At 40.4% G+C, this 72,089-nt stretch overlaps 1 protein-coding gene and 1 pseudogene across 1 annotated transcript; both read right to left on the minus strand.

Annotated features, from left to right (window-relative positions):
• Positions 1–3,246: 3,246 nt before the first annotated feature.
• LOC134363678 (low-density lipoprotein receptor-related protein 12-like) lies at positions 3,247–46,847 on the minus strand. Its single transcript, XM_063079260.1, is given in 14 exon segments — positions 3,247–4,224; positions 7,847–7,986; positions 9,634–9,822; positions 9,824–10,386; positions 10,388–10,713; positions 10,716–10,751; positions 12,320–12,522; positions 20,470–20,605; positions 32,868–33,057; positions 34,316–34,495; positions 37,779–37,937; positions 42,640–42,775; positions 46,333–46,474; positions 46,781–46,847. Coding segments are annotated over 14 exon segments (3,342 nt in total). The 3' UTR covers positions 3,247–3,349.
• A 24,446-nt stretch (positions 46,848–71,293) lies between these two features.
• The window catches only part of LOC134363679 (lymphocyte activation gene 3 protein-like), a 6,973-nt pseudogene continuing 6,177 nt past the window's right edge, over positions 71,294–72,089 (minus strand).

Below are 72,089 nucleotides of genomic sequence, written 5' to 3' on the forward strand. Positions count from 1 at the left end.
AAAAAAACTGTTGGAATTGATAAATGATTTCAGCACAGTAGCAGGATACAAAATCAACACACAAAAATCAGTAGCATTTCTTTTCTCCAATAGTGAACATGCAGAACAAGAAATCAAGAAAGCCTGCCCATTTACAATAGCCACCAAAAAAATAAAATACTTAGGAATTGAGTTAACCAAGGAGGTGAAAAATCTCTATAATGAGAACTACAAACCACTGCTGAGAGAAATTAGAGAAGATACGAGAAGATGGAAAGATATCCCATGCTCTTGGATTGCAAGAATCAACATAGTGAAAATGTCCATACTACCCAAAGTGATATACAAATTCAATGCAATCCCCATCAAAATTCCAAAGACATTTTTCTCAGAAATGGAAAAAACTATCCAGACATTTATATGGAACAATAAAAGACCACGCATAGCCAAAGCAATGCTGAGCAAAAAAAATAAAGCTGGAGGCATAACACTACCTGACTTTAAGCTATACTACAAAGCTATAATAACCAAAACAGTATGGTACTGGCATAAAAACAGACACACTGATCAATGGAATAGAATAGAGAATCCAGAAATCAACCCACACACTTACTTCCATCTGATCTTTGACAAAGGCACCAAGCCTATTCAGTGGCGAAGGGACTGCCTCTTCAGCAAATGGTGCTGGGATAACTGGATATCCACATGAGGGGGAACGAAACTAGATCCATACCTCTCACCGTATACTAAAATCCACTCAAAATTGATTAAGGATGAAACAATAAAACTTCTTAAAGAAAACATAGGAGAAACACTTCAGGAAATAGGACTGGACACAGACTTCATGAATACGACCCCAAAAGCACGGGCAACCAAAGGAAAAATAAACAAATGGTATTATATCAAACTAAAAAGCTTCTGCACAGCAAAAGAAACAATTAACAGAGTTAAAAGACAACCAACAGAGTGGGAGAAAATATTTGCAAAATATACATCTGACAAAGGATTAATATCCAGAATATATAAGGAACTCAAACAACTTTACAAGAAAAAAACAAGCAACCCAATTAAAAAATGGGCAAAAGAGCTAAGTAGGCATTTCTCTAAGGAAGATATACAAATGGCCAACAGACATATGAAAAAATGCTCAGCATCCGGGAAATGCAAATCAAAACCACACTGAGATACCATCTAACCCCAGTTAGGATGGCTAAAATCCAAAAGACTCTGAACGATAAATGCTGTCGAGGTTGCGGAGAAAAAGGAACTGTCATACACTGTTGGTGGGACTGCAAAATGGTGCAGCCTCTACGGAAAATGGTATGGAGGTTCCTCAAACAATTGCAGATAGATCTGCCATATGACCCAGCTATCCCACTGCTGGGAATATAACCAGAGGAATGGAAATCATCAAGTCGAAGGTATACCTGTTCCCCAATGTTCATCGCAGCACTCTTTACAATAGCCAAGAGTTGGAACCAGCCCAAATGTCCATCATCAGAGGAGTGGATACGGAAAATGTGGTACATCTACACAATGGAATACTACTCAGCTATAAAAACGAATGAAATACTGCCATTTGCAACAACATGGATGGACCTTGAGAGAATTATATTAAGTGAAACAAGTCAGGCACAGAAAGAGAAATACCACATGTTCTCACTTATTCGTGGGAGCTAAAAATTAATATATAATTCACACACACACACACACACACACACACAAAAAAAAAAAACCGGGGGCGGGGGGGAAGAAGATATAACAACCACAATTACTTGAAGTTGATACGACAAGCAAACAGAAAGGACATTGTTGGGGGGGAGGGGGGGAGGGAGGAGGGAGGGAGGTTTTGGAGATGGGCAACAATAAGTCACAATGTATATCGACAAAATAAAATTCAAAAAAAAAAAAACAATAAATAAATAAATAAAAAATAAATAAAAATAAAAATAAAATAAATAAAATAAATAAAAATAAAAAGTACCTCAAGGCAATAGAAAAAAATCACTTTTTTGATACATATTAAAACATTTTAGTCAGTTCTTCCTGATGGCATAACACGACAAATACATGAGACCTCAAACATGCTTTAAAATGACATTCAGCAAAGTATTTAAAATTTAATAAATAGCAATAATCACACACAAATACATTTTTCATACTCAATCATTAAGCTACTAAAACAGACACCTGAAGAATAAATAAATAGGAATTGACAATAAAAAAAATATGCTGGATTTTGCAATTCATTCTACCTAAAAAAGAGGGGTGATCTGAATGATTTCTTAATTTTCTTTTCTTTAAGATTGTAGCATGATACCCCCAGGAATAAAATACATTGAAAAAAATCACTCTTACAATAATGTAGTTTTAAATACAACAAATAAATATGAAACTAGCACCGCATTTTCAAGTTGTAATAAAAAATGCCCTCCCCACCCCCCATAAAAGCTATGGAAATATATAGTCATTGTGGTAGCAAATAATAGTATTTAAAGTGATAGTGCTTGTGCACTAAACTCATCTGAGACCTTGATATGATTTTAGTGCAAATCCCTAGGGTCCAATACAAGCATAACCCTACATTAGGGAAAGACATTACCAGTTGGAACTTATCTTGTACAATTTTTGTACATATTTTGCTTAATGATGTCTTTAAATAGAGATGAAAAAAGAAATGACTTGGGATTTTACCATTTGGTTTGTACCATATTAGAGTATTAAAGTCAACATTAGAAAATCTATAAAAGAGGTTTGTTTCTGCCATTAATTTATCTAATTCTACCTAAATTTTACATCACTGCGTTTAAACATAAAAGAAAAATTGTTAGAAAAAATTTTCTTCCCTTTGATAAGTTCATATTATGATAAAATCCAATAATAGACAAGTTGTTATACAAACAAAAACACAGGTGAGTATAAGGGTGTTTTTTTTTTTGTATATTAACCTAATATCTAGTATATTAAGTTACAAGATGTGTTGGCAAAAGCATAAAAGGTTCAATTAAAATGAGGTATTATTTTGTACAAACAAACTTTTAACATAGGATAGATAAAATGACAGTCAAATGAGTTTCAGCAGCCATATTTCTATCGTGAACTACAGCACCAGGATAAAAACAATTAGTAACAAATGAAAGAACATTATTGAACAATATGAATATATAACGCATTTTTAGCTGCTAAAATAGTAAACTCTAAGTTCATAGAGTCACAAGTTGTTTTACTTAACCATGCAGGCTAACCTATAATAAGAAATCACCCTGCATCTTTTTTCTTTTTAAACTAAAACTAGTTTAATTGTAAAGTTACAAAAAAATGAATGGATATTGCTCCAACCTGTATACAATCTCCCTTATGTGATTCGTACCTAACAAAGTAACAAAGCCTCATCATCACTCGTTTCATTTTTCATAGTTGCTTCTAAGCAAGTGTGTGGTATCTGGGCAGTGTGGACAATTCCACAGCGCTCACAGGGGCCATCTCGATTACTTGGCCTTACTCCAGGGTTTGTTGCACTATATTGTTGTCTAAACCCTTGTCCTTGATCTGAGGCAAGATCAAGAAGAGGTCTGGAGCAGTCATTCACATCAAAGTCTGAAGCTCCGTCAGCAACTGGAATTTGCATTTCAACATCATCATCTTCTTCTCTTCCATTTACCCCATTATCAAGTTGTCTCAAAGGACTCTGGTTCTGATTTATGGAGCTTGATCGCGTTAATGTAAAACGTACACAACGTAGCCCCCGAGTCACACGACTTAGCACGCTTGTAAGCTGGTGACTTGCTGGACTCACACTTGGGGGTTCCACACTTGTCACATCCCTTCCATTATCCGCATGACCACCTCGAGTAGTCTGGGTTGAGGAACTTCCACATGCTCCTGTTGCTGCTTCTACTGCTGTTGTGGGAGGGACTTTTGGGGGCAAAGGAGCTGCAACGCCACCAGATGCTCCTGCTGCATCTCTTCTCTCATTTTCTGTGTCTGTATCATCAGACTCCAAGGAAAAGAAACTTCTGTGAGTATGACTTCTTTCAGATTCTCTGTTGGTACTCTGACTAGGGACAACCTCAAATCCATCTGCTGAGACCAAAGCCAATGACCCCAAATGACGTGATCTTGCAAAATTAAAAATACGATTCCAAATGTTGCTGGATCTGCCTGCCATAGGAAGCCTGAATGAAGTAAATCCAAGCTGAGATCGTACAGCTAGCCTCAGATTTTCCAAAACAGAAAAGAAAAGATCTTAAGATAGCTAACAGCAAGTTATTAAGATGGAAGACACCCTTCTCAAGAATGTGTTGTGGCTAAAAATTCTACTACTCGTTATCAGGGTCTATGGAAGACATATTAAGTTCTCTCACCTATACAGGTTCATCTCACTATAGAATTTAATCTATAACTTGAATCACTGCTCACTGCGTTTAAGATTTTGGGGGGGGGGCAGCTGGTTGGTATGGAAATCAAAACCCTTGACCTCAGTGTTATCAGCACCATGCTGTAATGAACTGAGCTAACTGGCCAGCCCTGTTTAAGATTTTCTTGATACTTCATTTTATATAGGCAACTTTAAAGTAATATTTAATGTCAATTATGTTATTTTGTTTAAAAACCTCACACAGTAATCCAATCCTAAAAGCATATCAAAGCTAGAAAATAAAATCATTTGATATTTCTACAACTAGGAAAGTAGAAAAATCTCTACCATAATTCACCAAGTGACTTAAGGAATATGAAAACTAGGTCCTTATCTGTTTTTTTTTTAGAACATAGAACAAATTAGACTTGATTTATAAGGCTGAAACTTTCCAAAACATGTGAAAATTGGTTCTCAAAGATTTGCTGAATGAATGGATACTGAGGATTTAATTATATTGTCACAAATAAAGGAATTAATATATTTGTAATACAGCACAGAAAGTAACAAAAAACAACAAAAAAGCTAAAAAAATTTACTTGTTTATGGCACTACACGATGGTATGCGGACATCTGGATTTCTTCTCAACCTTTAAAAATTTTTTTTTTTTTTTTTGACCACTGGTTGGTATGGGGATCTGAACCCTAAACATGTTTTACTTTCTACAGTTTAGTATTAAATATAAAATACCATCATTATTCTTTGAAAACTGATGATTTTTAAGTAGTGCATATGTAAAATAACCTTAAAAAAATCTTTTTTCTAGATGAACGAATCTACAGGTTGTTCTTTAAAAATGTATAGCATTTACATAAAGTAATCTTTAAGCTCCATCTAGTGGTTATAAAAAGGAGTATTCAAACTTGAAACAGCTTTTTATCAACCTAGCATTTAGTGTATTTAAAATAGAGTATTTCCAAATAGTGGTAGTTTCCCTCTGCTAAAACTCATGCCTCTTGCCTTTACCCTCACAGAAAAAAGAAGTGAATAGAAAATGGAAGATGTGAAACTTATATTTTCCATTTCTGTGACTGGTATTGCAATCATCTGTGATTTCGATATAGGCCTTTTCTACAGTGCTTTGGACATAATTCATGGAAAGCTAAGAAGCTATTATCATAGGAATATTTCATAGTCTAGCTTTAATAAAACACAGACTTTCAATAAGAAATTTAGGTATCAGCACACATGGATTTGTTATGCAAATAAGTAATATTTTTCACCAATTAAGAGGTATCTAAATTTAGAAAAACAAAACAACAGAACAAAAACTACTTGTTCACATCCCTAATGATCTTCTCCATAGATTGGTACTCAGCATTCAAGTTGTAAGGCTCTGTGTGAGCACTATGTTATTATATCCAGCAATGAACAAAAGTCTCTTCAGATATCCCTCCATGTTATGCAGCTATCGCCAGCAAGGTCAACAATGCCTTCGGCATACTTTAATGCCAACTTTAACGTTATAGTTTATCATAGTGAGGTGCAGCTCTCTACTTAGTTAAAAAGTCTGTTTAATTAAAAGATTGCCAATCTAACATTAGATTCTATGAGGAGACTTTATGAATATTTTGGAAATAAGTTTTATATACTTCTTCAGTTTACTCAGAAAGCATTTTTATTGTGAGTGAGACAGTAAATTACAAGATTATTTTTCTTTTTAAAAACTGCTATGGAAATTTAATAATTTGTTACAAAAAGTTTCAAACTTGAGAGTTTACTCAAATTAATGAATAAAATCTAGCTTACTATTCATAAACACATTTTATTTTTAAATGCTGTTGAAGTAGAATTCTCACACAACATTTAATTATAACCTTAGAGAATGAGATAGTATACAGTAAAGAATTTAACCTTACCCAAAGGCTTTGTCCTTGGTTTCTGGGGATGTGATCTCTAAGCCCTTGGAATGTCATGACTGATAGAAATGTCTTTGCTTGGGGGCCTTGGGCCAGCCAGAGAGTAACTCTGTGATTTAGGATGGAGGCTCTAAGTCACACCACCAATGTGATGAAGGGTGGGGGATTTGGGTCATGTGGTATCAGGCAGTCTCTGGAGGGGTTAGAGAATGAGATTAGCCAGAAGTGCAATTAATCACATCCATGTGAGGGAGCCCCAATGAAAACTGTGGACACGAAAACTAAGATGAGCTTCCCTGGTTGGTAATATTTTGTGCATATCGTCACACAACTGTGTAATGCTCTCCTATCTCTATGTGGAAAGTACCACTGGAAGGTCCATGTTTGAACCTGAACTCTGTCCTGTGTATGTCTTCCCTTGGCTGATTTTAATCTGTAACCTTTCCCTGTAATAAACCATAACCATGAGTAAACAGCTTTCAGTGAATTCTGTGAATCCTAGTGAATTATCACACTGGAGGGTGGGTGCAACTGGTGTAAGGAGTGAAGGCTGTCTTGTGTGGCCTATGCCCCTTCTCACTTAGTGTTTAGAGGTGGTGGATAGTAGATGATGGAGCAGGTGAATGGAATTAGCCATGGTCTGAAAGCCTACTTAAAGAGAAACTTTCCCCGTAACAGGGACAACAATATAAAGAAGCTACAATTTAGGCTTTTCCCTATTTTGCACACAAACTTCCAACCAGTGAAATTTCTAAATTATTTACTTAGCAAATTACATCAGGAGAAATGTTTTAAAACTACAAATTCTCACCAAAGATTTCCTGAAAGACCCAAATAAAGTGACAGACTGTAGTCAGAAAAGTCTTTTACCAAAAAAGAAATGGTCTTCCATTTGGAACAGAATTAAATCACTGGAAAACAATATTTAGAATTTTTCTTAATCCCGATACTGAAGAAAATTTTTATAAATGTTTCTTAAATGAATCTACAATTTAAATGTATAAACTCTTACGCCTAAAATGAACCTGAGCACACATTTAAGCATTGAAAAAATTATTTTTAAATTGCTGAGAAATTTAAAGAATTCAAAAACATTAATAAAGAATTAGTTACTATATAAAGAAAATGGTATATATTCTTAAGTAATGTAAAATCCAGCTTGAGGAAGTTTTTCCTCATGTGAGGTGGAAATGTTAACTTCATTTTGATTACTTTTACTTCTGACTGGTTAATCTAGCTTAATATATTACTAGAATATTAATTTTAGCATTCACTCTTAAATCTTCTAAATAATCAGTTCAAGTAGAAAATAATTTGCCAAACTTGCTTTTGAATTTTAATGCACTGAATTATCCTAAACAATAAAATGCTTAAGAATCTCACAACTAAATTGGAAGAATGAAAAATATACTCCTGTAATTTGTAGTATTTGTTAAAATATAATGAAAAAAATTATAATTTCAAATCTTCCATATATTTAAACTTTGACCTGACTGCAAAAATGCTGACAGTCAAGGGTCCTTGTCTTACCTTACATACAGGCATAGATTTCATTTTAAGAGGTATACTGAAATAGAGATCATAAATTACAATACACCTGATTAAGCGAACAAACAGTAAAGTCTTCAACTGGTGGTATTAAACCCTGAGCGATCAATTGTCCATAAGAGGGAGGGGCTTCTCTTCTTAACAATTCTGCTTCCACTCTTGACAACTATGTTTCAAAAGACCTTCGAGAACAGATGGGGGCGAAAAACAGTTAAAAAGGGGGGCAAGGCAAAACAATAATTTTCAACTCGTAGTAATTAAAACAATCTGAATATGAGTATAGTTGATCATTTTTAAAAGTTAGTCATTCAATGAACATTTACTGAATATATGTAGGGATAACCCTACACTGGGAATACAAAGATGAAGCGGTGTGCTTGTCTTCATGGGGCTTTACACTAGTAGAACCCTAGATCACTAAGTTTTAATAAACTGGAAATCCCTTTAAAAGGTAAAGAAAGAAATAAAAATACTAGATTTTTAATCCCCGAAGAATATGCGGTTGGGCGGGGGGCAGACTTTAGGTGACAATATTTGAAAGTTCTCAGGAGATGCTTTTATTCATTACATCCAAGGCATTTATTTGTCAGATAAGAACGTGAAATGAATCACCAAAACTTTTTAGGATAGCTGGTTCTTGAACTCAGGACCTCTGACTCTTCATTGTGCTCTTTTGTTGCAATGTGGTAAGTTTTCTGGCCATTTATACTTGTTCAAAGAAAAGATGCAGCAATTATTACAATATTGTGCATCTGTGTGCCATCTACTATCTTAGATGTCTGGTAGGTAAAGTTCTTTGTTAAATGTATTGTTTGTAACTAACCTGGGAGTGAAAGTCATTGTCTCCACAACAGCCTTCTGGGGACCTCTCTGACATTAACTTCCCCCAGGTCCACGTTATCCTGCACCATGCAGAAAACTACTGTCTCTGAAACTCATTCTTTAATAGTTAACTGTGTCTTAATGAAATAAGAACTCTGAAGTGTGGCTCTTACTGAAGTCTACAGCATGACATTAGCCTTGTACTCCAGTCTTATCTCCTATTAGTCCTTCATAAGTGTCTTTGGCTCCAGATAAGTTGAACATGTGCTCACTCTAAGCACTGCTGGGCATTCCTACTTCTATTTTCCTTTTCCTTTTTCTTTTTTTAACTACAACACCTTTTTCCTATCTACATTCTACTCATACATTTCATTGGCACCTCACCAATTAAAGCCTTTCCACATTCTCCCATTAGATAAGGTACTTTTGACTTTTATACCAGTTAGTCTTACAGTTCTTAAAGAACTTATACTCCTGTCTTCTTACTCCATGCACAAATTCTTTCCTCATAACTGTAAACTGCTTGTGATATTCATTTTTCTATTCACCTGTATAGTGCTTTGATCACAGTTCTCAAATATCTGGAATTGTTGAATTAATATGAGGGCACTTCAAAAAGTTCATGAAAAGATTCATATTATCTTTTTTTTGAAGTATTATCTTTTAATTCTATTTTCCATAAACTTTTTGAAGTATCCTTATATTTATAAAAACAGCAAAAAAAAAAAAAAACAACTGAGAGTTGCAGCTTACAAAATTCTGATAAAATGGATTAATCTGAGAATGGGAGTTGGTAAATATAAACTGGCCTTTCTCACATCATAACTAAGCCTTTTGAGTCTTGGGCTTTTCACACTAATCTCATAAATCATAAACAATATTTATACATTTATAAACTAATATAAAATAAAAATACATTGCTAATCATTAAAGTAGTTGTTTAAAATATTTGGGCCATGCTTTTACTGTAGAGAGCATGACCAGTATCGTTTTGTTTTGATACTGACCTTCATTCAAACATTCTCAGAGAATAAAGCTGACAAGTACATCCCAGTGCAATGACGAGTAACAAGCCACAAATAAGGCTCCCTATGACGGCTGCAGTTGTGACTCTGGTAGGCACAATTACTGGGCAGTTCTCCTCATCGCTCACATCACCACAGTCATCTTGAGAATCACATACCCAGCTTTCAAACACAACGATTATTTTTACAATGAAAATTTCCTGGCTGGCAAAAGAAGCAGTTTTTTTCATCTGATCCATTTGGGCAATGATTCTGATAGTTGCAGCGATCAGAACGAGGATAACACACGCCATTTCGAGAACATGGAAATTCTTCCTTATGGCACATGGTACAATTGATTTCATCCCTTCCATTTGGGCAATGCCAATATCCATCACAACGCTGCTGCTCAGTATAACACCCCCAGTTACCTCCGCAGGGTATTTCCCATGGCAAACAGAAGCCATCTAGCTGGTAAGTAGCATTAAATCCCCTTGCAGTGTTCACTTTATTGGCACAAAAATGTACCCTTATCTGTCCAGAAGAAGAAACAACTGTAAGAGGTGCATGAGAATCAAAAGCAGTTGTTAACACACGCAAAAGCTTGTGTGGATTTTCCTCTAATCCATCATATATTTTGACATAGTCACCATAACCAGTACCATCAAGTTTAAAGTCAGTGAAGCTCAAAATGACTTTACGATGATCACCAGTGTCTATTAACCAAGAGCAATTGCTTCCAGGAGGATAAAAGTGAGAATAAAAAAAGTGGATAATTGGGAGAATAGAAAATACCATAAAAATATTTTAACCATTGCCCACAAGTTGGCACATCACAGTCTATCTCATCTCCTAGGTCAAGGCAGTCAATGTTCACATCACATTTTAAGGATTCAGGGAGACAAGTGTAAACTTTGGTGAAACGGGAAAGACACTGGAACTGGTTGTAAGCACAGGGCTGAAAAGCAGCAGCTGTTGGAGGATTCGCTTCTTTGGCACAGATCTCTTCATCGGAACTATCTCCACACTCATCCATGTTATTGCATTTCCAGGCTTCTGGTATACAATTTCCGTTACCACAACGAACTGATCACAAGCACAGTTTGGTTCCTCAGATTTCCCTGGCAGGATGTGGGTAGGAGAGAGACGGAGAGGGAAGCAGAAAAAACATACTCCTCAAAAGATATATAACAGCAAGTGGTATTTTCATAATAAACGATTAGGCCCAAGTGATAGGGGTTAAAAAAATCTTTAAAAAAATGGGTTAAGTTCTAATGACAAAGTAGTACTGGCACATCAATTATTCAATAATTCAATTTATCGAATGCTGATTACTTGTTCCATAAAGATCTTTGTATTTTGATCTAAAAGGAGAAGGGACCAATTCTGTTTTTGCAGACAGCTATTTTACTGCAGAACATTTAATAAAATGATGTCAGATACACAAGCCAATAAGACATATTGCCTAAGAATTTTAAATAACTTCTTTCATAAACACAATTAAAACAATGATAGACTTTTCTTAATGAAGAAAAATTTATCCACAACAATCACCTGTTCAAGTAATTTTTTCATATTGTTCTGTAGTTCTTGTCTCTCTATATACGTATGTATACATAAATATATATATACACACAAACACACACTATTTTGCTATATACATGATAGTGTATTTTGCAAGCCCATTATTTAGACTCAAACTTTTGCCAAGACTATCATAAGATCAACTTTATACTGTTTATAATGTTTCATGTAATCAGAAAACAGTATTTCCAATTTATAATTTCTTTTTTAACATGACTACAAAATACTACATGAATCTGAGCTAAAGGTATAAATTTATTCATCAAAATAAAAGGAAGGGGAGAAAAAAATTGAGGTGCTTACAGAATTCTGATTACCTTTGAATACCATACTAAATATATAACAATAATGAGATAGGGAAAGGCAACCAAACAACATTAGATTCCTGCAGTACCCAAATTAACAATTTTGGGCCAGTATTTGCTTTTCACCAACAACTTATTTATTGGTAAATAGGTAACTTATTTGTCAGTGAATAGCTAAATAAATATTACAACGGCTGTGTTTTTAAGAAAAAAGATAAAAAGTAGCATATGTTTGCTAAAGGAAACTATGTAATCTCAAAAGATGCAAAATAATTTTTAGCAGAAAAATATACATAACTCTAATGCTCTGGATTATTCATTTTTGCATAATCTGGTCACCTTTTTTTGGATACAGTTTAAGAAAAGCAAAAGATGACTACTTTTTCTGAGGCTATAAACTATGAAGATGAAACTGGTTATGTTTTATCTTTGAAGGTGTAAAAACAATGATAATTCACACACAAAAAGTATATTCTAAAGTAACTTTCAGGATGTGGGTAAGCACTTGAGGGAAAAAACTACTTGCAAAATAAAAAAATGCATTTTAAAAATAAATGCATTCAAGATGTTTAAAAAGATGTTTAGTTTTTGAAATTAATCATTTTATTAGGATTATGCAAAACATCGTTTGGAAACCCAGCCCCAGACCACCTGATTTTAGCATCTAATCTTCAATCTCAGCTGCCTTGAGGGCCTAGTCATCATTAAATGGATGTTGTTTTGAAATTAACTTCAAAGTGACTGAGCAGTTAAAACCATAAAATTTGGTTCAATATTTTTCTTATTACTTAAAAACACACCTGAAAAATATGCCAGTCTGAAACCCTTTCTAGAGATGCTGTTGTCTGAATGAAACCTGATCCAGACATGATCTTGTGAAGAGATATATGGAGGTGGAATTGTGGAACCACAAGCTCTGTAACTTTCAATATTCTTGTATGTTTCTATCGTCAACCAGTCCAAACTGCATCTTCTGGACCCTTGAATATCAAAATCCTGAAAACTATACACACACAGAAAAGTTATGAAAGACTACAAATAAAGTAATTTTGGAAAAAAAAATTCATAATAAGACAGTGTAACTGAGGACATCATTATAAGCCTGTATACATTCACTGGTTCTCCTGAATTTTCCAGGCCTATGACTTTATCATCAGCAAATAATAATACTGCTTCTGTGTTCCTAATATTTGTATCTCTTTTCCAGGTTCCAGAACCTTCATATTCCTTCTTCATAAGTAATACCAGATTACAAAATAATACTAAAAAAAAGCAGGTCATAGTTGGCACCTTTTTCTTCTCCATGTGTGTTTATTTAGGAAAGGCCACTTCAAATTCAAAATATCCTAAATTGTTCTGTGTTTGAACCAGATAAACTACTTCATAATTTGATGAACTGAGGTACACACAGAGAAAGTCAGCCTTCTCTTACATTAGACTAGTACATCTGCTTGCTTAATGAAAAGTTTGTAGCACACATTTTCAGGAGAACAAATAGCACAAAATGTGAGTAAAATAAAAAAAAATTAAAAGTTAACAAACAAAAAAACATTTTCAGTGAAAAGCCCCTAAGTTTGGGGATATTTTTTTACATAAATCACTTTAGATCTAAATATCTTGTAGTTCATAAAATATGGGCATAAGTAAAGGACAAAAAAGTCAACTGAATAAAAGCACATACAAAATATGCTTATGAAAAAAGAGATACCAAAATATAATTTTCCAATATCTGAACAGGTCTCATCAAAAAGTGATATGACTTTATCTTCTTGCCTCTGCCTTAAACTAAGTAATAATGAAATTATCCAAGGATTATTATACCAGAATTTTCCTCTTTAAATATTCTGAATAGCCGTAACAAAAGCTGATAGACAATTTGACTGTTTTCAGTTTTTCACTATCATTAATGATGATTTTGAATCCTTATACATGTATCTCTCTCTCTCATACGCATGAGTGAGTATTTTTCTAGGACACAGTTTTCTAGAAGTAATATTCCTGAGTTAAAAGACATGATTCCTTTTTAAATTTAACAGACACTGACATAAAATATTCATACTAATTCACGATTCCACAAAGTATGTATCTAACTACCCTATAACCCACCCCTCTAGCAAAATGAGGTATTCTATTTTTTAAAAATGTATTGCCAATTAGGTGGACAAAAGATTTATCGTTGTTCTATTCTGCATTTCCATATTTACTGATACTGAAATACCTTTTCCTATGTTTATTGGTTATTTTTATTTCTTTTCCTGTGAATTGCCTTGTTACAGTCTTCATTCACTAAAATTTTTTATTTACTTAAGAACTTTTTATATATTATAAACATGGACTTAATTGGGGGAATGTCTGTTATGCAAGGCATGTGTACATCTACCCACACCCACATTCTCTCCAGTAGTTGATGTGGTCGGTCTTTTTCATTTTAATCATTGGTGGGTGTGAAATGGAATCTCTTACGTGGTTTTTAGTGCACTTCCCTGAAGACTAATTATGTTGAACATCTTTTCATATGCTTATGGGCCACTCATATCTTCTGTGAAGTGTCTGTTCTTCTGCCCATTTTGAAAAACCTGGGTTGTCTTTTTGAGTTATAAAAATTCTTTTTATATTCTGGATTCAGGCCCTTTATTTGATATGTGTATTACTAGTTTTTTCTTCCAGTCTATAAGTTTGCCTTTTCATTTTCATAATGGAATCTTTTAATGTGTAAAGTTTTTAATTTTAGTTTTGATGAAGTCTAATTTATTATTTTTTCCTTTATGTTTTAGCGCTTTTAGTGGATACCTTTGCCTACCCTAAGATCCCAAAGATAATTCAACAATTTTTTTCTTATATTTTAGAGTTTTAGTTTTTACATCTATACCTAGGATTTATCTTGAATTAGTTTTTGTGTGTTCTCAAGTAGGGGTCAAGATCTTTCTTTTTCTTCTTTCATTTATCTAGAATATAGAATATACTAATTTTTGTTCTACCACACAGTTAAAATACTATCTGATTACCCTGAACTTACGGAGGTTTGGTTTTACACTTTGTTAGATTGGGTTTGTTTAAACCCACTTAGTTTAAACGAAGGGCAAAGTAGAAACAGAAAATTGTACACTTCTTCTAGAAGAGGTCAGCCAGAGATAAGCTCAGTAGTTGTGCTTAAAGATGTAAACTTGAAAAGTATGACAGTTACAGGGTTCCAATAACAATCCAAGGTGTTTAGGAAGCCGCTCTAAGGCAGCAAGTTTCAAACTCCAAACTGTCTCCCCTGTGATGAACAGGATTCAAACTCCAAACTCTGCCTCCTCTGTGGTGTTCAGTAGCTGAAATCCTTGCACAGCTTTTTCAGCCTTCCAGTTGTTCCTTGGGGTCTCCTTTAAGCATGCATAGTTCATGGGTCAGCAAAGGATTTGAGAGGAATTTATATGCAAATGTAAGGGCTTCATAGTTTGTGGCTCTCTCCTTTCCAGGATTTGCTTTTTCAGTTTCCAGTCACTCTGGTAGCCTCAACTCCATTCTGGCTCCTCAAGCTTTCAAGACTATGATGATCTACTTGAATTCCAGTCACTCCATGCTGCACAGACTGGTGAGAATCTTCAGGCAGCAGGTAGGAAATGAGCATTTTATACCCAATGTGGTTCCTTTTCTCAAGAGTGGAATACCCTCCATTTTCTGCCAGCTTCTGATTACTCTCTAGTGCCTTGAAATAGTTTTTAAAATTTTATCCAAAGTTGATAATTGTTTATGGGAGGGCCAGTTCCACTGAAGCAAGATAATCTCTTAATCTATTTTTAGTCCACTAAAATGTTTAAGATTCACAAAAGCAGGGACCTTGTCCAGAACAAGAAATCATCAACAAATATCTGTTCATGTATATACCCTATCAGATTTGGTTTGCTAATATTTAGGATTTTTTAATGCATTTATAAGTAGAATTAGTTTTCAGGATTTTTTTTAGTGTTCCATACAGTTTACATTGTAAAAGCACTGCTAACATACCTATGCCCTGTGCCTCTTCAGAATACAGGGGAGAGATTTCAATTTTTTCATGTTTTTTTTTTTTTGTTTGTTTAATCAGCATTTCTTAAACTTTTTCCAGTCAGTTTTGGTAATTAAAATTTTTTTAGAAATTATTCTTTTAATCTGGATAGTGAAATTTATTACTACAAAGCTGTACACAGTACTTTCACATAATTTAAAGATTTTTCATATCTATGGTCCTTAAATTTGCTTTGTTAGTAAAGTTCTGTTTTTTCCTTCCCAATTTCACACCACTAATTTCTATCTTGCATTATTGCAATGACTAGGGGTTCTGGCACAGAGTGGAAGGGTGCATTCTTGTCTTCGTCTTTGGTGCTGAAATTAACTTTGACATTGTTTGTTTTTTAAAATTTTTTAACAGACATCCTTTATCAGGTTCTGAAAATTCCTTTTCTGTTTATCTGGTAAAACTTGCCTATAAAACTATCTAGGTCTGGAGCTTTATTTTGAATGTTGATTCTATTTCTTTAATGGCTGTTGATTTCATCAGTTTTCTAATTCTTCTTGAATCGATTTTGGTAATTTACATTTTCTACAAAATAATCCATTTCCTCTAATTGTATAAAAGAATTAACATAAAAGTAATACGCTATTATGACTTTTATAATCTCTATTATATCTATAATTATAATTTTTCATTTTTATTTATTTGTATCTTTTCTTTTTTCTTGTCTTGCCTTGAGTTTTGTCTATTTTCCTCACTTTTTCAAAAAGCCAATTTTTTGTTTTATTGAATCCTATTAATTTTCCTGATCTTTTTTTCTAACTTAAAACTTACCCTCTCATTCTTCTAAACTTGAGTTAAGTGTTGAACCTTATTTATTTTCCATCTTACTAATTTTTAAATCAGTGCATTAAAAGCTGCAAAGTTTTCTCTAAGTACTTTTTCCATGTGTTCCAACACTTTTAATATGTAATACTTTCACTATGGTTTTAAAAAAAATACCTAGTCCCACTGTGTTTCTTCTTTAATGCAGGAGTTATTTGGGAATATGTTTCCAAATGTATAGGTTTTGTTATTTTTTTCCCTTTATTTTAATTGCATTGTGATAAGAAAACACAATCTGAATGACATAGAGTCTTTAAAATGTATTAAAGAATTCCTTTGCGACTTAACAATTTTCTTTAAATGTTCCACATATCTTAAAAGAATGTGTATTGTCTGTTGAAATAGATATGAACATTAAAGGTGTGTTAAAAAATCTTCCACTCTAATTGTGGATTAGTCAAACTTGCTTGGTAATTCTCCACATTTTGCTTTGCATGTATTTTAGGCTATGTTTTTAGGTACACAAAATTCACTACTATTGTATCTTCCTAGTAGATTATCCCATTTGTTGCTAGTATTTTGTGCCTTAAGGTCAGTTATGTCTGATGTTAATCCTCCTACACTAGCTTCTCTTGATTGGTATCTCTGAGGCTAATCTTTATCCAACCTTTTTTAGAATTTCTGTATTAGTTTTGTTTTAGGTATGTTCTTATAAGCGCTCTATAGTGGGATTATGCAAACCAACCAATAAACCCAATGGGATAATCTGCCTTTTAAAGGTTTGAGTCTATTTGTGTGTTTTTGTAGCCTTCCTATTTGGGGAATTCACATTTTCCTCCTTTCCTATTTTTTGAATTAATATATTTTTTTAAAGTTTCTTTTTTTCTATGAGATGCATCAGATTGTTTTTTCTATTTTTTTTAGTAGTTACCTTTACATATTTTAATTCAAATACTAAAACACTTTTTTTCCTAACAAAGGCCAAGTAAGAGTATTGTGTTTCTATTCTCTCAAGTTGGGTGGAAACAATTTACAACTTTATTTTCACTAACCCCTAATTGAAATTTAGGATTTCTTTCATTTAAAATATTAACAACAAGCTATGACAGTACTTACAAGTACCTGCCACTCTGTCACTATTAGAAATCAGAGGTTTCAGTAATGGGCTGCAATAATCAACCACATTGTATATCGACAAAATAAAATTAGAAAAAAAAAACAAAAAACAGAGTTACTACTTTGAAATTACAGGATTTATTAGAACTATCACTTGATCTTGTTACTGTATTAATAAATAAGCATATATTACTATATCATAAATATTTAAAAATATCTGATAGCTGTACTTTAATATAATTGGCCTCCTTTGTAATGCTATGTATTTTATTTAATGAATTTACAAACATTATCTTGAAAGAGAATTCATTTTTCACCAGACTACCAAGTGTCCATGGCACAAAAAAGGATAAGAAAGAATCTCTTGCATAATAAAACTTAAAATGTCTGGTGTGAATTTGTGTTCCAACTTGATTTTGTGGGCTGTCTTCTTAGTATTAAATTTTTTCAATCATTCTAAAATTTTGGGTTGCAGGCTTATTTTGTGGAAGGTTTTTTGGTTCTCACTTTTTTTTTTTAACCCTTTTTACCTCTATGTTCCCCAACCTGGGTTTCCATTCCAGAACCAGTCTTAAATAGTGGTTCAGAGTATTACAGATCCTCTCACAGAGTCAGTAGGTGGCACAGTTATATATCTGTCAGGGTATGTTCTCTCACCTCTCTAAGCTCTCAGCCCCCATATAAGTTCAGGCAGTGGTTAGTGGAAGCTTTTTTCAGCCTCCTTTCCAGAACAAAATAGCCTGATCCTAGTCCTTGGATTCAAGCAAGGTGCTAGGATGCAATCCTATTTCCTATGGATAAGGTGGCCTTTGTTGATTTTGGTGGGTTCCAAAGGAGAGAAATGCCTTTATATCACCATCTTCAGCCAGTTTTACACAGAGAGCTCTTAGTGTTGTTTGTTTATTCTCCGTAATTTTAGTTTCCCTCTTCTATCTAGATTTTTTAAAACCATGTTTCTATTTATTTTAAATTCCAGAGTGAATCGGATTTTCTTTTTACCAAAATGCTTTAAAGCATCTATCTATCCTAGATAATCATACCCTTTTTCTTCTGACTTAATAATATGGTAAACTAATTTAATTTAAAACTTCCTAATACTGTCTAAATGAGCTGCATTTGACTATGGCACATGATTCTTTTGAATCATTTATTTAAGATTTTACATAAATAATCACATGAAACTTGTCTGTCTTTGTGTACATATATATGCATATCGTCTTTTTAAAGTTTTGGTATTACCAGGATTATGGCTTCAGTAAAGAACTATGATTGTTACTAAAATAACCCGATATGTGCAAATTCTAATTCATTAACTTCTTCCAGAATTTAGAAAATCCCTCTTCAGATGTAGGGCTCACCTCTAATTTTATTCTGCATATCAGTATTGTGCTTCGTCTTTGATGTATCTTATTTTGTGAAATCTCAAGGATCCAACACATGATCTAAACAAGATGGTAGTATTCTATGTAATCTCTTCTGTGCTGGCAAGAATTTCCAAGTTTTATATAACTGAGTTGGTAAGCTGCAAGTTTAATTTTTAGGTTAAAAGATAAAAATCTCTATAAATTCTAGTCCTACAGTGAAAAAATCCAATATTTGGTAAAAATGTTACTTTGTAAACACATTTATACTTAGTCATATTACAAGTAACAGAAAATAGGCATATTGTTCAGATTCCATCACTGGTACTATAGCAGAAAGATAGCCTTACTGGTACATACTACCAATCAATCAAACAGGATAATCACACTTTTCAGAGGAGTGAAAACAGCTTTTATATGCACCAAGCTCCAGGGTTCCAGAAGACATAACCTGGGGCAGAAGGAACTAAAAGGAAAACAAACTATGAGGGTACTTCAAAAGTTTCATGGAAAAATAGAATTAAGAGATAGTAAGAATCTTTCCATGAACCTTTTAAAGTACCCTCCTATATGACCCCTGTTTATGATTTCCACAGAAAAAAGGGAATGGGTGACAGTTCTGTCTCTCAAGAGAGACTGGTTCTCTCATTAGTTAATATATATAAAAAAGGAAGATGGAAAAGTATGAGAAAGTATGCTAAATTTACAAGGCTTTAAAAAAAAATGTAAAATGAAGGTATGAGTCTATGATCTGCAAAGTCCCTCCAAATTCTAAAATTTCGTAATTCCTACCCATAAAAATGTTGCACATGAAAGGATGTCGAAGGTGCCTTTGTGCTGTAGCAGAACACCGTCTCTGTGATGTGAACGGCATTCTTATTTGTGTTTCAGTTCCAAGTGCAGTTCTTTGTTCAGGCACACAGGTTTTTTTGTTTGTTTGTTTGTTTTTTTACCCTTTTAGGTAGTTTTCTCTCTAATAACCTTGATATAATTTCCTTGAGCAGGCAATATCTAGTTCTACTCAGTATTTGCTCCTTAGTATCTTGTTCCCACACTGTTTTTCTCTGCAAATATTCAGTAAATGTTTTTAAAATTAATCTTAACCTTCCTTATTTATATCATATTTATTCTTAGACTAAAACTTATGGTTATTCTCCCTAGGAATGCCTTTCACTCTGTTTTCTTAACAAATGTCCTTTTGTTTCAAAGTCAAAAAAGAAAGATTTTTCTAGATAAAATATTTATCCATTAGTAGCTTCTTACAAGTTTTATACATATGTACGTATACACAGAGATGCACCTACAATCATGTTTTAACTGATTTAGGTAGAAGACTCTACCTAGATCTCCAAGTGAATTACTAAGTTTTGTTTATCCCATTGCAAAAGATTAGTCTTGATCCTAATAAGCTATGTTGAAAATGTGTATTTTTCATTAAAAATTAGCTTAGAAGAATATAGATGGCTCACTACAAATACATTACCACCATTAGAAAATATCAAAACATAAGCCAGATGTGCCATTATTCTAAAATGATACAGCTATACTTTATTATATCTAAACAATCTTCTTTCTATATTACTGCATGTTAAGTAATGATATTTGGGAATTGAATTTATATTTTGTAATAAAATATTATATATGTAATAATACATAAAGGTATCAGAATTACCTTATAGTAATGATTTCCCCTGGGTTTGCCCTTATGAACCAGCTACAGTTGACTTTGGCAGGATTTTCAGAAGGCCAGCCTGGGCTCGTGATTATACCCCTTGGTGCTCTAATTTGTTCTGGAGTCTCTCCACAAGCTGGAAGATAGCCAAAGCAATCTTAGCTAATTATTATACTTTAAAACACACCATTAAGTAAATCAGTGTTTATTATTTAAAAAAACTCCAAAACTTGAAATATCAAATCATATACAATAAGATGTGGTATTATCAACCTTAAAAAGCTTCTATTATTCTGGGCAGGCCCTGTGCCTCACTCGGGAGAGTGCTGCGCTGGTAGTGCCAAGGCCGAGGGTTCGGATCCCATATAGGGATGGCCGGGGCGCTCACTGGCTGAGTGTGGTGCGGACCACACCGTGCCAAGGGTTGCGATCTCCTTACCGGTCAGGAAAAAAAAAGAAAAGCTTCTATTATTCTAACGAGACATTTTAATTTCCTCCTTTTTAGACAAAGTACCTTATCCTAATTAAGTACGTCTTAGGCCTATAAGCAAGTTTCCAAATAGTACTAAATAACAGTTCAAGAGTTAGGATTGCTAGCTTTAACCCTGGAGATCACTCCATCCAACCATCTTTTTTCAAAACTCATCTTTTAAATTTGATTTCTTTATTATAAATTGCCTAAAGTTCACTGGTACCAGGGGTACAATGACAGTTATCACAAGTGATGTGGCAATCTTTAGAAATAAATACTAATACTGAACTCAAAAACCATAAGAACTTAGTATAGTTACATAATTGCTTGTCTTCCAAAAGGTAAGACTTGTATTATATCATAATAATTAACAAATTAATTAATATTCATACCTATCCAAAAGAGTTGTTCAGTGACGAAATGATTCAGTGTGAGCAAAGTGCCTGGTACAACCTATGGCCTGAACTCCTACGCTTTTTGAGTTCTGCTGTTAGTTTAAAAATCAGGTAACCTAATTTGTAGATAACCAAATATCCCCATTACAACTGGAATTTGGAAAAATTACTTTTGTTTTTTGATAACAAAGGTCATAGTCTATTCAATTTAGGTTAAGGATACTAGCGAGTGTACTATAAAATTTAAAGAACTTTATCCAAAATGATTAAAATAAAGCAAGTTGGGCTGGCCTACCTCAGTTGATTAGAATGTGTTGGTAATAACACCAAGGTTCAGGTTTCAATCACCGTACTGTCCAGGTGCCAGAAAAACCCACCAAAAACAAAAGAATAAAATAAAGCAAGCTATATTGCTTAAAGTCAATCCTTTGTCTACATAATAGCCCATTCCTTGAAGAAAACATATAATCAATGCTTTAAAAGTATATTCTACTGCGAAATAAAATGGGTTTTTCCTGGAAATAGGGTATATTGCCAAAGGAATCTGGTTTCAAATCACTTTCAGAAGTGTGGAGATTCATGGCACAGAACAGACAGATATCACACATCAGAGGCTTAGCATTCATCCCATTGCCCCAGCACAGTCAAATCTTACAGTTTTTTTTGCTATTGCTGTTTCATTAAGAGTAAATTTCCTTACAAAAAAAATTTCGATTTTAATGATGTTTTATAAAAAGACTAAATTTATCCAAATGTAATTCTATTTTAAAAGCTCATTAATAATAACGTGCCAGAGTTTTGCTTCCACTTTGCTCTGAGTTACCATCACGATAATTTAATAAGACATTACCCACTTATAAGACATTCTTTTTTATTATCTCTTACCAAAGCATTCTAAGTCATTTATAGGACATTTTTTAATTATCTCTTACCAAAGCATTCTGGAGTAGTATACTGAAGGAATTCTTAAGTTCAGGAAGAAACAAATAAACAGGCAAGAACAATCATTACACCCCTTACCCAAAATACAGAAAATTGTTCATTTTCATTAAAAGACTCATCTACATTAAAGAGAATAATACAATTTTGAGTTAAATTACATTTAACTTAGATGTATAATACTGACACATAAGTACTCAAATACTCATTAGCTGATTTAACAACAGTGAGATATGAGGTAGAAGTAATTTATGACAAAGTAGAAATCTGTTAAGCTTTAAATGAATGAATTGACTAATTATAGGGGAAAACTAGAAAGAATTTTATTAGGCTTTTTAGTTTTATTAGATTTTAAGAAAAATTTCCAAACACATGAGAAACCCATAGGTGGTGCTCTTATACCTAAAACAAAGTTATATTCTGGTATGATACTCAAAAATACATGTTGTAAATATTTTATTTTCACACAACTGCTCAAAGATAAAATGTAACTCCCATAAATAAATTATCTTAAGATTCAGTACTTAACATTTCTAATTCAACACATACTTTTATAACACTATTTTAAAATATTAAAGATTCCCCCAACCAAAAACTACAGTATCATAAAGTTTCTCCCTGAATTTGTTATAAATACATACATTGATGTAGTTTTGCACATTTACAATATGACTGAATTTGGCATTTTGTTCCAGATCCAGCTAGTGGCTTTTTATCAACACATTTTTGCATATACAACATACTGGGCAAGTAGATAAATACACTCTGGCACAATCATAACTAATTCCCTTTTAATAGCTAAGAATAAATTCAAATGCCAAAAGAAACCATTAACAAATTTTTCCCCTCCCTTTGGGGTTAAAAGTTTGCCCATACGAGGGGTCTTTAAAAAGTTCACAAAAAATGCGTATTTCGAAAAACCTATGTATGCATGGATTGCAACATTTTTTTTGCACCAAAATAAATTCATACAAGCATGCATTCTGCTAAATCTGAAGCAAGAACAAACATCAAATTTATAGTGAAACTGGGTGGACAAATGATGACATCACTGATGCTTTACAGAAAGCTTATGGGGACAAGGCTCCAAAGAAATCAGCAGTTTACAAGTGGATAACTCATTTTAAAAGGGACAAGACGATGTTCAGGATGAAGACTGCAGAGGAAAATCCACGTCAATTTGCAAGGAAAAAATTAGTCTTGTTCATGCCCAAATTGAAGAGGACCAACAAAAAAACAGAAACAATAGCCAACACCATAGACATCTCAGCTGGTTCAGCTCACACAATTCTGAGTGAAAAATTACAGTTGAGCAAAGTTTCTGCTCAATGGGAGCCAAAACTGCTGCGCCCATATTAGCTGCAGACAAGAGCAAAGCATTCAATGGAAATTTTAAACAAGTGGGATCAAGATCCTGAAGCATTTCTTTGAAGAACTGCAACAGGAGATGAAACGTGGCTTTACCAACAGAATCCTGAAGACAAAGCACAATCAAAGCAATAGCTATCGAGAGGCAGAAGTGGTCCAGTCAAAACAAAAGCAGAGTGATCAAGAGCAAAGGTCATGGCAGCAGTTTTTTGGATGCTCAAGGCATTTTGCTTGTGGACTTTCTGGAGGGCCTGGAATGATAACATCTGATTATGAGTGGAGAAAGTTAACCGAACTTTAGCAGAAAAACTCCCGGGAAAGCTTCAGCAGAGAGTCCTTTTCCACCACATCAGTGCTCCTGTTCATTCCTCTCATCAAACAAGGGCAATTTTGCTAGAGTTTTGATGGGAAATCATTAGGTATCCCTCTTACAGTCCTGATTTGGCTCCTTCTGACTTCTTTTTGTTTCCTAATCTTAAAAATTCCTTAAAGGGCACCACCCATTTTTCTTTTAATAATGTAAAAGAAGACTGCATTGATATAATTAACCCCCCAGGACTTCAGTTTTTAGGGATTGACTAAATGACTAGTACCATCACCTACGAAAGTATACTGAACTTGATGGAGGTTCTGTTGAGAAATAAATTTTATATTTTTTAATTTTTATCTTTTAATTTCATTTTCCCATAGACTTTTTGAAGTCCCCTTTTATATACAGGTAGATGTGGAATCAGAAGACCTAGATGCTGTCTGTTTTATCTATCACTTACTGGCTTTGCCATAATGTAAACTACTAAACCTTTTTGGGTCTTACCTTCCTCGTATGTTAAAATAAGGAATTGCTATTTGTCATTTTTGGGGCAGATGCAGTGGGGTGGCTGGCTGGTACAGGGACCTGAACCCTTGACCTTGGTGTTGTCAGCACCATGCTCTAACCAAGTGAGCTAACTGCCCAGCCTAAGAGTTTCTATTTGAATTGAAGGAGATGCCAAGGTTTATTTCAGCCCTCAATCATGTACCTCTTCTCCTCATACTGTGATATATTTCTACTGTATTTCTGATAACTCATCACGATGCATCAATACACTTTTCATTTTCTTACTTTGCATTTTCTCTTTGACCCATTGAAGTCAGACTTCCAATTCTTTATCTCCACAGAAACTATGCTAGCAGGCAAAGGCCATCGCTGACCTCACTGCCAAATCCAATGCACCTTCAGTCCCCCATGGGGCTAAAGCACTTGACACTGACTTTCTTTTCTACCCTGATTTTGCTGACATCACCTCTTCTGGTTCTCCTCCTAATTCTGACTGTTCTGTGTTAATTCTCTAGCACTAGATCCTCCTTCCTCAGCAAGCCCCTAATATGTTGGTGTTCATGGTTCATTCCCAAGCCTCTGCTCTCTTCATTCTCAATGGAAGATCTCATCCACTCCAACAATTTTAACTATGATTTATAGATTATGGGTTTAAAATCTCTAATGCAGAGACTTAGCATAGTCAAATGCCCCCTGGATATTCCAACCTCAAATTCAACATGATCAGAACTGTTTCTCAAATCCTTCTCTTTATCCTCTATTCTGAATATTCATTGTCTTAGGCATCATTTGGCTGAAGGAACAGGCACTTAAGTGAAGAAGAAATTTACTTTAAGAATACCATAGGCGTCCTACACTGTTGGTAGGACTGTAAAACGGTACAGCCATTATGGAAAATGATATGAAGGTTCCTCAAACAACTTCAGACAGAACTGCCATATGACACAGCTATCCCACTGCTGGGTATATAAAGGAATGGAAATCATCATGTCAAAGGGGATATCTGCACTCCCACATTTATTGCAGCTCTATGTACAATAGTCAAGAGTTGGAATCATCCTAAATGCCCATCATTGGACAACTGGATAAGGAAAATGTGGTACATCTACACAATGGAATACTACTCTGCTATAAAAAAAATGAAATACTACCATTTGCAGCAAAATGGATTAACTTAGAGAAAATTATGTTAAGTGAAATAAGCCAAGCATAAAAAGAGAAATACCGCATGTTCTCACTTATATGTGGGAGCTAATAAAAATACATAAATAAATAAACAAATAAATAGAAAAAAAGACAACAATCACAATAATTTCTTGAACTTGTTAAGAGAAGAGAACAGATATGATGTTGATGGGGGTGGGAAAGGGGGAGAAGGAAGGGGGAAGTGAGGAATTGGTAAAGGGCCACGAAAATCAACTACATTGTATAATGGTTAAAAATAAATAAATTAATTAATTAATTAATACCATAGGTAATCTCAAGGATTTTCAAGGACAGAAAAAAACTAACGCCAGGCCTCACAGCAACTAAAACTGGATATTTCTTTTTTTCTTTTTCTTTCTTTTTTTTTAAAAAATTTTATTTTGTCGATATAAATTGTGGTTGATTATTGTTGCCCCTTACCAAAACCTCCCTCCCTCCTCCTTCTCCTCCCTCCCCCCCAACAATGTCCCCTCTGTTTGCTTGTCGTATCAACTTCAAGTAATTGTAGTTGTTATATCTTCTTCCCCCCCCCCCACGGTTTGTTTTTTTTGTGTGTGTGTGTGTGTGTGAATTTATATATTAACTTTTAGCTCCCACCAATAAGTGAGAACACGTGGTATTTCTCTTTCTGTGCCTGATTCGTTTCACTTAATATAATTCTCTCAAGGTCCATCCATGTTGTTGCAAATGGCAGTATTTCATTCGTTTTTATAGCTGAGTAGTATTCCATTGTGTAGATGTACCACATTTTCCGTATCCACTCTTCCGATGATGGACATTTGGGTTGGTTCCAACTCTTGGCTATTGTAAAGAGTGCTGCAATGAACATTGGGGAACAGGTATACCTTCGACTTGATGATTTCCATTCCTCTGGGTATATTCCCAGCAGTGGGATAGCTGGGTCATATGGTAGATCTATCTGCAATTGTTTGAGGAACCTCCATACCATTTTCCATAGAGGCTGCACCATTTTGCAGTCCCACCAACAATGTATGAGAGTTCCTTTTTCTCCGCAACCTCGCCAGCATTTATCGTTCAGGGTCTTTTGGATTTTAGCCATCCTAACTGGGGTTAGATGGTATCTCAGTGTGGTTTTGATTTGCATTTCCCGGATGCTGAGTGATGTTGAGCATTTTTTCATATGTCTGTTGGCCATTTGTATATCTTCCTTAGAGAAATGCCTACTTAGCTCTTTTGCCCATTTTTTAATTGGGTTGCTTGTTTTTTTCTTGTAAAGTTGTTTGAGTTCCTTATATATTCTGGATATTAATCCTTTGTCAGATGTATATTTTGCAAATATTTTCTCCCACTCTGTTGGTTGTCTTTTAACTCTGTTAATTGTTTCTTTTGCTGTGCAAAAGCTTTTTAGTTTGATATAATCCCATTTGTTTATTTTTCCTTTGGTTGCCCGTGCTTTTGGGGTCGTATTCATGAAGTCTGTGTCCAGTCCTATTTCCTGAAGTGTTTCTCCTATGTTTTCTTTAAGAATTTTTATTGTTTCAGGGTGTATATTTAAATCCTTAATCCATTTTGAGTTGATTTTAGTATATGGTGAGAGGTATGGGTCTAGTTTCATTCTCCTGCATATGGATATCCAGTTATCCCAGCACCATTTGCTGAAGAGGCAGTCCCTTCCCCAGTGAATAGGCTTGGTGCCTTTGTCAAAGATCAGATGGCAGTAAGTGTGTGGGTTGATTTCTGGATTCTCTATTCTATTCTATTGATCAGTGTGTCTGTTTTTATGCCAGTACCATACTGTTTTGGTTATTATAGTTTTGTAGTATAGCTTAAAGTCAGGTAGTGTTATGCCTCCAGCTTTATTTTTTTTGCTCAGCATTGCTTTGGCTATGCATGGTCTTTTATTATTCCATATAAATGTCTGGATAGTTCTTTCCATTTCAGAGAAAAATGTCTTTGGAATTTTGATGGGGATTGCATTGAATTTGTATATCACTTTGGGTAGTATGGACATTTTCACTATGTTGATTCTTCCAATCCAAGAGCATGGGATATCTTTCCATCTCCTTGTATCCTCTCTAATTTCTCTCAGCAGTGGTTTGTAGTTCTCACTATAAAGATTTTTCACCTCCTTGGTTAACTCAATTCCTAAGTATTTTATTTTTTTGGTGGCTATTGTAAATGGGCAGCCTTTCTTGATTTCTCGTTCTGCATGTTCACTATTGGAGAAAAGAAATGCTACTGATTTTTGAGTGTTGATTTTGTATCCTGCTACTGTGCTGAAATCATTCATCAATTCCAAGAGTTTTTTTGTAGAGGTTTTAGGCTGTTCGATATATAGGATCATGTCATCTGCAAACAGGGACAGTAAAACTGGATATTTCAAAGTCAGAAATTGAGCCTGCCTTTGTCACCTCTCAGGGAATCAATGCCTGTTTTATTTCCTACACATCTGCCCAAATCTTCCAATTGGCTTCCTCTGAGTCCTCTATTTTTAATTTCAGTGCCTTATAAATTACTTCCCAATCACCATAACACTTCAACTTTAGCACTTACCATCAACTGTAATTTCATTTTCTTTTAGTTTATTATATGTATACTACTGTTATCCACTTCATATTATTCCTTTTAAAGAGCTTTGAGGTGGCTTATTATTTCAATCCATTTGATAAAACTTGTCTCCATTTTCTCACTTATAAATGGGGATTAAAACACTACCTCACACATAAGATGTTGCAAGGATTAAACACACTGCTTAGATTATAGTAAACTATCAATAAATAACATCGCACAACATGCCAAACCAGGTTGGTTTGCAGAAGTGCCTAGAATGCTGTCTTGAGATGGCTACTAAGGCTGTTCAGACTAAGTGGGGAAAAAGGGCAGGGATCTGAACTCTTGACATTGGTTTTATAACACTGCACTTCAACCAACTGAGCTAACCGGCCAGCTCCCACTGATTGTTTATTTAACATGTGCTGGGCACCATCATGCTCTAGAAAGATTGAGAAATTATGACACAGATAAAAGCCAGGATAAGAATGGAGGTTGGGACACATAAAATTTTACTTTAGGAAGTAAATCTTTTGTTTTAAACCAAAAAGTTTATATGGTTTTGCTGGTTTGAACCTCATCTTTCCAGATTTTGACTATACTTCCAATTTATGATACATCAATCCTGACTTCTTATTACCTCCATTCATTCTATCCATGCTTTTTATATTGCTTATACATAATTATTTTAGCTATGGTCTGGTTAAGTCTTTAATAAGAACTAGTTTATATGTAATTGGCAAATAGAGAAATCTTGTCAGTATAATGAAAACTGTATAAGATTTTATTCCCAATATGCTAATGATTTGAAATAACTAGAGGTAGGAGTTTTCACAGTTTAAGAAAAAAATATAGAATCCTCGTAGAAATAGCATCCTTTATTACAAGAAGTGGTTGCTTTACCGGGTTAAAGAATTGCTTGGCAAATACCACATGTTCTCACTTATTGGTGGGAGCTAAAAATTAATATATAAATTCACACACACACACACACATACACACACACACACACACACACACACACACACACACACAACCGGGGGGGGGGAAGAAGATATAACAACCACAATTACTTGAAGTTGATACGACAAGCAAACAGAAAGGAGATTGTTGGGGGGGAGGGGGGGAGGGAGAAGGGAGGGAGGTTTTGGTGATGGGGAGCAATAATCAGCCACAATGTATATCGAGAAAATAAAATTAAAAAAAAAAAAGAAAGAATTGCTTGGCTTTCTTCTATATTTAGCTATCTTGGGAAGCTGCAAGTGCAGATGGAAATGTGAAGACATCATTCCACTATAAACGTAAAACAAACACCTTAATTAATGAAGAATATGTTTGGGCCGGCCCGTGGCTCACTTGGGAGAGTGTGGTGCTGGTAACACTGAGGCCACAGGTTCGGATCCCTATATACGGATGGCCGGTTGGCTCACTTGGAAGAGTGTGGTGCTGACAACACCAAGTCAAGGGTTAAGATCCCCTTACCAATCATCTTTAAAAAAAGAAAAAAGAAGAATATGTATGAATTATACTTTTAGTTTTGATTAAATTGGTCTCCGTTAGAAGCAAATGCCTTTAAGGGGGAAGCTTGAACTCAAGCATATATGGCTACAGAGTATGGACTGATTCTAGATGCAAATGTCATGGATATCTGTGCTAGTATCTGCATTGATATTTTACCTGTTAGTGCAATACTTACAAAGTTATGTAGATGTGAGTGATCTGTGCCAGCACTGCTTTTTTCATAAGCCTTGGTGTTTTAGTGTGGGCTTTTGTAAAATGTAAGGTGTTTAGCAGAAATGACTATATTTTAATCTTTGTTCATTTTGTTTCCTTAATATATCTCTTAATTACCAGTATCACATTTTTGTTCTTGGAACACAAACATCTACAAAAAACATCTATTTAATTTACTTTGGTCAGTATCTTTAGATATAAACAAATATTAAAGTATTTTGGATGATGATGATGATAATATACATTTCTACTTTTTATAAATTTCCCATAACTACAGAAATAGAAATCCCCAAATAAAAAAGTTTCTAAATGTTCATTCAAAAGATAGCAACTTTCAATTTGGACAGCATTTTCTTTGTAGGAATAAATAGTGATTAGGTTACCTGACTAGCCCCCCAAAGCCTATTTAATTCATAGTGGAGCTAGTGAATAGGACATCTGGAATGAAAAAAAAAAAAAAGACAATGACATTATTACAATGCTACTGGTTAAGTTACATCAAAGATTAAACTAAATATTGTTTTTTATTCATCATGTAAGCTATCAATTAAGAAAGGGAGAATTAACTGAAGAATGAATAGGTAGACATTCTCTGAGGGAGTTCTTAATATTTTGATATTAGTTTCCTGGTTTAAAATACAAAGATCTCGAGAGCATGCCTGGTGTCCTAGGCAGGAGCTGAGGGCAGCATCCCCTGCCTCGAAGCAGACAAGGAGCATGCCAAAAACACCACTTCCATGTAGGTGGCCCATCACAGCCACTGCCACAGCCACAGACACTACAAAAATGGCTTGATGCCATAGCAGTAACCACAACTGCCGTGCAGGCAGCTTGTCAGACCCTTGACTGCAGTGACACAAGGAGAGTCACCAGCCCAGACCAGAAAAAGAAAAGGCCATCTTTCTCCTCAAAGCCCACTCCAGAGTAACAGAAGAAGCAACTGCTCTACTGGATAACCAGATATCAATGTAGAGATACTAGAAATATGAAGATCCAAGAAAATATGCCATCACCAAAAGAATACAGCAATTCTCAAATACCAGACCCACCTATACAGCAGGAAACCCTTGAAAGGACTGAGAAGGAATTCTGAACAACAATCTTAAGGAAACTCACTGAGATACATGAAGACTCAGACAACATAATGAAATGAAGAAAAAAAAAATTCCAGGCTATGAAGGAGAAAATTTACAAAGAGATAATACCTTAAAAAAGAATGTAACAGAACTCATGGAACTGATTCACTCAATGAAATTAAAAACACAACCGAAAGCTTAAGCAGAAAGCTAGAACAAGCAGACAAAAGAATCTCTGATCTTGAGGATAAAGTCTTTTCAAAAAAATCCAGGTGGACCAAAAAAAAAAAAAAGGAAAAAACAATTTAAAAAATGAAGAAAATCTAACAGCACTAGCAGACAACCTTAAGCACACAAACATTTGAATCATGGGTATTCCAGAAGGGGAGGAGAAAGGAAAAGTCATGGAAAACTTATTCAATGAAATAAAACAGAAAACTTCCCAGGTATAGGAAGAGATATGGACATTCAGATCCAGGAGGCTCAAAGATCTCCAAACAGATTTAACCCAAAAAGATCCTCTCCAAGTCTCATTATAGTCCAACTGGCAAAACTCAAAGACAAAAAAGAGAGAATCTTAAAGAAGCAAGAGAAAAGATCCCTTGACAGTAAGGGATCCCCTAACAGACTAATAGCAAACTTCTCAACAGAAATTCTACAGGTCAGAAGAAAATGGGATATATTCAAAATACTAACAGAAAAAAACTGCCAGCCAAGAATATCACACCCAGCAAGGCTATCCTTCAGAAATGAGGGAGAAATAGTATATTTCCCAGACAAACAATAACTGTGAGAGTTCAACACCACACACCAGCCCTTCAAGAAATCCTCAAGGGAGTCCTGCATCAGGAATCCAAAAAACCATAATCGCTCATCTTACTAGCTATAGTTCTGTTCAAACTCTGTTTTTTCATAATTCAGTCTTTGTAGGTGGTATGTTTCTAGGAATTTATTAATTTCATCTAGCTCTACAATTACTCATAGTATTCTCTTACGACCCTTTTGATTTCTGTAAATTTGGATGTAATAACTGCTCTTATATTTGTGATTTTAGTTATTTAAATCTTCTCTCTTTTTTCTTAGTCCATCTAAGTAAAGGTTTGCCAATTCTGTGGATCTCGTCAAAGTACCAATTTTTGGTTTCATTGATTTTCTCTATTTTTTTTCTATTTCTATTTCTTTTATCTGTGCTCAATTTTTAGAAAGAAACAGTCGTGAAGACTAGCAGAGGAAGAAGAAAAAAATATCCACGCACAAGGATGAAAGAAAGCAGACAGGATGCTAATCAAGAGGGAGGAAGAAAAGCTGTGCCAACGCGTGTGCCTTTTTCTCATAAGCAAAAGCGGAGGTCACAGGTATTTTACCGCCCTCTGCAGCTAGTAAGCAGTCCCCACTCTCCCATCCGTGGTTTCATTAGCCACAGTCAACCGCGGTCTTAAACTACGACGTGGAAAATCCCAGAGACAACTCCTGAGTTTTGAGTCACACGCTCTTCCGAGCAGCGGGACGAAATCCTGCAGCAGCCGCTCGTCCCGTCCGCCGTGACTCCTCCCTTCGCCTCAGATCCACGCTGCAGACGCCCCTGCCCCTTAGTCACTTAGTTGCCATCTGGGTTGTCAGATCCACTGTCAATGCATCGCAGTGCTTGTGTTCAGGTCACCCTTATTTTACTTCATAATGGCCCCAAAGCGCAAGCGTACCGTGCCTAATTTATAAATTAAACTTTAACACTGGTACGTTTGTATAGGAAGAAACATAGTCTACACAGGCTTTGGTCCCATCCCCTGGTTCAGGCATCCGCTGGGGGACTTAGAACGTGTCCCCGCGGACGAGGGGGGCTGCCGTACTGAGCTGCAGGTGAAGTTACATCGGGAAAGTACCGTCTCTCCTCGCGTCGGATATCACCTTGGCCGCAGACTTGCTCATCACGTGCACGACGTACAGGGGGCCGTTCACGGCGCTGGAGACGGTGACGGCTCTCAGCGTGGCCTCGGCCTCCACTGCTTCCGGGCGGCACAGCTCGTGGCCCTCGGGGCCTGTTATCCCCAATGCCAACATCTTCTTTGCTCCCTGCAAAGACAGCAGGCACAAACACACGTGCAAGGAGGTCTACTCAGGACAAACACCACTATTGTCTGGTAAATTAAATACACTGCCAGGCTTTTAGATCTGTTAGGTATACGCACACGTGTGTATGTGAATGTATGTGTGTGTGTGTGTGCAGTGTGTGTATTTGATAAAAATAATTTTAATATTCCAATAGTTTATGTTAATTGCTATCTGCATGTTTTACCATCAAATTATTTTGATTGAAAAGGTGGAAAAAGATACGAGGTTCATTTAAATCACTTTCTTTGAAAAGTACTGTCTAGATTGAAGACAATATTGATTCAGAACAAATGAAAGACTACGGATCCTTATTGGTGGTACAGATTGTAATATACTATGTAATTAGTTCTACTTTTTTAGTGAATCATAGTCTTCACTGGCTCCCCAACCCAACCTGCTAAATGTTATTGGACCAATTATTTGCCTTCTCCAAAATTTTCTTTCTTCCTTACAGGAAAGGCTGAAGTCAAGACTCAGAATAACACAACTTGCCTGGTGTCATGCAGCCAGGAAAAGGGAGAGTCAAATTTAAACCCGGTCTGTTTGATTTTACAGCTCATGCTTTCTCCTCCTTATTCCCACTGCCTCCTGGCCACTGAGACTTGATCTCACTGACTTAAATGGGAACTGAGCCTAGGGAGAGAGAAAAAACTCAGCTACTATAAAGGCTAAGAGACAGCTCTTTAAATCTTGCAGATGGTGTACCTTCGGGCATTAATAATGGAACTAACATGAGAAATAAATATCATCTAGATTCCTCCAGAGCAAATTTTAATATTCAGTTTCTGAAAAGACTAGGGCTTTAAACAGCTACCTAATGCACTGCTTAAGTCACCAGATTACACTGGTGTTGTCTACAGTTTAGTCCGAACCAGCAGCTGAGCTACTAAAACACAGAACACAACAAAAAATGCTGGAGGACACAACGAAAAATATTTGTGTTTTTATATTTGCAAATGTTTGAGATCAAATAGCTGGCTTGAAATAGCTGGATTGAAAACGGGAAATTCTCATTCAGGTGCATATACCACCTGAATAAAACTAAGAACAGAGACTCAGGTAAACCAAATTAAGTATTTCTGAGCCACAGAAAATCTGTTTCTGGATTTCCATTCTTCCAGGGCATTACATGAGTTTACCTGCTTGGGGCTGATCATCTTCACTTTAAGTTATGGCTGTTATCTTTCAAGTTAAGAAGATTTGGAATGCAAATGCTTACCTCTGCAATTAAGTCTCCGTTTTCTGCATGGACCTGAGCAACTGCTCCAATTTCCTTGCACTGAGAGAAGGCGGCATACAGTTCTGCGTCCCTCACCATGTACAGATCTTTGTACGCCATAAATGTCTTGAAAGAGTTAACACCTTTATCTTGGGTAAGGATTTTCATCTCTTCTTTAACCTAAAAGTGAAAAACAACAATGAAGACAACATGTCACTCTTTAGTTTAAATGAAAATTTCAACATTCTCCAAAGTGTTGCATTCGGAAGAGAACTAAGTAAAATAGGGACAGCAAAATGCAATTAAGGCCTTAGTCTTTCCCCCAGGTTTTACCCTGTTTCATCTAAGTTGCTGCCGCTGTGATACTATTAAATCACTAAAACGTTAATAGCTTTCCCCACAGTACTTCATTTCTGTACTTGGATATAAAAATCTCTGCTTCTATCTCCAGTTTTAAGGAAATTATTCTAGAAAATGAAGACAAACTCATGTGGCAGCAACAGATGCAGTCATGGATTTAGAAGGAATCAAAGCTCATATGAGGTAAGGATTTGGACTCAAATCTGAAAGCCACAGGATGAATTCTTGGGGGAGGAAGTAGATGTGGATTGGCCCAGCTTTGCCTGAGAAAGCAAGCCACAGCAGGCACGTGACCCGATGGCAGCTTCTAAGGTGAGAGCTGGCCTTTCACAAGACCCTGGACCTGTCGAAGCACAGGGGCCTTCATGATTGCCAAGAGGAAGGGGCAAGTTAAGATAAAAACTAACTCAGTAATTGCCCTTGCAGGTCCAGCTCAAGTCTCAATAAGGACTAAAGATTTCAAAGGAAAAATCAGTAGATTTGACCAAATAAAACCATTTGAATTTCTATATGTTAAAGGGCGCACACACACACACACACACACACACACACACACACACACAAATAAATATAACAAGCATAGAATTACTACTCTTGGTTGATAAATCTCTTTCAACTTGATAAGAAAAACCCTAACACCCAGGTGGAAAATGTTGCCAACATAGAGTGAATATAAATGACTAGAAAACATATGCAAAAAATGTTAACCTTCCTGCTAATTAAAAAGTGCAAGACAAAACAATGTAATTTTTTTCTACTGAATCAGCAAAGTTTAAAAATGACAATATTACATGATAAGTTACTCACTTCCATCATTATCTGTTCCCTTACTAATTTTCCTTACTTTTCTTTATGGGGCTTTATCACCAGGCATACTACATACTTACCTATTGATCATCAGTCTCCCCATTAGAATTTCAGCCCCGGGAGAGAAGGGGCTTTGTAAGGTTTGTCTACTGCCTTGTCCTAGCACAGTGGCTTGATGCATAGTTGCCACTCAATTACTCTTTGTTGAATAAGTTAATTAATTAAGAAAGAGAAAGAAATGGAAACAGCATAATGCTGAGAGTGGACAAGTGGTGGGATGAGCCCTGAGATATGTTAAGTAGCAACAGCAGGGGCAGAACATGGTATAGTATGCCTCTTTTTTCTCTCTATAGTTTCAGAATTTTTACAATGAGCATACAATTTTTATCATCAGGAAAAAATAACATAAGCGTTGTTAGCATATTCACATAATGGGCTTACAAAGGGGATTATGCTCTGCATTGCTTAGATGAAATACCTCTTACCCCATTCTGAAGGTGACCTCCTTACATCCTGCCATCCACATCTGGATAAGTCTCACCGTGCTACTCTCAGGCACAGTAGCTCAAGCCTTGCTCCCCCAAAAGTGTGATACCTGAACCAGCAGCATCAGCATCACCTGGAAGTTCACTAGAAATGCAGACTCTCAGGCCCCACCTGTCCCTCACCTACTGTCATAGGTTGACTTGTGTGTCCCCATAATTCATATGTTGAAGTCCTAATACCTTATTTGAAAATAGGGTCATTGCAGATATAATTAGTTAAGATGAGGTCATTAGTGTGGCCTCTAATCCTCAAATGATTGGTGTCCTCGTAGAAAGGGGAAATTGGAACACAGACATGCACACAGGGAAAACACCATGTGCAGATGAAGGGAGAGGCTAGAGTGATGCTTCTGCAAGACAAAGAACAGCACAGATAGTCATCAAACTACCAGGAGTTAGGAAGAGGCACGAAACGGATTCTCACTGAGAGCCCTCAAAAGAACCAACCCCGCCAACAACTTGATCTTGAACTTCTAGCCTCTGGAACTGTGAGGCAATACATTTTTGTTGTTTCAGCCATCCCATTTGTGGTACTTTGTTACAGCAGCCCTCAAAAACAAACAAACCTACTAAACATAATCTATTTTAACAATGTTTACCAGGTGACCATTTCCCTATTAAAGTGTGGGAAGCACTGGTAAGAGCAAACACTATCTCCTTGTCTACCTCATAAAGCAAGAGAGGAGGAAAGGAGGAAGGAAGAGAGGAAAGAGAAAGGAGGGAAGAAGGAGGGAAAGCCCTAAAGGCATGAGAGAGATCAGATGCATCACTTAGAAGAGCATTTTTGGAGAAAAATCAACTTTAACTGTGGACTATAAACCTTCCTGTTATGTTTGCCAAACTATCCTTTAAAGATTGATTACTTGTTTTATATTAACTTGGTGTCTAAAGCCCAATTGTTGGGGGGCAGAGGCAGAGGAGGGAGCATTAGTAACTCAAATAATGTCACTCTGGTAAAAAGATTTCTGAATTAAGTCCAGTGTGGAAAACATGTTGATTTAAATCCCAAGTAAAACTTTCTTCCAAAGTACACCCACAAATTTATATGGGGACAAATCAACATATTTTTAACATCTCTCAAAGCTGTCTCTCCTATCTGAATCACATGATCATTTCTGCCATGGCCTAAGTAGTTAGTGGACATGGAAGGTTGGTTTAAGCCCTATAATGAAACGGTCTGACCAGGTAACATCAGCAGAGCATTGTAGGAAGAGCACCCAGTCAGGGTACAGCTGCGAGAAGACTTTGGAAATGGTCCTGGTCTGTCCCTTCCTCTCTCAAGAAGGGTCAGGAGTGGGAATAAGGCTTACAGTTTTAGGGAATTTTAAATCTACAATCTCCTTGATTTTTCTCCAGCAATTAAACATTTCTAATTGAAGTTCCAGTCTGTGGGGAAATACTGTTTAAAAGATTTTGGGGATGTTGAAGTTGAAAAAAAGGGAAATCAATTCACTTAAAATTACACTTAAAGCATTTACGATTCATGAATTAAATAGTAGGGGAAGCTGTTGTAAATGAGCATAAGGGATTTCTCCCTTAGTCTTGATATGATTTCTAAAAATGTTTTTAAACTGATAATACTTCACAGGATTCCAAATTCAAAAGCTATAAAAGAAGGCGCAATGAAAAGCCTTCTGCCCCCTTCTGCCTTCAGTCATCCAGGAAGCAAACAACATCACCCAGCTTTTTGCTGTTGTACAGAGCAAGGACTAGGGGACTAAATGGAACAAACTGGAACCCAGGCGGCTCACCTGGTCACTCCACCACGTCACTGCCACGTGAAGGCTGTAGTCACAGCAGACTTTGGGATCAGCCCAGCTTCGCCAGGTCTCGAAGGCCTCGATGAGGGAACCCCCTTTCTGAGGGATAGCGAAATCCATGATCATGGTGGTGCCTCCTGCCAGAGCAGCCTGGAATCACGAGAGCGTTTCAACAGGTTCGCCATCAACGTTCTAGTTAAGTCGTTTATCACCTTGAACAACGTGCATTTGTAAGCACTTGGGCAAACTTGATGGATCCAGGAAATTGCACAAAGATGCTGTTTAAGAGACCCAGAGGGATGTGAATAGGCTTTCCATAGATTAAAATTTGAAGCATTAAAACTGCTGGAATTGCTATTGCACAAAGAATGACATATCTGATAAGATGAAAATGGCTTGGACACAAAGAAAACAGAGTGAAGACTATAAAGAACAACCAAAATGGAAAAGCGGAAAAGTACAATCATTTTTCTTCTCAAGAAACTTTATTCCTTACTATGTAAAATTCCATTTTATTAGGCTCCATCTTAGTAAACTGTATCTCCACTGCCCTGTGATCCACGCAGAATCCTGGGAGATTTACGTGGGTCATGCCTCACCTCTATTCCCCGCAACCAGCTGGTGGCTCCTTAATCTGTCTTTGATTCACATCTGTCCCCTCTATCCGTTCCCACTGCTCTGGTATGGGTTCAGATCCTCCTCATCTCTCACCTTGACAATTGTAACAGAGTCTCGATAGGTCTTTATCTCTCCAGTTCTCCTCCCACCACCCCCTCATTGCAACGAGAGGGATATTTCCAAAGCACAAATGTGACCACTTGACTCCTGAGATTAAAACTGAATGCTCTTACTGCCTCTGGAGAAAAGTTGCATCTTTCTAACATGGTCTGTACATCCTCATTCTGCCTCAACTCTCAATATATCCATTGGCATATTATATGACATTACACCACAACTAATTTAAAAACTGCTACTAAATCGAAAGCTTTAGACTAATTATCTAAATTGAATTCATTTAAACTAAAATCACAGGGTGGTTCATCTGCTTTTGATTGCTGTGCTTAAACAATGTAGGTGAAGAAAACAAACACAGGCAGGGAGCTAGACAGCACAGTGGCTTAGGGCCGAGACCCTGCAGGCTCATTGGCACAAGGCTCAGATTTAACACTTCGTAGCTGTGGCATCCTGAGCAGTTTCTTAACCTGTGTGTGCCTTTGATTCCTCTTCTGTAAAGTGAGGATGATAATTGCACCTATACCATAGGCCTCTTTGGAGAGCTGGTGTATATAAAGTCCGGAGGACAGAGCTTGACTCATGGTACGTGCTTTCTAAGCCTCAGCTCATGATAAATCATAAGCCTTTGCACCATGATTTCAGAATTAGGAAGTTTTCCACCTTTGCTATATCGTCTCATCTCATCACCAGAAATGTGATCATGTGATAACACAGGAGGGGACAGTGTCACCAGCTTCATTCCCAGGCCCTTCTGACCACAGCCCAGTCACATCCCTGTGCAGTCCCACAGTCTCCCAGATGCTTCAAATGCTCCCGTATCCTATCTGGGATATTAGCTCTATTCTACCTTCTTTTTTTTGCTTACTTCAAAAGATTTTAAAATTTTCCCTTATTTGGCCATACTCCAATTCTTTTAGCTCTCAAATTTCATTTTTTTGTACAGTATCCTGTACTTTGTCTTCACTTTTAAATAACATTGGCTTATTCTTGGCAAAAAAAATACATATTCGCATTTCTTAAGAAATTCCTATTTGTGTAATGACAATACTAGAAAAAGATTCTTCTGGGCTCTGTATTTTTATTTGAATACAGATTAATCTTCTTACCTTCTTCCTTCAAGTGTCTTCATAATATGACAGAGCCATCCCTTGAGGATGAAGGGCATTTTTCTAACAGAATGTATCGTTAATTAAAGCATCAGAAGAAAGTACTTTCCTATTGTCTACTGAACTAGAAAATCAAACTTAAAGAACTATTCTTTCTACTTTTCCCTATTAAAAGTCACATAGGGTGTGGTGAAAATATACACTACTGGTGGAAATATAAAGTGGTACAGCCACTTTGGAAAACAGCTTGGAGCTCGTCAGCTAAACATAGAGTTACCATATGGCCCAGCAATTCCACTTTTAGGTATATAGCCAAGAGAAATGAAAACGTGTCCACACAGAAAGTTGTACACAAATATTCAGAGCAGCATTTTCCATAATAACCAAAGAGTAGAAACAACCCAAATGTCCATCACCTAATGAGTGGATAAACCAAATGTGGTGGATTCATATAATGGAATAGTATCTGGTCATAAAAAGGAATGAGGTTATACATGCTCCGACCTGGATGAAGCTTGAAAACTTGATGCTGAATGAAGACAGACACAGAAGATCACATACTGTATAATCCCATTTACATGAAATGTGCAGAAGAGGCAAATCCATGGGGACAGCAGGTAGAACATAGTTGCTGGGGACCTGGAGGGGATGGGGAGAGTCAAGGGTGAGCTAAAGGGCGCAGTGTTTCTTTTTGGGGTGATAAAAAGGTTTTAAAATTTTTGCAATGGTAGCACAACTCTGTGAATATACTGAAAACCACTACACTGTACACTTTACATGGCTGAATTGTATGTGAATTATATCTTACTAAAACTGTTATCAAATCCCCATACTGGCCAAAAGCCAAATAGTAAATAACTGAAATAAAACTGTTACACAAAAAAGTCTACCACGCACAGACCACTACACGGAGTGAAGAGAATGGAAAGGTCACACAAACAACCAGACAAAGATTCTGCCCCTCAGGGTGCTTACATTCTAGAGGGGGAAACAGAAATATATAATAAATATAATAAAATAATTAGTTTGTAATAACAGGTAGCAAGTGTAATTCTGTAATAAATGGTAGTACAGAAATTGCTAAAAGGAGATAAAAATTACTAAGCTCCCTGGAAGAGGAAAAGATGACCAGGAATTCAGAGGAGGAAAGATCAACTCAGACATCAGAGAAAACATGAATTTAAATTAGGATTAGGACATACTCCAATAGTATAACAATACCTAACTCCTAGTGAGCACTTACCCTGTGCAGGAACGATTCTGATGTTTTGCATGTTCTAATCACCTCAACAGCTCTGCAGTGGGTACTACTGTACCACTTTACAGTAGAGGAAACTGAGCACAAGAACCATTAAACGACTCGGCCAAAGTCTCACAGTGAATGAGTGGCAAAGGCAGGCTCCAGAGCCTGCGCTTCTGGGAAACGTGAACCGCCTGAGGGGAAGCTCTGCTAGAGGAGGAAGACAGGACGATGGTTGTTTGCAGGCGCAAAGGGAGTCAGGTGAGCCGATGGGACTGGGATGAGCAAGAAGATGGCAGGTGAGTGGATGGAGGAAGAGGGCCATCTCGTGTTCAGAAGGAGCATGAGTTAGGTATGGAACACCCAGAGTGACAGGTGCTTGGGCACGTGTCCACTTGGTGGTTGTCGACAGGAGGAAATGCAGATCTGATGCTGAAGAGCAATCAAGACTAGGGGAAAGACGTGGGGGTGACTTGGAGAGATGACAGAGGGGTCTTGAGGTTGGCCCTGAAATGGCCAGAAGAGAGAAGCAGGACATGCAACACGGGCCACAATAAGATGCTCCAGAACATTCTAACACTTAGCATGAAAGCAAAACAGTCCTGAGCCAGGACAGAAAGTTCACAGTGGCTGTTTGTGGGTGGTATGATTACAGATCATTTTAGTTTCCTTCCAATTAAGCTTTATTTTTAATATTTGCTAAATTTTCTATGAAAAATATAACTTTCATAAGGAAAATTATTTTGCGTATATATGACACAAAGACATATATACATGCATATGGTATGTAATTAAGTAGACAGGTCTTCTTACTAGACTGAAGAGGTGATGGTCAGAGGACCACCTTCTAAAATCAAAGCAGACTGAGATTCCTGGGGCTACCGTTCCAAAGCTCTTGAATAAGGATTGATCACAAAGGCTCCACATTCCTAATTAACCAGGAGCAGGAGAGAGAGAGGAGAGAAGCAACCGCTTGTCTTTTCTTTGTTTCTTCTCTTTCTGTTTCTCCCTGTTCCTCTTCCCTCTCCTCACCCTCAGACCGGGAATGAATTTAGAGAAACGATAGTGAACAGGAGAGGATAGCCCGGGATGGATTTCTTTCATATTGCTGTATGAAACCTAATTGTTTCCTTCGTTTTTACCACTGATTGACTTCTCTCCACTTTTATTTGTCAGTTAGCCAAGGAAAATGCATTTACCTTTTCTAATCTTGGCTCATAAATCAATTCTTTCAGCTCCTAGTTACGTTGGCTGTTCTCTTTTGAAAACCTCGCAATTTATCTAAAACCCTCTTTTGGGGGTCGGGGGAGCCTATGCTGTCTCCTGTGCAAATGAATGGAGCATAAATCGAGATCAACTCTAGCCAACAGTGGATCATAATGTTACCTAACACGAAATTTTATTTAAGAATGCATTAGTTTGTAAATCATTATTGAAAGTGTCCCAAGCCATTTTCATGTCTAAGCTCATCCTGGAACAAGTGACTTTGTTTCACTAAAACCTATCACGGGATCTGCTCCACCCAAGTAAAACAGAAAGAAACCCAACAGTACATTTGAGCCTTAGAGAGGAAAGCTCGGGGATGAATTTCTAGCTTTCTCATAGTCATAAAACTTATGAAAACATACTTCATGATCGCAACTGATGTCTCAAATCCAAAAGCACATTTAGCTTTGTAAAAATGTCCTGCATGTTGTCTGTCTACTCTCAGCTTCTTGTCTCCCCAAGTTTGAAATATTAACCACACCATCTTCTATCCAACAGTGCAAACCAGAGACTTAAGAGTCACACCTCTTCTCTCCTGAATCCCCAAGTTCAGTCGACCTCCTGCACACTCCAGGAGTCCCTCCACTTCCCGCGTCTTCACCTCCCCTGCCCGGTGCCATCTTTGTCTTCTCCTGACTGGACTAGCGCAGGGGGTGACGAGATGTGAAGGGAAGGGAGACAAAGGGAAGAGGGCCGTGGATAGGGCGTGTTACTGAGCAGCTTACACTGTGAGCGCCCACAGCACAACCCCCTGGGAATCCTCAAGAGACAGGTAAGCACACGCTAGGTGGGAGGTCCACCTGCCATATCCTGCCCGGCCGCACTTGCCACCTCCAATCCTTTATTAATTTATTAATTCCTTTATTAATTAAGAAGACACAATTGTTACACAGCCCATAAGGCCCGGCATGGTCTGAACTTTAGCTGTCTCCTCAGGTTTCTGTTGAGTCTCCCCCTCCCAAGTCATTCACCCACTCAAGTGACACTGTCCCTTCCTCTCCCAGAAGACCTCTGAGTTCCTTTCCACCTCAGAGAGTGACGTCATTCATGTTTTCCCCTCCCAACCCCCTCCTCTACCTAGTCCAGTGTAGAGGACTAGGTAGAGGAAAAAAAATCCCTTCGTCTTTTTTTTTTTTTTTTTAAAGATCTTAACTGACTTTATTTGCAGTTCTAGAATCTGGCAACATTTCATTCCATAGCAGAATAAGTGTTTCCTAGACCCGTGATTCTTACCCTGGCTGCATGTCAGAATCATCTAGGGAACTTTGACCCCATCCACCAGAGGTGCTGATGTAATTGATGTTGTTTCATCTCTGTATGCCCTGTGACCATTACAGTGCCCAGCATGTAAATATTCTCTAAATGTTTAAGAGAGAAAGGAAGGAATTTCCCCAAGTTATAAGATGGAGTAATTATGATGGTTCACTTTTCCAATAGCAAACTGTGAAAGTTGCATAAGTTTTGTGCTAATGTGAAAATATTGCTAGCTCTGGCCATGTAGTTTCTTAGATCCTTCTATGAAAATGTTAATATGGAATGTAGACTTTGAGCAGGTCTGAAGGCTCAGTTTTGTCCAAAGCCCACTACCAAATCAGTGTTAACTATAAACTAGTTTACTTCAGGATTTGTAACATTCAATATACTTTTATCAAGAATGAAATTATTTCATGCTTAATTACTCTGTTTGTTTTGTTTCCATAATAAAACCTTTCTGTTATTTATACATGAACTTTGTTGTTTTGGCTTCATTGAGATATAATTCAGAGTCATGTGGTGGTAGTTGCAATTTCAAGACATGGTCATCACTCTAAATTTTAAGACATGTTCATCACTCTAAAAAGAAACCCCATACCCTTTGGCTGTCAAAGCCCAACCACTCCATCCTTCCTAGCCTTAGGCAGCCACTACTCATCTACTTTCTATTCTGGACATTTCATGTAAGTAAAATCTTATAATAAGTGGTCTTTTGTGACCGGCTTCTTTTACTTAGCATAACATGTTCAAAGTTTGTCCATGCTGCTTAACAAATCATTCCTTTTACTGCCAAATAATATTCCATTGTGTGGATATACCACATTTTGTTTATCCATTCATCAGCTCATAGACATTTGAATTGTTTCTACTTTTTAGCTATTGTGAATAATTCTGCTATGAACATTTGTGTTCAAGTTTTTGAACTTGAACTTATGCTTGCATTTCTCTTCCGTATGTATCTAGGAGTAGAATTGCTAGGTCATATGATAACTCTGTGGTTAACTTTTTAAGAAACTGCAGGACAGTTTTCCAAAGTGGCTACATCAGTTTACAATCCCTCTAACAATGTATGAGAGTTCTAATCTCTTCACATCCTTGCCAACACTTATAATCCTTCTTGATTATGGCCATCCCAGAGCGATGTAAAGTGGTTTTAATCTGTATTTTCTTCATGGCTATGATGTTGAGCACCTTTTCATATGCTTATTGACCATTCGTATATCCTCTTTGGAGCAATGTCTATTCAAATTCTTTGTCTATGTTTACTTGGGTTGTGTTTTTATTACTGAGCTGTAAGTGTTCTTTATATATTGTAGATATAAGATACTTATCAGATATATGATTCGGAAGTACTTCCTTCCATTTAACGGGCTCTTTTCACTTCTTTGATAGTGACCTTAAAAGCACAACCATTTCTAATTTTGATTTACACTGTTTAATCCATTCACATCTATTGTTATTGATATAGTTGGATTTACACATTGCTATTTTACTTTTTGTTTTCTAAATGTCTCATTTCTTATTTTTGTTTTTCTGTTCCTCCTATCATGCTTTCTTTTGCATTAGGTTAATATTTTCTATAACATTTTAATTCCTTTAGTGATTTTTTTCACTGTATGTTTTTGAGGGTTTTTTTCTAGTGGTTACTCTCTTAACTGATCAGAATCTACTTCAGATTTATACTAACAAATCCAGTGAGATATAGAAATGTTAGTCCTAAAAACCTCTATTCCTCTTCCCTCTTTGGCACTATTATTGTTATACATATTGCATCTATATGTTACAAATCCAACAACACACTGTCATTATTAGTTAATATAATTTTATATCCTTTAAAGAAGATGAGAGTATAAAAGAGAACAAGTATATATGGATAGCATTTGTTATGTTAACATTATTTACCATTTTTTATTCTCTTTGTTTTTTCCTGGAGATTTGAGATACATTCTGGTGTCACTTCCATAGTGCAATACAGCTTTGTTCCCACTCACCTCCTTTGTGCTGTGTCAAATATATTACATTTCTTTACATTATAGGTCCAACAATATAATGATATTTAGGTTATTTTATACAATTGTTTAAAAAATCAGTTCAGAGAAGAAATATGCTTTTTATAATTTTTATAATTACGAAGTTACTTTTACCAATGCTCTTTTTTTTGTTTTTTCTGATGGATTGTAATTATTGTTTGAGTTCACTTGCTTTCAGCTTGAAGGACTTCCTTTAGTATTTCTTTTAAGGTGGATCTACTAGCAGTGAATTTTCTCCATGTTTGTATCGGGAATGCCTTTATTTTGTGTTCATATTTTTTAGAGCAGTTTAAGGTTTACAGAAAAATTGAACAAGAAGTACAGAGTTCACATATCTCTTCCCCCTACTCGTCCCCCCCATTTCCCCTATTAAGACCTCACATCTGAGTGGCTCATTTGTTACAATTGATGAACCAATATTATCTAAAGTCCATAGTTTCCATTAGGGCTCACTCTTTGTGTTGTATAGTTCTGTAGGTTTTGACAAATGCACAATGGCATATACCCACCATTACAGTGTCATACAGAATAGTTTTACTGCCCTAAAAATCCTGTGTGCTCCACTTATTTCTACTTCCCCTGAATCACTGGCAACCACTGACCTTTTTACTGTCTCTATAGTCTTACCTTTCTAAAATGTCATCTGTTTGGAATCATACAAAATGTAACTTTTTTAGATTGGTTGGTCTCTTCCATTAACAATACGCATGTCTCCACTACAGCAGAGGTGCCAGCGAGGCAGGTGTGAGGGAGCAGTCTGCAGAGGAAGGAAAGGAGGGGCCTTGAGGGTTTCTGGCTTCTGAGGGACTGACAGCTCAGGGGAGGGGACAGAGGGCAGGCTTGGTGTTGGGTTGTGAGTCTGATGCCATTAGTGCCTAATTTGGGGGTTCTGTTGCCAAAGTTGGGGTATGTACCTGTCTGGTTGATGCTGCCAAGTGACCCCTCTTCTTCGCAAAAGGCTGAGATCCTGGAGAGGGATTGTGGGGCTGCAGGGGAGCTGGGCAGGAGCCCCTTCCTCGGCCCACACGACCGAGACCTCTGCCTCAGGCCCTGAAGCTTCCACAGGGGGAGCAAAAGAGAGGCCAGGGGGAGGGAGCCATGAGTCAAGAGACTTAGGAGTAGAGAAGGAACCTCAGTGTTTCCTGGGGAGAAACAGGGTGGAGGAAGAGCTTGGGTTTCTGCCCCTTTCCTCCCAAGGGGGTGACCAAACAGAAGCTTCGAGGATGGAAAGACTGCCCCCAGGAAGGTGTTAGAAGACTCCACGGCAGAGCTAAGGACTCTGGATCTTTGAGGCCATAGAGAGATCCCTGCTGGCCCCTTCCCGCGGGCCTGGAGGTCAACCCTCCCACCATCCCACCTTACCTGGAGCCACACACAGCAGTTGCAGAAGCAGCAAGCCCACGAACTGAGCCTCCCACATCTCCACCATGGCCGGGGCCCCGCTGAGCCCTCCAAAGTGAGGATGATAGTAAAGGGGTGGGGAGGAGCTGGGGGACCAAAGAGGAGTTCTGCAAAGAGGGGGGTAGAGGAAGGGAATCTAGAGTAAGAGGGCCTGGGAGGGAGGTCTGAAGAGAGAGTGGCGAGGGACCAATGGTCGGAGGCTGGGATTCAGAAGAAAGCTGGCCAGATGAGGCAGGTGGGGGTGAGGTAGGGGTGGGGGGTCCCAGGGAATGGGGCAGGGCAGTGGCAGGGCAGAGTGGAGGAAGGTGGCTGTCGGGAGCTGGGATGCTGTTCTGCTGCTCCCAGGGCCCTCGCCCCTGTCCTGCTTTCCCTCCTCCTTCCCCACTTCCCCTCCTGAGGGGGTTGATTCCCAGCAGCACCACCTTCCTCCGTCCTGGGTCTCCCCACCGTCCCCTCCTCACCCCTCCCCCACCCTCCAGACTGTTCCTTTCCGCAGGGACCTTCTGCCCTTCTCTGCAGACCGTTTCTGCCTGGAACGCTCCACTTGCCCATGTTTAAGCTGTCTCCTCAGTCAGGCTAAGTGTGTTGTGGGGTGGAGAACAGCTACGTTGTGTTGTCTTCACTATGAGCTAGGCACTGTACTGGACACTCTACAGACAGTAACTCATGAAGTCTAATATTTTCCTCCATTGTACAGAGGAGGAAACTGAAGCTCAAATATAAAATAATTTGCCAAAGTCAGTAAGGGAGAGTGCCGAGAAAAGCAGTGTGCGGTCCTGACCCTAGTGGCATCATGGGTGTCTTCTAGTCTTCGGGGAAGAATGGTGTTGTCAATGAGTGAGCCCCTCTCCACCTTCCAGCTCACAACCCTGTGCACTCAGAAGCTTAACCAGTCCAGAGATTCTGAAGTAGGAGGGGACAACAAGGTGATATGACAGGGTGATATGGAGATGGGGAGATGCAGAATCTTGTAACAGATTGTAGTCAAGAAAAACTGAGGCAGGGAGATGAGGGAAGGAAGGCTGAGACTGACAACTCTTGCTCCCCAGCCCCGCTGAGGAGCCCAGCTGGGAGAGGTGGAGGGTGGGTGACAAGAACATGCAGCAGGCCTGGGACCCACACGAGGCCCTGGAGTTCTCCCTGCTTGACCAGATGCCCCGCAGCTCTCACTCCAGATCCTTGGAGGTCAAGACCCAGGCCTACCAGCCCTCTGTGGCTTCAGGGGCGGGCCTTCCCGTTTCTGGGGCTGTTTCCATCTGCCTGGTTCAGCACAATAGTGCTGGTAGCTTTCCACTGGGCTCAGCAGTGTCTAGATCTTGTGTGGGTTAGCAGGGAAGTGTGTGTATTGTTGGGAAGGAGCATCCCCAAGAATCCCAAACAGAACATAAGTCAGCTCTTGAAAGAAGAGCTGGGCTCCTGGTCCACCCTGGAGGGCTGACCTGGTGTACCTGAGTCCTGGGTGGGAGGAGCGTGCTGCTGCCTTTACAGAAGAGCATGGTCCCGACAGGATGTGAGGCCAGCCACCCTCCTGGGTCTCTACCCTTTCCTTGCACTGACGGGACCCTGGGAAAGCAGGAGACAAGTTAAAAACAGAAGTGTGACCTTTTCCTTCTTAAATTATACAAAAAGGGGAGTGGAGGGGGCAGCTGTGGGGCTCGGCCCCAACCCTGGCCCCACCCCGGCCTGGCACTGTCTGAGAGGTGGGGATCTGAGTGAGATCCAGGGGTCAGGCAGGATAGGGATGGGCAGGACATGGGACTGCGGGTGCAGGGGGTAGGTAGGAGAGGCTACCAGAGGAGGTGGGCTTGGAGGGGGAGGGAGGAAGAGAGAGGGAAAGAAGGGGTGTGGCTGTGGGGCTGGGCGCAGCGCAGGGACCAGGTGCAGAGTGGCAGGACTTGTCTGCTCCCCGCACCTCCACTGGCAGGGCTCAGGCCCACGCCCCATTTTCTGTCTTCTGCCGCTTGGGATCCGCTTCATCCTGCGGAGAGGGAAAGTTGCAGCACTTGTAAAATGACAGAGGGGACCTCCCCTGTCCCGGCCCTGCTCCAGCTCCAGCTCCAGCCCCGCTCGTGCCCCCTCAGGGATCTGAGTCCAAGTCCAAAGGGCTCCCCGCCCCTGCTGCGTCCCTGACTGCGTCCCTGACAGCCCCTCAGGCCCGGCAGCCGGTCCCAGCCTCCTCGCCAGCAGCTCTCTGCAGCGCCGGCCCCTCGGCAGCCTCTTCTTCCTCCTCAGCTCCGTCCTCCTCCTCCCGTGGGGACCCGGAGAGGGCAGAGGGTCAGGCTGCTGTGCCCACCGTCCCCACCATCGCCACCAAGGGGACGAGGCCTCAGGGTGAGTCTAAATAAATGCCACTCGATTTAAAATTAGCTGATGAATAAAACCCAGTTCACGGTTAAAATCTAAAGCAGTAAAAACCAAATATTATTCTCATAAACGAAAAAAGTGCCTTGATTGATTCATAGCATATTAAGCTCTTTATCTCTGAGAAAATATGTAAATTGAAAGTTTTATGATTATTCTTCAAAGAGACAAAAAAGAGACGTCTGCATTGGGAGAAAAGTGGGACTGTCCAGACTGACCTGCTTTTCTTTTTATTTATTTATGTCTGTATTTATTACAAGCGTGTGATTATCGCAAATCGTCACTGTGCTCCATGCCCTTGACGCACCTGTCCCTCCCCCCTCCCCCCCATCTCTGGTGTCCTTGTGTTCCTTGTCCCGTCTGGAAGTTCCCCGTGTCGTTTCCGTCACTGTCCGTCTTCCTGAGGCGGCAGGAGAGGCTCGGAGCGCGCATGTCGCAGACGCGGGCCGGGCGGGCGGGCGCCCCAGAGGCTCCTCAGCCCGGTGCGGAGCGGAGCGCGGGCGGCGCAGCGGCGGAGCCGGCAGGGCCCGGGTGAGGGGCTGTGGCTCCCGGGCGAGGCGGGGGAGTAGCGTCGGGCTGAGACGAGGGAGGCTCGGGGCGCCTTAGGAGGGTCCCCGAGCCCCGAGTGCGGGCGGGGAGGGACGCAGGCGGCGGGCGGCGAGCCCGGCGCTGGCAGAGGCGGGAAACTGGGGCGCCCTCGTCCCCTCCAGAGGAGCCCCGCGCCGTCCCCGCCGTCCGTCCCTCCCTTCCCCGCGCGCCGGGCTCGCCGTGTCCCAGGGCTGCGGTGGGAGCGGCCGGCGGGCGGAGCGGGGGCCAGGCCGGAGAAGCAGCTGCGGCCGGGCCGTGGCCTCGCGGTTCCGGGGCCCGGTGAGCGGTGGGCGGGCTGCAGGTGCAAGTTCAAGTGCAAGTGCAAGTGCAAGTGCGGGGCAGCGGGCAGGGCAGCGGCTTCCTCACGACCAGGACGGTCTTCCCGGGCTCTGACTGTGTTTTTATCCTTACTGTCCAGGTGAGTTTTATACCCTCAGACAGGTACGTGTTAGCATCTTCTTTCCCCTGGAAAGCTCTCTCTAGAACTTTTGAAGAGGGAGGCGTCTGCTGTTGATGAATTCTCTCGCTTCCGTTTGTCTAGGAAAGGATTTTTGCTCTCCATGGTCGAAGGATACTTGCTCGGGTACAGTAGTCTTGGTTGGAAAGTCTTTTTTATTTTTCCTGTTCTACACTTTGACTGCAACATCCCATGCTTTCCTGGACTGTGAGGTTTCTGTTGAAAAATTTGCGGGAAGCCGTATTTGGACTCTGTTGAGAGAGGGAGAAGGAGAGGGGGAGGGTGTGTGTGTTTCTCTCTCCCTGCTTTCAGTGTTCTTTCTTGGCGATTTTTGTGGTGTGACTCTTTGGCTAGTGTAAGTGACGCTGATCTGAGCCTTCGTGTACAAACGTTTGTTGGGACATGTGTTTTCAGTTCTCACGGGTATGTCTCCAGCAGCAGAATCGCTGGGCCACATAGTTACCTGACATTTCACAGCTTGAAAAACTGCCAATCGTGTGTCTTAAGAGTGGGTACCATTTTGCAATCCCACCAGCAACAAAGGAGGGCTCCGATATCTCCATAGCCTGTCAGCACTTTGAATTGAGTGTCTTTTTGATGACAGCCCTTCTGATGTGTGTGAAGTATTATGTCACAGTGGTTTTGATAGACATTTCCCCAGTGGCAAGGATGAATATCTTCGTAAGTGCTTATTGGCCTTTTGTATGTCTCCCTTAGAGAACGGTTTATTGGAATCTTTGAATTATCTGAGCAGTTTTTTTTCCATTTTGTCTTGTGTTGTGTTGTTTTGTGGCAGCTAGCCTCTGTAGGGAACCTAACCCTTGAGCTCAGTGTTGTAACTCCGTGCTCTGAACTACTGAGCTACTTGGCCAGCTCTTCTTCTGACCAGTTTCTTCACTGGACTAATTGTCTTTCGTATTGTTCAGTTGGGAGAGCTCTTTCTATGTTCTTATTCTTTAGATATGACTTGAAAATATGCTTTTCTGTAGTGTGCGTTGTCTTTTCATTTCCTTTGTGGTGTCCTTTAAAGCACAATACTTTTAACTTTTAATTACATTCAGTTTGGCAGTTTTCGCATGGTTTCTTTTGTTTTTGGCATCTTATCTAAGATATGATCACGAAGTCCAGCATCACAGAGATTTATTCCTTTGTTTTATGAGTATTGTAGTTTTCATTCTTATATTTGTTTCTGTGATCCACTTGGGGTTTGTTTTGGTGTATGGTTCAACTTCATTGTTTCCCTTGTGGCTATTCAGTTGTCCCAGTACCTTTTGTTGAAGAAATATTGTTTCCCCATTGAGTGATCATAAAAATACTTGCAGAGACCCATTGGTCATAGATGTATGAGTTTCCCTTTGGACTCTCAATTCTCTTCCATTGACCTCTATGTGTGTACTTATGATAGTATCGTACTGTCTTTTTAAAAAATTTTAATTTCAATTTTATTTTAATTTTCTTCTTTATTGACTGCTAGACAGGGGAACAACGTGATGATTCCATACACGTATACATGGTGCAGTGAGCAAATCAGGCTAAATAACATAGTCATGACACCTCCTACTTACTTCTTTGTGATAAGAATACTTGAAGTCCAGTCCATTAGCAATTTTGAAATTACGTTACTATTAACTATAGTTGTGTTGCTGTGCAATAGATCAGCATACCTTATTTCTCCTCTCTACCTGAAACTTGTACCCCTTTATCAATAGTCCCTTTTTCTTCATTCACCACTGTTCTCCCCAGTCCCTACGCCTTGGCCCCCTTGAATCTGGTAACCAACATTGTATTCTCTGCTTCCATGAGTCTGACCTTTTCGGATTCTACATGTAGGTGAGATCATGCAATGTTTGTCTTTGTGTGCCTAGCTGAAGTCAGTTATCATGATGTCTTGTAGATGCATCCATGTTGTCAGATGTGACAGAGTTTTGTTCTTTTCTAAGGCTGAATAGTATTTTGAACATATCCTACATTTTTTAAAACCACTCAGTGATGAGCACAGACCTCAAGGAGCCTGGGCCTGGGACCAGCTCCTTCATCAGCCCCAGGGCTCAGCCCCGAGCAGGAGACATTCAGGTTTCCTTGAGAAAGGGTTGCTCTTAAGGCCCAGAAGAAGCTGTCCAGGGGGGTCAGGACATTTACGAGAAGTCTTGATGAGAATGTTATCTTCCCTAAGTGTCCTTGTTGAGAGGACTGAGGGAGATGGTCACCAGGCCAAGCAGGGGCTGTGAGGTTGCCGATGGACTGTGCATTCTCTGCATGTGGCTGGGGCGGAGCACAGTCAGGAGGAGGAGGGCCATGTCTGCAGATGCAGCCTCCTTGGGTTGAAGGGGTCTGCGCTCATAGCGCATTTCCATGCGTGGCCTATCGAGCCTGTGCCCTGACCTCTAGTGCAGTGCCTCCACCTGATCGTGCTGCACACACACACACACACACACACACACACACACACACGCACGGAAATCACCCTTGGCTCCCAGGACTGTGGAATGAAACCCAGGTTTCTTCCTGGGTCTAAGGGATCCCAGTCCCCCTCCTGTCTGACTTCTACTCCTCAGCCTGCTTCTCTTCACTCAGGTGTCTTTTGTTTCCTCCTTTGAGACTTTTCCCTCCCCACCTTAGGGCCTTTGCTCACTCACCTGGCAGCTCTCCCCTCTCCTGCCTGTTCACAGGTTCTCTCCTTTGTCTCCCTCTGCAAGTCAGATTCCTTTAACTCCCTCCCAGCACCACCCTCCTTCAAAGCCTGCCATCCATCTGCCTGTCAGCACTGATTTGCTCAAGTCTTTGCTTCATGCTGGATCCCCACTCACTGCAGATTCCAGAGGAGAGAACATGAGTGTCTCACTCACTGCTGGATCCCCACTCACTGCTGGATTCCTCACTCACTGCAGATTCCACAGGAGGGAACATGTGTGTCTCATTCACTGCTGGATCCCCAGGCCTGAAATCAGCTCTGTTGCAAACAGATGCTCAAAACATTATTTTTTCCTTTCTACTTCTTTTTAATAAACTTTTTTTTTGGGGGGGGGTTCTTTGGAATAATTTCAGAATAACAGGGAAGTTGCAAACATAACTCAGAGCTCCCATCCACCTCTCACCTGGTCTCCCCCACTATCATCACCTGACATTACCATGGTACATTTGTTACAACTTAAGGAATTGACTCTGGTGCGTTTACATTAACTAAAGTCCAGACTCGATTCAGATTTCACCAGTTTTTCCATCAATGTCATTCATTAACTTCCTGTTGCAGGATCTGACCCAGGACACCGCACTGCATTTGGTTGCCATGCCTGTCCAGTCTCCTCGGGTCTGGGATATCTTCTCCTGCTTTCCTTGTAGTTCATGATCTTGGCAGTTTTGAAGGGTACTGGCCTGGAATGTTGTAGAATGTGCCTGCATTTGGGCTTTTCTCAATAGTAGACTGGGGTTGTGGACTTTGGGAGAGAACAGCACAGAGGTGAAGGGCCTGTGAGCCTTCTTATCCCATCACATTGGGGTACACAAGATCACATGACAGCACTGGTGACGTTCACCTCCATCGGTTGGTTAAGGTTGTGTGCACCATGCTGCTCCGCTGTGAACTTGTTTTTCTGTTTCTTATGGTGCTCTTTGGAGATATGCCACCAAGTCTAGCACACCTCGGTGTGGGAGAATGCATTTGACCCCACTGTTTTGTATATCTGGGTGCTCTCATGGTGGGTGTACATATATTTACAATTCTTTTACCCTCTTGTTGAATTGCCCCATTTATTGTGTAATGCTCTCTCTTTTTTGAAATTTCTGGACTTACAGAATATTTTATCTAATAAAAGTATAGCTACTGCTGCTCTTTTTTGGTTTTTATTTGCATGGAATATCTTTTTCCATTCTAACATTCTTAGCCTGGGTGTATGTTTAGGTGAGGTGAGTTTCTTGAAGACCTCATATACTTGGATTTTGTTTTATAAACCATTCAGTATCTCTCTGTCTTTTAACTGGAGAATTCAATCCATTTACTTTTGGAGTAATTATTGATAGATTAAAAACATAAAACTCATTTTCTTTCTTGCTTTCTGGTTGTTTTACATATTACTTTCAGCTTTTTTTCTCCTTTACTGTCTTTCTTTGTGATAAAGTGATTTTCTTTCTAGTAGTACATTTTTTATGTCATGATATTATTTTTAGTGTATCTATAATAGTTTTTTACTTTATGATTACCATGAGGCTTACCATAAACATATTATAGTTATACCAGATAATTTTAGACTTTAACAACTGATAACAACTTAACTTTGATTGCAAAAAGAAAAAAATTTAAAACTCTACAGTTTAACATCATTCTTCACCACATTTTGACTTCTTTATGTCTCTATTTACATTTTCCTGGCTCTTATACAATTTTTGTAGTTGCTTTATCTTTAGTAGTTTTGTCTTTTTGTCTTCGTTCTGAAGACATCCCATATGTTTTGGTATGTTTCGTTTTCATTTTTTATTTCTCTTTATTTTCCAATTTTCCTTGTGATTACTTTTTGAAGAATGTGTTGTTTACTTTCTACATGTTTGTGAGTGTTCCTCTTATTGATTTTTAATTTTGTCCTGTTTTGTTTGGAGAAGACACATAGCATGATATCTGTCTTTTTAAACATATTGAAATTTGTTTTGTGGCCTGAAATGATCTGTCTTAAAGAATGTCTTATGTGCACATGAGAAGAATGTAGGTTCTGCTGTTGTTGGGTGGACTGTTCTTTATCTCTCTGTTATGTATACAGAGGTCTCTGGCTTACAATGGTTTGACTTACAATTTTTCCACTTTTTGATGGTGCAAAAGTGATACGCATTCAGTAGGGGCTTATTCTCCTTTGGGGGAGGGGCTTGTTGGTACAAGGATCTGAACCCGTGACCCTGATGTTATAAGGCTGTGCTTTAACCAGCTGACCTACCTGGCCATCCTGGTCTCATTCAACAGACTCTGGACTTTAAGTACCAATGTAATCCTTCTGTTTTTCCGAATACCCACATAATCATTCTGTTTTTCACTTTCAGAATAGTATTCAATGCATTACATAATATATTCAATACTCTATGATAAAATAGGCTTTTTGCGAGATGGTTTTGCCCAATTGTAGTCTAATGTTAAGTGTCCTGAGCACTTTTAAGCTTGGCTAGGTGTTACAGATTGAATTGTGTCACCCAAGTTTTATGTATTAGAAGCTTGATCCCCACTCTGACTGTTCAGAGGATGGGAAATCCTGTTATGGTCATTGAAAAAAGTGGCACCTTCAAGAGATGATTAGATTCTGAGGACTATGTTCTAAAGAATGGATTGATAATGGTGGTCATGGGTGTAGTTCTGAGAGCTTTAAAGGAGAGCTTGTGAGAGTCTCTCTCTCTCTCTCTCTCTGTCTCTCTCTCTCCCTCTCTCCTCTCTCTCTCCCTCTCCCACTCCCCTCTGCCATTTCTGCCATGTGAGACCCATGGATCACGGTCACCACCACCAAGGTCTTCACCAGATGTGTTCCATGGACTTTGGATTTCCCAGCCTCTGAATCCATAAGCAATAAATTTCGTTTTCTTTATAAATCAGCCTGTTTCAGGTATTTATATTATAAGCGACAGAAATGGACTAATAAACTAGGCTAAGATTTGATGTTTGGTAGGTCGGGTATATTAAATACCTTTTCATGGGTTTATTAGGATGTGATCCCATCTCAAGCCAAGGAGCATCTGTAGTTGGTTTATTGTGTTTTTGACGTCTTCTGTTTTCTTACATTTCTTCTGTCTGATTGATCTATTATTGGAAGTAGGGCATTGAAGCCATCAAGTATTATTGTAGCATTGTCCGTTTCTTTCATTCTGTCAATTTTTGCTTCATATATTTTGGGGATTTGCTGTTAGGTGCATAAAGGAGTGTAATTATTATTGCTCTATTGAATATTTATTTACTTTGGTCACTATTTCCGTGGAGTATCTTTTTCCATCCTCCTACTTTCAACCTACTTGTGTCTTTAGATCTACAGTGAGTCTCTTGTATACAGCATAAGTGAGATCATGTTTTTTAATACACTTTGCCAATCAATGTCTTTTGATTGGAGAGTTTAATCCATTTACATTTAAAGTAATTACTGATGATAAAGTACTTACTTTTGCCACTTTTTGTTTTCCGCTTTTTTCTTCCTTATTTCTTGATTATTGTCTTTTGTGTTTCCCCAATTTCTTTCTTGTAAAACATTATTCTTTTCTCATTTTCCCATGTGTATATTCTATAGACTTTTTTAGGGAATTCCATAGGGGTTACATCTAGCATCCTAAAGTTATAACAATTTAATTTGAATTGATACCAACTTAACATCAGTAGCATACAAAAACTCTGGTGCTATACAGCTCTATCCCCACTGTTAATTGATTTCATAGGTTACATCTTTATACATGGTTTGCCCAATAATATAGATTAATAATTGTTTTTATATGTTTGTCTTTTAAGTCCTGTAGAAAATAAAAAGTTGGTTACAAACCAAAATCACAAAACAAAATCACCTTTTATAATTGTATTTACCTTAATTTCTTTAGATGGCTTCAAATTACTGTCTATCTTTCTTTTATTTCAGCTTGAATGACTCTCTTTAGCATTGCTTGCAGAGCAGATCTCATGGTAATGAACTACTTCATTTAAAAAAGAAATCTGGAAATATCTGTTTCTCCCTCACTTATGAAATACGATAATTTTGCTGGATATGAAATTTCAAGTGACAGTATTTTTTTCCTATAAGCCTTTTGAATATAGCAAGCCACTGACTTCTAGCCTCCAAGGTTCTTGATGAAAAATCAATTGATAATCTTATTGAAGATTCTTTGTATATGAGAGCATTTCTCTCTTGATACTTTTAAAGTTCTCTCTTTGTCTTTTGGTATTTTGACTGTAGCTGTCACAGTATGAGTACTGCTACTCATATCCTGAGTATATCCTACTCGGAGTTTGTTATGTTGCTGTGATTTGTAGATTCATTTCTTGCATGAAATTTGGAAAGTTTTTAGACATTTCTTCAAACACTCTTTCTTCCCCTTTCTATCTCTCTTCTCCTGAAAGCATTCCTGCAAATGCATATGTCGAACTGCTTGATGATGTCTGAGAGATCCCCTAGGTTCTGTTCATTATTCATCACTCTTTTATATTTCTGTTCCTTAGCCTCAGTGATATCAGTTGTTCTTCAACTTTACTTATTCTTTCTTGTGCTTACTCAAACAAGCTTTTGAATCTCTTTAATATATTTTCATTTCAGTTATTGTACTTTCTAGCTCCAGGATTTTCTTTTGCATCCTTTCTATAATTTTATATATTTATTGATAGTCTCATTTTTTTTATATGTCTTTTCCGTTTTGTCCTTGCCTTCCTTAGCTCTTTGAGCATCTTTAAGAACATTGTTTTAGTTTTTGTGTAGTAAGTGTGACATCATCTGGGCTTCCTCAGGTACATTCTATGTTAATTTATTTGGTTTCTTTGAATGGGTAGTACCTTTCTGTTTCTTTGTATGCCTTGGTAGCTTTTGTTAAAAACTGAACTTTTGAATCTTATAAGGTAGAATCTCTAAAAATCAGATTCTGTCTCTTCCAACAGGTCTTGCTGAGCTTGTTAAAAAATGTTGTATGGTGTCCCTGAGTTGGTGATCAGCCTGAGGTGAAAACTTAGGGTTTTCTTTAGGTCTTTTCTGGGCCTGTGTCTCTCCCTGGACATGCATGGTGGCTTTCTAAATTTCCCCACATATACAGTTGTTTATGAATGTCCAAAAAACAGGTGTAGCTCTTTAAAATATCCTGGAAACCAATTTAGCTGGTGAAGTCTGACCAACCTCCATGCACCTCAGCAATCAGAGAAGCATTCCATAATCAGAACATAGTACCCTGTTATGATATTTATGTTATTTGACAAGGTGGCCAAATCTTTCTTGCCCACCTTGTCTCTAGCAAGCCCCCTCAAACGTGTGGGTTGTAGCCCCCCACCGCTGCCTGACATGAGGCTGTGTTTGGGGGATGGATAGTTGCCACTGTGCACAATTTATCAGGCAAGCTGTCCCCTGGAAGTTGCAAGCATTCTAACAAACTACAGAGTTTCAAAATTTCAGACAGTACAATTATTGTCTATTTTGTGAGATGGATTCTGGTGCTTTCTACTCTACCATTTTCTTAACTTCACTCTGCTGAGGATCAGTTTTAATAGTAAAGCATAATTACTCCTTTAAGCATGCTGATTTCCCTGTATCAGATATCCTAATTTTATCCTCTTGGATTAAATTTAAGAGGATCCATTCTCCAAGAATACAAAACAACCTAAATGTATATGCATCTAAGCAAAGAGCTGTGAAATACACGAGGTAAATACTGATTAGTCTGAGAGGAGAAATTGACAAATACACAGTTACAAGAGACTTAAGTACACGTCATTTAATAAAAGATAGAGCAAAGAGGCAGAAAAACAGTAAGAAAATTGGTTAGTTGAAGATAAAATAACAAACCTGACCTAATTGACGTATCTAGTATACTCTACACAACAACAGGAGAACACATCATTGTCCAGTGAACAGAACATTCATAAAGTAGATTAAATGTTTAGCAAGCAATAACACACTTAAAAGAACAGAAACCATGCAAAGTGTATTTCTGGAGCAGGATGGAATTAAAGGAGAAATTAATGACAAATACTTTTGGAAAATTTGCAAATTACAAAAATGCTGCAATATGCTTACAAATAACCAATGGATCAAAGAGAAAATTTAAAGGGAAATTAAAAATTATTTTGAGCATAATGAAGATTAGAATAAATCTTATCAAAATTTGCAGGTTGCAGGAAAAGGGTGCCTGGAGAGAAATGCATAGTATTCAATGTGGACATTTAGGAAAGAATAATAATTTCACATCAGTAGCCCAAGATTGTGCCTTAAGAATATGGAAAAAGAGGAGCAATTTAAATCCAAAGCAAACTGAAGAAAGGAACTTACACCAATTAAGGCAGATGTCAGTGAAATTGAAAACCAAAGCAGGGAGAGAGGAGGAGGAGGAGGAAGAGTAGGGGGAGGAAATAAATGAAATCAAAAGTCTGTTTGAAACTTTCAGTTCAGTCTGAACAAGAAGAGCAGAAAAAGGATGTAGATTACCAATATTAGGAATGAAAGAGGGGCTACCAATATATACTCTACCATTATTAAAAGGATAATGAACTAATACTGCAAACAATTCTACATACAGAAATTTGACAGCTAAGATGAAGAAAAAAATTTCCTTGAGAGACCCATACTACCAAACCCCCGAAGAAGTAGATAACTTGAATAGTTCTATATCAGTTAAGAAGTTAAATTTGTAAATAAAATCTTTACAAAAAAATCCAGTCACGATTGTTTCATTGGCGATTTTACCAAACATTTAAGGAAGAAGCAGTTTCCACTCTGCACAGTCTTTCCCAGAAAATAGAAAAGGAACACTTCTTCACTCCTTTTATGAGGCCAGCATTAACGCCAGTTTCAAAACCAAAAAATAATATTATGAGAAAAGAAAACTGCACCAATATCAGTCGTGGAAAAAACTTTAAAAAAATATTGCCACATCAGACTTAACTATAGAAATTATGTATGTGTATGCATATGTGTATGTATGGTGGTGATGCATTATGATGAAGAAAAACAGCATTGATTAAACATTCAAAAATGTACTATAGTAATAGACTGTGCAAAATTATCTCAACAGATGCAGAAAAAGTATTCAGTAGAATTTAACATCTATTTCTGATAAAAAAAACTCTCAGCAAGTTAGGAATAAAAGAATTTTCTTAACAATAAAGAATATATTTTAAAGTCTACATTCTTAATGGTAAAGGTTGAATAATTTTTCTCTAAAACTGGGAACAAAGCATTTCTATTTGGTATTGTATTGGAAGACTTGCACAGTGCAACAAGAATAAGAAATAAGTGGCATACATATTAGAGAAAAGTTGAAACAATCTTTATTTGCTGACATAAAAAAATTCTAGGAGAAAATCTTTGGGTTGTAGGGCTAGACAAAGAGTTCTTGATTCTTATTTATAAGTATCTTTTAATGAATTTTTGTTTTCAGTAATAGAGTAATGTGTACCTTTACTTTTTCTGAGAAAAAGGAAAAGTATTCAGTGTGCACTTTCAGGTTTACAGACAAATCACATGGATTGATCACTTATCATAAACCCATAGTTGATCAGTCGCAGAGCAATCCACTTTTTTCCTGAGGGGAAAACTCTTCATGCTTATGGAATTTTTGGAGAACTAGGGGTGGAACCAGGGGGACCAGAGTGAGCTGGAGATGCTGTCAGTGGAGGGGAACAGCTAGGGAGTTCTCCAAATCCAAGGACAGGCAGACCTGGCTGAAAGCTCTGGAGAGATATAGAACAGTTAGCTGAGCTTCAGATCTACTGATTGTGAAGTGCCATGTTTTGTAGAATAATGAAACAGTACTTCCTAGGGAAGAAATAATGAAATAGGTAATGTAAATCTAAGGATGTTGAAATACATAAACACACACACACACACACACTCACATATACAAATGTGTGTATTTCTCTCCCCCTAGCTGACCAGTACAGGGATCAGAACCCACGACCTAAGGCTGTGCTCTAACCAGCTGTGCTCTAAGCAGCAGAGCTAACTGGCTGAGTAACCAGCTGAGCTAGCCAGCAAGCTACATGTGTGTATTTGTAATTGAAGTTAAATTGTTAGGCAGAAAGCATGTAGTCATATTTTTCTACCCTCTCTTTTACACGTCTTTCAAACAAGGTGTTCTAAAATATTTTCAATTGTCTTCAATAATTGAACAAAAATTTTCAAACAGAAAAGAATGCATGCATAATTATTTTTCATTATTATTTTACATATGGATGTTGAAATATATAAACACAAAGACACACGCACACGCACACACGCAGGGCTGCGCGGATCTCTGGCGCAGGTCCTGCGGCTGCGTAGGGCACTGAGGCACGTGGGGGCTGCGGGACAGTCCACTGTAGGGCTGCGTGGGCCTCTGATGCGGGTCCTGCAGCTGCCTCAGGTGCGGAGGCACGTGGGGGCTGTGGGACCGTCCACAGCAGGGGTGCGGAGACTTTGGGTGCGGGTCCTGCAGCTGCCTCAGGGGCGGAGGCACGTGGGTCCTGCGGGACTGTCCATGGCAGTGCTGCACAGACCTCAGGCGTCGGTTTTGTGGCTGCGTCTGGGGCGGAGGCACATGGGGGCTGTGGAACGATACACACAGACCTCTGGCGCAGGTCCTGAAGCTGTGTCTGGTGTGGAGGCTTGTGGGGGCTGCGGGACCATCCACCGCAGGGCTGCAGCGACCTCGGGCGCAGGTCCTGGGGCTGCGTCTGGTGCGGAGGCAACTTGGGGCTGTGGGAGCATGCACGGCAGGACCGCCCGGACCTCTGGCGTGGGTCCTGTGGCTGCGCCTGGCATAGAGGCACGTGGGGACTGCGGGACCATCCTCTGCAGGGCTGTGGGGACCTCTGGTGCGGGTCCTGCGGCTGTGTCTTGGGCGGAGGTCTGTGGGAGCTGTGGGGCCATCCACTGCTTGGCTGTGGGGACCTAGGGTGCTGGTCCTGCTGCTCCGTCTGGGTAGGATGCTCGTCAGGGCTGCGGGGACGTCCATGGCAAGGCTGCTGAGACCTCTGGCGCAGATCCTGCAGCTGCATCAGGTGTGCAGGCACGGCGGGGCTGTGGAACCGTCCATGGCAGGGCTGCGGGGACCTCTGGCACAGGTCCTGCATCTCCATCTGTCGTGGAGGCACGTGGGGGCTGTGGGACGGCCCACGGCAGGGCTGTGAGGACCTCTGTTGCAGGTCCTGCGGCTGCCTCAGGTGTGGAGGCAACTTGGGGCTGTGGGAGCATGCAGGGCAGAGCCGCCCAGACCTCGGGTGTGGGTCCGGTGGCTGTGTCTTGCGTGGAGGCATGTGGGGGCTTCGGGGCCATTTATGGCAGGGGTGCACGGACCTCTGGCGTGGGTCCTGTGGCTGCATCAGGCCCAGAGCTACATTGGGTCTGTGGGGCAGCCCGCAGCAGTGTTGAGTGAACCTCTGGTGAAGGTGTTTCTCTTGCTGCTTCCAGATCTCAGGGGTGATGAGGTCCCTTGAGAGGAGGGAGATTGACTCTTGGTCCTGGAAGGCCCCGCTGTTGAGAGTGAGTTGGCTAAAGGCTTCCTGGTGTTTCTCGATGACACAGAGTAAATGCCTTATACTTTCTTGTTCCTTCTTCAAAAGGTGACATGCCATGTGTTGGATGGAAGTTGGGATAAGAAGTTGGGCCCTCTGCTCGTTTGTAGGGCGAGGTGCTCCCCAGGCCATGATGTGTGGTGAGTAGCGTGGTGGGATGGGGAGACAGGATGAGGTGTGGGGCTGGCTCTGGATCTGAGCCAGAGGTGAGGCTCGAGTCAGAAGTTGGAGTAGGGCCGCGTGGGGGGACCAGAGTTGGAGCTGAAAAAGTTGTGGAGATACTTGAGTCTGAACTTGTACCAGGAAGTAATTGGAGACTTCATGGAATAAAACAGAGGAAAATTCTAGTGGGGGACCAGAGACCGTGTTTGTAGCCACCAGAGACTCACAGTACAGAAAGAAGAGGCCCCAGAAGAGCTGGCTGCATTTCTGCTGTAAATGGGCCTTCAAGACATTGGGGTAAGAGAGTGAGAGCTGCTGGGGACCAGGGGAGCTTTGACAGACAAGCTCTGGTTTGTCTTTCATGCTCCATAAAGGTTGTGGGATTCCGTTGTTCCACTCATCACCCAGTGATTGTAGCATATTCCACAGTAAATGCGGGGGATGGTCTGATTCTTCCATTTCTTCTTTTTTCCAAAAATTCGGTTCTTCTGTCCTGGCAATTAGTATGGGCAGCAGCTCTTGGACATAGGAGTTGTCCAATGTGGGGCCACCAGTCTCCTTCTGCCCATATGTGAGGTCTCCTATGAACGAGGGCTCTGGTAGGTGGAAGGAAAGACATTCTTGCTGGGATTGGCCGTGTGACAAGGTGGGTAAGAACAAGTCCTTGGCAGCTGCTTGCCACCAGGAGAGGGCTGAGATTGGACAGCTCAGGCAACCAATGCTCAGGATAGCTGGGACAGGACTTGTCAACCAGCCGCTATTGTGTGGACACAAGCTCTGTGGGATGGAGCCCAGCAGGAGTGCCACCGAGTGACACTGAGAAATAGCGAGGCTGGAAACTTGTGGAGGCAGGTGGGAGGCCACAGGGTCCAGGGGTTGTGATGGGGAGGAACGGGTGCGAATGGCTGGGGGGAGAGGAGGTCTAGTGGGAGCAAAGGCTCTTGTGGTTGAGAGGCACCCAGGGTTTAATGGGAGCCAAAAGAAACCATGGAGGTTGTTGGGCCTAGTGACAGGGTGGAGGCCACAGACAGAGGACACTCACCCAGAGGAGCTGGGGCAGCCTGTTGGCACGTGGTGATGGGACTAGCATCTTCCACATGCTCCCCCCACGGCTGGTGGATTCTGGCAGGTGCTGCTTTGCACACCTCACCGAAAGGGTCAGGGATCTCCACCAGGTGGCTGCAGGACACAGGAGACACATGCTATAGCCAGGAGTGGATGGGCCAGGAGCAGTTCCTGCACCCACAGCCCCTCCACTGCCCATGCGCTGACTTCACACAGCTCCTGCGACCTCTGCCCCAGGACTTTAGTCACATCCAGACCCCTTTCTTGGTCCCCCCTCCCAGGTCCACCCGAGGCCATGGGGTCACATAATAGGCCTTTGTAGCAAGGAGGACATGGGAGAGAAGGGGAAAGTTCCTCACCTTTGCCGATGTGAGATCAGGCCCTGCGCCTCCTTCAGTTCCCCCAGGCCATCTGTACAGGGTGAAATCAGGAGACTTAGTTATGGTGGAGGAAGGGGTCTGGGGATCTCTCGGGAGGCTTAGTGGAATGTCCTTTAAGGGAGACCATGGGAAATTAGACCACGAAGCCCTAGCATCAGTGTCCAAGGCCATGAGATCCCCGACGGTGACAGCAAGGCACATGCAAGGGCAGCGCTGTGTCATTCACAAAATGCTTCCATATCCAGCACCCATGGTCATTACAACTGCCCTCTGGGGGAGGAAGGGTGGTGTCACCTCAAAGAGGAATCAGCTTTAGCAATGTTGAACAGCATGTCCACATTTGGACCAGAGGTCCCAGTTTAAGATCCAGGCAGTGTTGGCCCACTCTTTCCCCCGCCAGCCCTGCTGGGCAACACCCCTTCCCTGGCCTGCTGTGGCTTCATTCCCAGCACAGAAACTGAGAAGGACCCCAGATTCTGGTCCCCTTCCCAGGACCCTCCCTCTCAGGCCTCTGTAAGGACATCCTCATAGACATGGCCCTCATTGCTCAGGGACTTGCAAGGTCAGGTTACCTCTGGGGCTCTGGCAGAAGGGCAGAGCCTTCCCTGGCCACGCGTCACTCCTCCTGCTCCTCCTTGTCTCCACCTGACGCCGAGAGACAAGAAAGAATGAGGGCTGGGACCCGAGTCTCACTCTCCTCCCCCTAGACAAGCTGCAGACGCACAGCGTTCACAAACAACATGACTTTCTACAGTTATCTGATGGAGCCCTGTGCCCTTTTCTTGCCTTTTACTCATTTTGAATGTGGATAAAATTGATTCCTGTTTTCCTTCTGTGAAAAACAGAAAGAGGGATTTTCTATGTGAGCTCCACTGCAGACGTCCTCAGTTCCTCTGGAAACCCACAAGCTAGGCCTGCTATCTGAGCTGTCAGGTAGGATTCCACGTTCCAAGGCCAGAGTCACCTCCAGCCTCTGATGGGAGCTCTCAGGGGCCCAGAAAGGCCCTCATAAGAGCCCAACACACAGACAAGACTTGGCTCAAGGCACCTGCCACAGGAGTGGACTGATGAGCTCAGGGCCTGTCCTCCCACAGATATCTCAGCTCTCAGCCATTTCATTCTAGGCCACAGAGTTAAGTCTCGGTGTCAGCCCTTGCCTTGGTCCCTCCTGCTGAGCAGCACAGCTGGTCTGAGAGCTTTGGACAGAAATCCTAGTGTCCACTCTCACCCCTGGCCTGTCCTGTCTGTCCCTAGAAGGATGCTGTTCTAATCTTTCTTAAGATTTCCCATCTCAGGCGTCTCTCTAGTTGATTTGGAAGAGTGGAGATAGTCATAGGAAGAAAAGAGAGAACCACTGTCTGTTGGGTCTGGACAGAGGTTTGCTTACCTTCCTCATTTTCCTCGGTTTCCTTGGTTCAGGTAAGGATGCATCCTTCCGGATAAAGCGGGGTAAGAGGAGAAAGTGCCCCAGCCCACCCAGGATGGCAAGGGTGATGTCCACCTCCCAGGAAGTGGAGCTGGGGCTCAGCCATGTGGCTCTGATGCTTTTCAAACATAAGAGGAGATTCTCCATCGTCTGAATCGCAATGCTGCTCTCAGGCAACTGAGCTCTGGGAGTTGCCTTTGGTGCTAGAGCCCAGGCCTGCATCACAGAGCTGTGGCCTCATCACAAAGGGCTCCGGGGGGGGGGGGGGGAGGGGGGGGGCAAGAAGAGGAAGAGGCTGAACCACAGCCCCTCCCCACCACGGGCCCAGCAGGTCCCTACATTCTAGGCCTTCTTGATCCCTCCTTCCCACTCCAGCTGCCCAACCTGTCACAGATAAAGCTTAGTCAACTTTCTGTTCTTTCCCCCTGGAACCCAGATATTACCTGCTTCCTCAGAGATCCCTGCTTGTGGTCCATCCATTTCATAGTTTTTGAAAATGTGGAGTTGTCCCTGTAATTTTTGTTATTTCCCAGGGATGATTATTATTTCTCCCAGGAGACAGGATCTCCTCTGTCTGCAACAACATTCTTTTGTGTAGTATGTTCTTGCCTTGCGTCAACTCAGATATAGGAGTTAAATTTCTTCCATACTTTAGCTTTTTTGAATAAGATTTTTATAATTTTTTTGTTTCAATTAATCTTTACTGTCTTGAGCTAGAGGGACTTAAAAATACTTTAAAATTACACAAAGTTCAGAAAGCTACATAAGTATAAAAAATTGAAATATTGAAAGCTTCAAATGACATTTTTATATGTTTCTAGTATTTTTGCTTCTAAGATAAGTGAAAGTTAAAGTGCACAAGAAATTTTGGAACATTTTGTACACACACACACACACCTTTGAGAAATCAATCCAGTACTCTCAAATGTGAGAACCAAGCATTGCTTTTAGTTCCAAGGACTTCTTTTACTACTTCTTGTAAGGTAGGACTGCCAGCAGCACCTATTTTATTATTTGTGTATTTGGGAATTTACTTTTCCTTCATTTTAAATGGTAGATGTTCTGGACGTGGAATCCTTGGTTGACTTTTTTTTCTTTAAGCTTTGGATATGCCGTCTCACTGCCTTACCCCCACTGTTTCTGATCAGAAGTCAGTGGTTAAAGTTATTGTGGTCCTTTGTACAAGAAGAGAATTTTTCTCTTGCTGCTTTCAAGATTCTCTGTCTTTTCACAGTTTGACTGTGATGTTTCTGGGAGTGGATATATTTGTTTTCATTTTACTAAGGGTAAACATTGCCTTTATAGATTACTGTTTTAAGTCAAATGTGGTAAGCTTTCAGCTATTACTTCTCCAGGTATTTTCCCCTTTTCTCTTTCTTTCTGAGACTCTTTTTCCACCTATAATTGGTGTGCTTGATGATGCAGGTATTAAGGTTTATATTATAACTGAAGTGAGAAGTCTTATCACTACACCATAATCAGTTTATCATCAGTGTAGATTGTTTTATGCTGACACTACATAAATTAATTCCTTTTCTGAAATGAAGGCTCATTCCAAAAAGTACTTTTTTCTGTGACAATACTCTTGAGCTTCTGGATCTTTTTTTACAAATATTAGCAGTCAAGTAAAGAAAGCTGGCTGTTACCTCTTTGGCAGAGTTAAGAATGCAGGCCAGTATAGTCTAAGGATTCACTGTACTGATGCTGTGTTTGCTCCAGTTCTCTGTCCTGAATCTTCTCTTCACAGATTTGGTATTTGCTGACTGTCCACCACATGTGAGGACCTGTGTGTACACACCTATGTGTGTAGACCTATGGGCTTTGCCCTCGAATAGCTAGTGAGGAAGCCAGACAGAGCCGGCCAGTCTGGTGTGGCATCCTGTCCACTGAGTGGGGGCAAGGCCTGCTGGGCCTGGGTCTGTCCTGAAGTGTCAGGGATGGTTTCCTACATATGGTGTGCCTGGAAATGGAGGAGCAGCCTGCATGTGTGGAAGGCAGAGATGATGAATCTGGGGCACTGCAGGGATGGTGGGGCTGATGAAGTCGGCGAGGGCCGGATCATATGGAAGCGGTGGCAGAGTTGGTGCAGAGCCATTTGAAGGACTTTGAGCAGGACCCTTATGGATCAGACTTGGATTTTCATCCAGTTTCTGTTACACTTGATGTTTGCTGAAGCCCCTTTCCAGGGCTTGGAGGTGGGCAGTGGGGAGGGGTCACAGGGGCCATTCTCTGGGAAGCAGTCTAGGAGGGCTGACCCCACCTCCACCCCATCCACATCCTCTGTAGCTCCACGACCACTTTCTGTAATTGAGTGGGTGGCTCCTGAGCTTCCCCCACCCCATGGGAAGCCCATTGGTAGGCACATTTCAGAGCCCAGCATGGGCTCAGCCAGCTGACACTTGCAGCCCCTTGGAGAAACTGTCAACCAGAGTGGAGCAGATAGAACCCGTCCCCACCCCAACCTTCAAAGGGAGAACTCCTGTTGGGGTGGGCCTGAGCGGGGACACCTAAACTCCCTGCTCTTCCTGCCTGATGGGGAGGAGTGGCAGGGACCTTTCTGACCCTGCCCAGGCCCCTGCCCTGCCTCGTGGAGCTGAGAAGACCAGGTCAGGGAAGAAGAAGCCCTGGCAGTTGTGACCCCGTGTCTGAATGTGCACAGCATGGCCTCTTGTCTGACACTCCTCACTTGCCAAGGCCCTGGGCTTCCTTTGGCCTCCAGAGCTTCTGGATAGCAGACAGTGGAAGAGGCTGTTGGGTCTGTGGTAGGGCTGGGGGTGGGGATGATCAGAGTGCCCCTTCCCTCTCTTGGCCTGTCTTTGTTTCAGGCACAGTTCCCCCCATGACAGGCTGCAGGACGACTCCCAGTCACTCCTGCCTCCCTCAATTCACAGCCTTATGTTGTCCCTCCCCCCATATTGCCCCACAGATAATGGTCTGTGTTACCAGTAGAATAAGGGCAGAAATGATGGCATGTTGCTGTCAAGAGTAGGTTACACAGAAATGGTTGCTTTCTTCTTGTCCACTCTGTCCCTCTGGGGGAAGCCAGTTGCCATGTCGTGAGAGGCCCTATGAGGAAGCTTGCACATGGAGGACTAAGGCCTCTGGCCAGCAGCCACCTACATGAGCCTTCTTGGAGGCAGATCCTCCAGCCCCAGCCAAGCCTTCAGATGACTGCAGCCCTGGCCCACGTCTGGGCAGCAGCCTCAGGAGAGAGCCTGTGCCAGAACTACTCAGCCAAGCTGCTCCTGGATTCTTGACCATGTGAGATAATAGTTTATTACTTTCAGTTACTAAGTTTTGAGGTGATTTGTTATGTGGCTATATTATCTAGTACACCCCCTTCCTTCTTAACAAGGACCCAAGATGATCCCTGCCTACTGATGGTCCCTGAACGCCCTGTCTGTCCCCCCATGCCCTTTCCTTCCAGGACACCAGCCTGGAGCACTGGATTACAGATGAACTTGGAGATGCAGAATGAATTGACCTAGTTCCCTGGAGGCTTGAGGAAGACGTGAAAAGGGCTGTAGATTATTCTTCTGGATGGGGAGTGGGACTTTGTGGACAGAGGGGTGGGGGCAGGAATGCCACCCCCTAGGAGAGACCCCCCCAGAAAAGCACTGTAAGCACAAGCCCTCATATCCCCTCTTCCTTCCACCCTTTGCTCTTCTCTGCAGAGGGGAGGAACAAGGTGGGCCCTCACTCCACCTCTGTCCATTCCCTGTCCCCTTCATAAAAGAGCATGGGGAAGTCCCTGCATAGGTCCCAGTGAATCTTTGATTACTCTCATAAACCTGAAGGGTATAGGATATTATCTAGTAGAAAGGGAAAATGCCACCCACAGAACTTTCCAGGAAACCTCTGACCCATTAAAACACAGGGGCTTCTACTAAGGCTGTGGAGAGCAGGGTTGTGGGCAGAGCTGTGGAGTCTCTTCAGCAGTTGTCCCCACCCCAAAACAAAGGGTGGGGATGATGCTTTGGAAACTTCTAAAGGGGACTTTAGAGCTTCACTTTACAGTGCGATCATCCCTGGCGAGTGCCAGAGCTTCCTCCTTTCTGTGCCCATTTCTCCACTGGTGACAGGGCAAGAGTCACCACCACCCGTTGAGGCTCAGAACCTCAGGTTGCCTTAAATGTTTCATTATTCAAGCTTCAGAGGGTGCCCTTCTCTCCCTAAGCCTCTGCACAGAACAAAGGTGTCCCTTTCTCCATTCTCTGCCCCCAAGTCTCTGGCCATTGTGTCTCCACAGGGACAGGTCTTCAGCTTCATGGCTTGTCTCTTTGCATCACTCTGTACACAGGCTCAGTGGGACATGGCATGTGCAAGTGCCACCATGCACCTCCTGCAGGCTTGCTGCCCTTTGCTTTCAATATTTTCTTTTCCTGACAGGGCTGTCTGCAGCCTAAGTCGCAGGCCCCATGCTCATTGCAGGCAGAGGTCTGGGTCCCTGAGCCAGCCTTGCGGGTGCTGTGGGCCAAGGCCACATGTGCTCTGTTGCAAGAATGCTCTCTCCAAGACAGACAGACAGAGAGGGGCACAGGTGGGTTTGGGGTTCTTCAATGTAATTATTGTCATGACCAGAGCAGGCCTACTTTGTAGCTCATGAGTATGTCACATGCATGGAGCACTACACAGTTTTGTGCTTTTTAATTTTTTTTGGAGGGTTGGCTGGAATACTTCACAATTGTCAAAGCCATTTTATTATCTGATATTCATCACAATCCATTTTGGTGGGTCGTTATCATTACTCCACTTACTAGGTGAGGAAACTGAGGCTCAGGGTGGTTGGTTACGGGCACATCAGCAGAGCTGGAATGTGAAGCCAGGGCTCCTGCCCCACAGCTGCAGCCACGCAGCTGTCTTGCTGCCTGCTGTTCTCCCCGCCTACAGCCTTTGTCCACAACCTGCCCCTTTGTCAGGCTTGGATTATAACCTTGTGGGGGGAAGGAGGGGGGTGTCCAGGGCTGTATCTCCCGAGGCATGCATTTTTCAGTCCCTCTTCTGAAGGGTGTATAGGACATGTGACAGCTGCTTGCTGCACACTCGCTTGCTGCACACAGAGCACGCACACTGCAAATGCAGTGCCTGCAGGGGCAGTGATCTGTGCTCTGCCCTGTCCCCTGCAATGTTAAACCTCCTTAGGCCTGCAGCAGCTGGTCCAGTGAACTCTGGTGGGGTGTGACTAGCAGTGACCACTGGGTGGCAGTGTGTTCTCATGCCTGAGACCAGAAAAGCCACCAAGGGCTGAGGAACCATGGGGGTTAGGGCAGAAGGAGGAACCTCAGCTGGCTGCCCAGAAAGGTTGCGAGACCTGATCTCCTGGAGGACTTGACAGGGCAGGGCTCCTGTGTGTGTGTGTATATGTGTGTGTACATGTGTGTGTACGTGTGTGTGGATGTGTGCGTGTGTGCACATGTGCACGAACACACCTGCTGCAGCCCAGGGGCCAAGGGCAAGTGCTGAAGTGCAGCTGAGTTTGGGGTGGGGTGCACCAGAGGGACAGAAATATAAAGGAAACCAGGGCAGCCAGCACAATGTGGATGGAAGTTTGGAGGAGAGAGCTGTAGAGGTAAGGGGTGAGGGCTTTTTGGAGCTTCAGAAAAATGATTACCCAGGAGAAACAGAGCAAGAGAGACCAAGGAAGAAACAGAAAGAGAAAGGGGAAAATGAGGGAGATTGGTTGGGGAAAGTAGGTTATGAGGCTGGGGTGGGAGAAGGGAGCCCCCAGAGGCTGGGGAGAGACAGGAGACTTCACTGGGTAAGAAAGAGCCAGACTCAGACTTGCTGCTGACAGGGAGTTTGTTTGGACTGAGCCGCTGCGGTCTGCGGTCACCTTGGCTCTGGCTCAGAGCTGCCCTGGCTCCGGCTCCTCCAGCCCCAGTTCCGGCTCTTGCTCTGGCTCAGGATCCTCCAGCTCCTGCTCCTCTAGCTCTGGGTCCAGCTCTGATTCTTGCTCCAGCTCCTCTAGCTTGCTCTGAGCCTGAGGAGGGTGAACCTCATGCTCTAAGGCAGAAAATCTTCTTGGTTGCCATTGTAAGAGATGACGGAGAGAGAGATGGAGGGTGGGAGGGGAAGGATGAAGAGAAAGAGGGTAGGAAGAAGTCTGAGTCCTATTTTTTCCCAGCCCCCCTGCCCTCTCCCTCTGGTCTCAGGCCTTCTCTTAGCCCCTTCCAGCCTCCCCAGGCATGGGGGTCCCCTAAACTGCAGAGGATTATGAAAAGGCGGACTCTGAAGGCAAGTTCAGGGTCTACTTTGGTCATCCTCCCTGAGGAAAGGGAACCAGCACTCTGAGGGTAGAGGAGAGGGAAGCCAGTGGGGTGGGGGTGCATCCCGAGCTCACCTGTCTTCTCCAAAGGTGAAAGCCAAAGGCTCCAGTCACCAAAAGGAGCAGTGAGACAATAGCAAGGATGAGAACGGCAGGGAGATGGCCTGCTTTGAGGGTACCTGGGGCTTTCCCAGAGCATTGGGCACCTGTGGAGAAAGTACAGGATTAGGCATAGGGTCAGGGCTGAAAAGGACATCTTGCCATTCCTTCATGCTTGACAGATGCAGTGAGGTCTAGAGAGTGTAAGGTACTTGTCCAGGGTCATTCAGCTAATTAGTGGCAGAAGTGGGTCAGGCCTAGACAAGAGTTTGGGGTC

Source organism: Cynocephalus volans, chromosome 15 (genome assembly GCF_027409185.1).
Source record: "Cynocephalus volans isolate mCynVol1 chromosome 15, mCynVol1.pri, whole genome shotgun sequence".
NCBI lineage: Eukaryota > Metazoa > Chordata > Mammalia > Dermoptera > Cynocephalidae > Cynocephalus > Cynocephalus volans.